Raw genomic sequence first — 72,089 nt, 5'->3', positions numbered from 1 at the left:
AGATACAATGTTCTCAGGAATCCCGTGCAAGCGAACCACCTGTTGCAAAAACAAGGGCACCAACTCTGAGGAAGATGGCAACTTAGAGAGTGGTACAAGATGGACCATCTTAGAGAATCTATCACAAATCACAGTCAATCTCTGAGAGACAGGCATATCAGAGATAAAATCCATTGAAATATGGGTCCATGGCCTCCTGGGCACCGGCAAAGGCATCAACAACCCACTAGAGCGAGAACAAGGTTTAGACCGAGAGCAAGTCCCACAGGACTGCACAAAATTCCTGACATCACGAGACAAGGCGGGCCACCAAAAATACCGGCTCACCAAATCTCTAGTACCGAAAATACCTGGATGACCAGCCAATGCAGAGCAATGAACTTCAGACATCACTCTCTTCCTCCACTGGTCAGGAACATACAATTTTCCAATGGGACAACGCTCAGGTTTGTCCTCCTGAAACTCTTCCAGAGCACGTCTCAAATCGGGCGAGATGGCAGAAAGAACTACCCCCTCACCTAAGATGGTAGCAGGCTTGGTCACAACAGGAGAATCAGCAAAGAAACTCCTAGAGAGGGCATCTGCCTTGACATTCTTAGTGCCCGGAAGAAAAGAGATCACAAAATCAAAACGTGTGAAAAACAAGTCCCACCTAGCCTGTCTAGGATTCAAGCGTTTGGCCGACTCCAGGTAAATCAAATTCTTGTGGTCAGTAAGGACCACGACTTGATGTTTAGCTCCCTCCAACCAATGTCTCCACTTCTCAAATGCCCATTTCATGGCTAACAGTTCCCGATTCCCCACATCATAGTTACGTTCGGATGGGGAGAACTTTCGGGAAAAGAAAGCACAGGGATTCATTTTAGATGTTACAGGATCTTTTTGGGACAAAACAGCTCCTGCACTAATCTCAGAAGCGTCCACCTCTACCTTAAACGGAAGTGAGACATCAGGTTGCCGCAAAACCGGAGCAGAAGTGAACCTTCGCTTCAGCTCCTGAAAGGAAGAAACAGCCTCCGGAGACCAATTCAGCACATCAGCACCCTTCTTAGTCAAATCAGTCAATGGTTTGGCAATACCAGAAATATTAGCTATAAATTTACGATAAAAATTAGCAAAACCCAAAAACTTCTGGAGGGCCTTCAAAGAAGTGGGCTGAACCCAATCATAAATGGCCTGTACCTTGGCCGGGTCCATTTCAATAGTTGACGGAGACAAAATAAATCCCAAAAATGAAATCCTCTGTACACCAAAAAGGCATTTCGATCCCTTGACATACAGGGAATTCTCCCTCAAAATCCGGAACACAGTCCGAACATGTTCCACATGAGAGTCCCAATCCTTGGAAAAGATCAAAATATCATCCAGATAGATGATCAAAAATGTATCCACCAAGTCTCGGAAAATATCATTCATGAAGCACTGGAAGACAGAAGGGGCATTAGTGAGCCCAAAAGGCATCACCAGGTACTCAAAATGTCCCTCCGGAGTATTAAACGCCGTCTTCCATTCATCCCCATGCTTAATGCGAATAAGATTATACGCCCCCCCGAGGTCAAGCTTTGTAAACCAGCAAGCACCTTTAACTCTGAAGAATAGATCAGAAATCAGGCGTAACGGATACTGATATTTAACAGTAATTTTGTTGAGGGAACGATAGTCAATACAAGGCCTTAATGACCCATCTTTCTTAGCCACGAAAAAAAACCCGGCACCTAAGGGTGAAGAGGATGGTCTAATATGACCCTTCTCTAACGATTCCTTAATATAGGATCGCATAGCCTCGTGTTCGGGTACAGATAAATTGAAAAGTCGACCCTTGGGAAATTTACACCCAGGGCTCAGCTCAATTGCACAGTCATAACTCCTATGAGGAGGAAAAGACGCAGACTCATTGTCACTAAATACATAATAACAATCAGCCAAATAGTCAGGAACATCATGCGACTGGGGAGAGGTGGAGAAAACAGGAGCATCACTAAGGGCACACCGACAACCCCAACTCACCACAGACACAGATTTCCAATCCAAAACTGGATTATGGATTTGCAACCAGGGAAACCCCAGAACAATGCATGCAAATTATGCAACACCAATAATCTGCAATTTTCTTGATGGTCTGGGGCGACCCGCATTACCACCTGGGTCCAAAACTGAGGTTGATTCTTCGCCAAAGGAGTAGCATCAATACCCCTCAAAGGGATAGGCGTCCGCAGAGGTGTCATAGGAAATCCACAACGTTTAGCAAAATCCAAGTCCATCAGGTTCAGAGCTGCTCCCGAATCCACAAAAGCCTTAGCGGAAAATGTGGACAGGGAGCAGATCAGATTAATTGCCAGAAGAAACTTAGGTTGAACACCACCCACAGCAAATGTGTGTGCAAAACGTTTCTCTCGTTTAGGGCAGACAGAAATAATATGCGAGGCATCACCACAGAAGAAACACAGCTTATTACGCCTTCTGAACTCCTGACATTGCGCCCTAGACAAAACTCTATCACATTGCATAGGTTCAGACATTTGTTCAACAGGTGGCAACACCTCTCGTGCGGTTTTGCGTTCACGCTAACGCCGATCAACCTGAATGGCTAATGACAGAATCTTCAAGACCAGAGGGAATAGGAAATCCCACCATAGTATCTTTTACGGTTTCTGACAAACCCTTCCGAAAGAGAGCTGCCAAGGCACCATCATTCCAGGTAGTAAGGACCGCCCACTTTCGGAATTTTTGACAGTACAACTTTGCAGAATCCCGACCCTGGCTCAATGCCAACAGGGCCTTTTCAGCCTGATCAATAGCATTAGGTTCATCATACAACAACCCCAAGGCTTGACAAAATGCGTTCACATTAGTAAGAATAGGATCATCAGGTTTCAAAGAAAACGCCCAATCCTGGGGATCGCCGCGCAGCAAAGAGATGACAATTTTAACCTGCTTCGCGGAGCTCCTCGACGAGTTAGGCTTCAAGGCAAAAAATAATTTACAATTATTCTTAAAATTCAAAAATTTAGACCGATCCCCAAAAAACACATCAGGTTCAGCAGCATGAGAATGAGCAAGATAGGCGGAAATTCCCCGCACTTCAGCAGTGAGCTGCTCCACACGATCAGACAATTGCTTCATCTCCATTGAGAAAGAAAAAAAAAATTCCCTCTACGGCATCAGAGACATAGAGGAAAAAATATACACAACAAAAAAAAAAAATTCTGCAAACTCTTTTTTTTTTTACAATTCTTTCCTGCTATTGAGTACCCTAGGATCTGCGGTATGGCTGGTGATTCTGTTATGAATGAGTCACCGAAGGAGGAAAAACAAAAATACAAGCTAAGTCCAGAAAACCGGAGAGGTTGGTAGCTATCGGATTGCAGACCCCTGATCCTATCCACAACAACTAACAGTAGCTGTGGGGGGTTCCTACGATGCCATAGACCCCTCGATCACAGCCGGAGAACTAAATAGGCCTAAAGAAAGAAAGGGGAAATCTAAACTGCCCCAGAGCAGACCCCAAAGCAATAGGCAGCCCCCAACATATAATGACGGTGAAGCAAGATGAAAACACTAACACAGATAGAAAGATAGGTTGAGCAAACGATGGGGCCCAAGCTAACTAAAAAGGACAGGATAGAAAAGCTGCTGTCTGCAATCCGTAAAAAACTCTACCAAAAAATGTCCCAACCGTCTGATAGGAAAAACAGGCCCTGAAGTCGCTAGGACTTCAAAAAGACTATATCAGCACTCAGGTAAATTCTGAAGACAGAGCAAAGAGACAAACTGATCAGAGACAAAAATGGAACTCCGCACACCCCCGACCGGGGATGGCTGAACTCCAAAAAACAAGGAAAACAAAACAAAACTAATAAGTTCAATAGCAGAGCAAAAACTTATCTTTGGGAAGCAGGAATCAGACTGGTCTCCAAGAATCCAGCAGAGAAATCACCAGCGACTCAGAAGGGCGTCGGCTGCCTTATATCCAGTCAGAAGTTCCTGTTACCCAGTCATCATCTACCAGATCAGGTGTTTGGTAATCAGCCTCACTACCTTCCTTTACCAGAAGAGGGAGTTCATCAGACATCGACGGTGAAGGGGAAAATGAACTCACAACAGGCCACCAGAATATCAAGGAATCACCTGCTACATTACAAAGCTAAAGAAGAGAATAACCGGGTGCCTCTAGTGGTCACCTACAATCCAAATCTGGAGGTGCTAAAGGGAGCTGCATGGAAATTACAACCTTTACTGCAAAAAGATGCATCTAATGTGGTGTACTTAATTATTTGTACTAAATGTCCAGCTGGAGGTCTGTATGTGGGGGAGACTGGGCAAACACTGAGAACAAGGATGAATTCTCATCGCCACACAATAAGAGAAAAATGAATGGATCTACCTGTGGAAAAACATTTTTGTATCCCTGGTCATAGCATTATGGACATTAAATTACTTGTATTAAAAGGTAACTTCAAGTCTCAGAGAGACAGAAGAATCTCTGAGTATAAATTTATGAAAACTTTCGACACATTCAGTGCAGGTATTAATGTGTCGCATGGATTTATGTCTTTTTACATCAATTAAGGAATTTGCTCCTTAGACCTTCTGGGGTCATCACAACACAGAACCAGACCGGAAATCAGAGGGCAATAAAACCTTCACACTGCTTATCTATGAACTGCTCCAATATTTCTGCTTATCTCTCTCCCATAATGACTATTCCGCTTCACATCACTTGTCTTATCTATTGAGTTTTTTCTGTGCTGTCTTGTGTATAAATATGTGATTCTTTATATTTTGCATTAGTCTAGCCTGATGAAGAGACCTGCATAGTCTTGAAAGCTTGCAATGTGTTACCATCTTTTCAGTTAGCCATTAAAAGGTATCAACCACTGAGGACTCTCAATTCTAAATAATCTACTAATAAAACCCTAATTTATCCCGCACAAAACCAGCCCCCCACTCAGGTCAGTCATCTGTCACTGGATCTAGAGGGGGTTTCCATGTTACTGATAGAACAAAGACTCTGGAAAAACGACCTGACTCCCACCCCCTCAAATAAAATCCACCCAATTCTGCACTCCCAAATCCAAATGCCCCATCGTTCTGAGCCCCGCTGTGCCTAAACCACAGTAAGCGGCCACGTTTGGCATTGTAATGGAGAGAGCCAGGGTAGGACTGGCCCACCGGGACACAGAAATTCTCTGGTGGGCCCCGGGGATTTGTCGGGCCCTCAAGCAGGACACAGAGTGGTCCCGCTAGTGTCAACTGAATGTGCTTCCTCAGATGCCCATTTAGTTGAAAAGTATTTCCTGTTTGCAATAGGCCGCTGACCCAGCAAAAGGCAGCTGACTTGAGTGCGCACACCCATCGCAGGCAGCATATGACAGTGATTTCCCTGGCATATGACATCACTGTCATGTGCCACCTGTGATGGGCGCACTTGCATCAGCCGCCGGCCTGCTAGGTCGCCATTCATTTGTACATAAGCGCACTGGTTCTGTAGGGGAGGAGGACACCGGGAGCGCAGGCAGGTAAGTTTTTTTTCACTTCTGTGGATGGTGCTGAGTTCCGTACAAGGGACCAGGATGGACACATGGGGGGGGGGCATGACAAGGGATCAGGATAGATATATGTGGGGAATAGGATGGATATATGAGGGGGCCATGACAAGTGACCAGGATGGATATATGGGGCCAGGAAAAGGGGCATATTTGGGCCAGGATGGATATATGGGGGGTGGCCAAGACAAGAGACATATTGGGAGCCAAGATGGATATATGGGGGGGGGCAGTATGCACATATGGGGGCCAGGAAGGACAAGCGACATAGGGGTCCAAGCTGGGGCATATTATTAAATAAAGGGGGCCAGGCTGGGTGAGATTATTAAATAAAGAGGGCCGGGGGAAGCAACTTAATTACTGTTTGGGGGCTAGAATGAGGAACATGCTATATTAGTTTATGGTGACAAGTGGGGAGCATAATTTCTTTAGGGTCCAATTAGGGACATTATTACTACTGTAATATAATTTACTTCTTAGGAAACTGTTTTCTATAGGGGGTCCTGTTACTGTGCAGGGCGGCACTACACCATTTTTTTTTCTTCATCTGATGTAGAAGTCGGGGAAAAAGTGGGCAATGTGCTCTGGAAGAGATCAGCTATTGATGAATGTGTGTTCCTTTCTGGAAGAGATGAGTCCTGGCTGGAAGAGGTGATGGTGGTCAGTGCTGGATGAAGAAGAAAAGCGAAGATGAAGGACTTCAACTACAGACGTTACTGGTGAGTCAGTGTATTACATGTACACGCACACTATACACAATATACTGTGTAAAGAGTTCCTGTGTATGTCACTGGTGATCTCTGTATTACCTGTACACAGACACTATATACAGAGCTCCTGTGTACAATGTCACTGGTGATACCTGTATTACCTGTACACAGACACTATAAACAGAGCTCCTGTGTTTGTCACTGGTGGTAATAACAGTGTTGTTAGTATTGTGTTTTGTATTCATGATCAGTATTGTAGTATTTGGTCACTATGTGGTCTGGTCATGGTGTGGCTGTATTTGTCCCTTGTATGTAGTAGTATTCGGTCACTATGTGGCCTGGTAATGTTGTGGTGGTATTTCTTCCCTATATGTGGTAGTATTGGTCTTGGTACAGGGGATTGTGTTGTGTATGGAGGTCATTTGTTATCTGATATTAATTAGATTATTTCCATTAGATATTAGATTCTTGGAGCACAGCAGCAGAAATGCACTTACAGGGTTTCTCCTGTGAAAAAAAGTAATCACCTCTCCACAGGATAACTGATAACGTATTGATTGGTGAGGGTCTGACTACTTGGACCCATTCGGCAGAATGTGGAACTTTTATCCCCATTAGACTGAAGTGGCATGTCCGACTTCACCACTGATCCATTCATTGTTTTTTTTCTGGAAGCCCCAAGGAGAATGAATGGTGCTGTGGTCAGATATCCCATCTGCTGCAGCATTTTAAAAAGGAGGATAAGTGTCTTATCAGGGATAAAGCTTGCTCATTCTTCCGATCGGTGCAGTTTTTAATAGTCAGACCTAAGTGATCACCTGTCCTGTGGAGACCATGGATCGTTGATAACTAAAGTTGAGCGAAACATGTCGGCCAGATTCATAAGTCGCCGACTTATGCCAAAGTCGGGTTTCGCCGACCGAAACCCGACCATAGCGTGAAGTCGGCCATGCGGTCGGCAGAACAAGCGCCAAAGTCGGATTTCCCAGAATGCCAGGTGCCTTTTTTTCAGCCAATGAGCAAGGACGTACACTGTGGGAAACGAGATGACATGTGAGGCGTCCACCACCATCGTAGAGAAGGGCATTGCAGTGATTGGCTTGCTTTGGGGGGCGTCTTAGTGTCTATAAAAGCCCTGACCGCCGACCTCCATTTTACTTCTGCCGATCTTAACAGTAGGGAGAGAGTTAGGGCTGTAAAGATATAAGATGAAGTTCTTATGTGCTTGTGCTGATAACAATTGTGCTGTACAGTTACTGTGCAGTGACAGGGGAGGATTTTGTGTGCAGCAGAGCTGGTCATTAGGCTGCCTGATAGCTGTATTGCTGTGTGTGTACTCTGCTGTGCAGACTGCTTTTTACACAGCACTAATACTTTTATTCTATTTTCTGCACAGTTACCGACCGTTCGTTTTTTCCCACACTGTACAGAGCTGTACACTCCTCACACACTACCGTGTACGGGCTGGTATCACGGACAAATACATGCTGACTATCTGTGTGTGACTCCGGAAATATATACGGAGATTTAAATTTTCCCCTACACCGTATACAGCTGTACGCTCCTCATACAGTACTGTATATCTGCTGGTATTTTTGGTACATTTTCCCAAACATGAGGAAGTATGGTGGAAGAGGCCGCGGACGTTGGCGGGGGGGCAGCCGGTACTGATGGTTGTGCATCTGCTGGTAGTGCCAAAAGCACAATAGCACCTAAGGCAGGAGGTGTTGAGCCTGCATCATCGTCAGGCTCCTGGTCAGGAACAACACCTTTCTTTGTGTCCTTCACCCCCACCAAAAGTGAAGGATGCAGCAAGCCACACTTCAGATTACTCCCTGGAGCTCTTTTTTTACACACTATGCCTAAGTTATCAAGTGAAATCCTGAATTCCCCAGTCCAAGATGAATATGACATGGAGTGCACTGATGCACAGCCAGTGCTAGATGATTCTGCTGGTACATACACCCAGAGCACTGCATTGCCCTCATAGTCTACTGAGCCAGATTCTGACCTTGATGAAACTCGGGTGCCCCTTCCTGCATACTATACCACCTTACACGGTGACACAGAGGAAGGTGCAGATGAAATTGAAGAGGGGGTGATGGATGACCCAGTTGTTGACCCGGATTGGCATCCATTGGGGGAAGAGGGTGCCGCTGGCAATAGCTCAGAAGAGGAGGAGGATCCGCAGCAGGCATCAACATCGCAGCTGCGGTTATCTGGCAGGCCCGTAGCAGTCCAAAAACGTGTTAAAAAAACAAAATCAGTTGCAGGACAGCTTGGCCAGATGGTCAAATTAGCACAGCATGCAAGGCCTGAAAATTTTTCCCATAGTAGGAAGAGTGCAGTGTGGCACTTTTTTGACCAAAATCCTATTGCTGAGGCAAAGGTTATCTGTAAGAAGTGCGGAAGGACCTTTAGCCGAGGGAGAGATCTCCGAAATCTGAATACCAGTTGCAAGCTAAGACATGTAAACACAATGCACTTGCAAGCGTGGACGGACTACAAAACCTCAGGTAGCACACGTGCACCTGCTCCGACTGAAGGTAGCCAGGAACGCTACATCGCTTCCCCCACTGTAAGCCCACTGGTTAGCACACCACCAGCAAGAAATGTTGAGGTGTCGTCGCAAGGCCAAAGCAGTCAGGGAATCACAATTTTTTTCAAACGTAAGACTGCATCTAGGCCATCACAACCATCAGCAACCTCCTCTCAGTCCGCCATGTCCACCGCTAGTTCCACCATATGCAGCTCTCAAGTGCAGCTCACCATAGCAGAGACTCTGAGTAGGACAAGAAAGTACTCATCCTCTCATCCGTGTACACTGGCTTTGAACGCCTACATTGCCAAACTGATCTCATTAGAGATGATGCCCTTCCGCTTGGTTGAAAGCGCAGCGTTCCAAAAGCTCATGGCCTACGCTGTCCCACACTATGACCTACCCAGTCAGCACTTCTTTTCTAGAAAAGCCATCCCTGTCCTCCACCTGAACGTGAAAGACCGCATTGTCCATGCACTCAATCAGTGAGTGGAAAGGGGCACCTTACAACAGATGCATGGGCCAGTAGGCATGGCCAGGGCCGTTACGTGTTCATCACTGCACTCTGGGTGAATGTGGTGGATGCAGGCTCCACAGGGGACAGCGGCAGTGGGACAGAGCTGCCTAGCCCACGGTATAGGCAACAGTTGGCTGTAGGCGTTCGACACTCCACCTCCTCCAGAAGCGAAAGCTCGTCGACAGAGCGCAGTCGCACGAGCACTCCATCCGCAGCTGCCAGTGTTGCACACGAGGTGTCCCACTGTCGAACAGCTAGTGGTAAGCGTCAGCAGGCTGTTTTAAAGATGATGTCTTTGGGCGACAACAGACACACCGCGGCGGTACTGGCCGACTACTTGCAGCGAGAAACTGAGTCATGGCTGGGCAATCTACATCTTGAGCCAGGCAAGGTAGTCAGTGATAACAAACGTAATTTTGTGGCGGCCATAGCCCTGGCAAAACTCAGACACATACCTTGCCTGGCTCACACCTTGAACCTGGTGGTGCAGTGCTTCATAAATAATTATCCGGAGTTACCAGCCCTGCTCCATAAGGTGCGAAGACTGTGCTCGCACATCCATCGCTCGCCCGTAGACTCCAGTCGTATGCAGAGGCTGCAGCGATCGCTCCACGTCCCCAAGCACCGCCTAATCATAGACGTTGCAACAAGGTGTAACTCCACCATGCACATGGTTGAGAGGCTGTGCAAACAGAGGCAGGCTGTAATGCATTTGTGGGAGGATACACGGGCAGGCAGTTTGAGGGCAGACATCGAGTTGTTGGGTGTGCAGTGGTCGAAGCTGAAACACCTCTGTAAAGTCCTTTAGTGTTTTGAGGAATGCACACGGCTGGTAAGCGCAGACGACGCCATCATAAGCATGAGCATCCCACTTATGCGTCTGCTCATGCAAACTATGACGCACATTAAGGAGCAGGCGTCTGCAGCGGAGGATGATGAGGAAGAGGAGGAGGGAACTCTTGATGACAATCAGGCATTGTCTGCTCAGGGAACTGTCCTGGACAAGGTGGAGGAAGAAGAGGAAGAGAAGGATGAGTGGGATAATTATCTTGGGGAGGAGGATGCTTCTCAGGGGGCAAGAGAAAATGTTGGCTTGCCAAGGTCAGGTACAGGGTTTGTGCGTGACTGGAGGCATATGGATTTGCCAGAAAGTGCTCCTCCACCCACCACTGTCAGTGCATCATTGACACCTGGAACATTGGCCCACATGTGTGATTATCTCTTGCGGATCCTAAAAAGGGACCCCCGCATTGTCAGAATTATGAAGGATGATGACTACTGGTTGGCCAGCATCCTCGATGCACGCTATAAAGGCAAATTATAGAACATCATGCCACAGGAGAACCTAGAGCTAATATTGGCAAACAAACAAGCAACTCTGGTAAACCGTTTGTTTGAGGCATTCCCAGCACACAGCAGCGGTGCACGTTCTCTCACGAGCCGTAGTGGGCAAAATGGAAGAGGTGTTTGTGGTGCACAGAACCTAAGTGGCGTTGGAGACAGGGGTTTCATGACCATGTTGTGGACTGATTTCTTGAGTACCGCTCACACGACTGGTAGTACTGAATCGATTGCAACAGACAGGAGACAGCAGTTGTCAACTATGGTTCAAAATTACCTCTCCTCTCCTATCGATGTTCTCCCTCACAGTTCATTCCCCTTTGACTACTGGGCCTGTAAACTGGACACCTGGCCTGAATTGGCACAATATGCCTTGCAGGAGCTCGCTTGCCTTGCTGCTAGTGTGCTATCAGAAAGTCTTCAGTGCTATTGGATCAATCCTGACAGAAAGAAGGACCTGGCTGTCGACCCAAAATGTAGGTGATCTCACCTTCATTAAAATGAACCATGCATGAGTTGCAAAGGATTTTGTACCACCTTCCCCTGATGACACATAGGTTGCCAGCAAAATGGCTCGCTTTGTCCTCCTCTTCCTCCGACTTCTCCAATTCCTCCATTTGCAGCTGCTGAACGTCCAGCCTACACCTCAACAAATGCCAGTTTTTCCACCTGCCTAACTGGGCTGTCCCCCTCCCCACAACTTTAGCCAAATAACCCCCAGTTTTCAATGCCTAAGTATTATTATAAAGTAAATTAAGGTTGACAAGCTTAAGTAATAAGAATTGATGTTGTTGGCATTGAAATGAGCACTGTAGGTGTGTTTCCTGTCCTCCACTCCCTGCCGACTTTTATTCCCCATTGACTTGCATTGGGGTCGGGTTTCGGTCGGACCTTGACTTTTGCCGATAGTCGGCCGATTTCGTTCGACTCGAAGTTTGGTAAAGTCGGGTGGTCCGAAGCCCGACTCTACCCTCCCAGAGGCAAAGTCGCTCATCTCTAGTGATAACTTGTTTCAACCAAAGAAACCCTTTAATGTAAACTACCAGAATTGTATATCCAGTTATGGGGGTGCACAGTAAATGTGCAGGAGCCGCCTGTGTTTTACAGCCGATGCTCCACTATAATGGGGATAACTGCTTACAGATATTTGCATATAGCTGTAGGGTGGGCCCCTAGAGTCCATCCTCCCTGTGGGCCGAGACACCCCAGTCCGACCCTGGCTGACAGAGTCCCTTTAAGAAATCACCATACTGAGATGATTTTTATCCAGATTTATTTTTTGTTTGGTGGAAATACACAATGGAGCAGAAGTGCGATTGATTCACACTGCTCCATCCAGCCCAGGGTCTCAAGATCAGAAGTGATCGCATCCCCATTGATCAGGAACTTATTTCCTACACCACAAATAGGGGATAACTTTCAGAGTTGAATATAGTCCTTTAAGGGTAGATTGCAGAGAACTACACCAGCTAGAACTTGTGTATACACCCAGCTCAGAGCCTACAGCAAAGGTCAGCACATTTTTTCATCACTGCCACTCCCATCCCTCAGGCTAGAACTGTTTGGGACCTTCTATGTGGACATGCCACACACACAGCTCTGCTACATGCCTGACTTAGGCCGGTTTCACATTTGCACTTTATAGCGCAGCGACGGCCTGCACATGGCAGCCGCTAAGCCCCGCCCCCTCCCGACTCCCTGCCCGCCCCATCCGGTCATCGCCGCCTACTAGCGCACATGGACGCTTGCGATCTGCGCACCCTATCTTTAGCATAGGGTGCGCAGATCGTGCGCTGGCCGTGCGCTAGCAGGATTTTGCCGTGCGCTGCGCACTTTTGAAGCGCACGATCTGCGCACCCTATGCTAAAGATAGGGTGCGCAGATCGCAAGCGTCCATGTGCGCTAGTAGGCGGCGATGACCGGATGGGGCGGGCAGGGAGTCGGGAGGGGGCGGGGCTTAGCGGCTGCCGTGCGCAGGCCTTCGCTGCGCTATAAAGCGCAAATGTGAAACCGGCCTTAGACACAGGAGCGAGCTCTGCAGCTGCTACCTGACACACACAGCTCTGCTACATGCCTGGTCTAGACACAGGAGCGAGCTCTGCAGCTGCTACCTGACACACACAGCTCTGCTACATGCCTGGCCCAGACACAGAGCACTCTGTGGCTACTATCTGACAAACACAGCTCTGCTACATGCCTGCCCCAGACACAGGAGAGAGCTCTGCAGCTGCTACCTGACACACACAGCCCTGCTACATGACTGGTCCAAACACAGGAGAGCGCTCTGCAGCTGCTATCTGACACACACAGCTCTGCTACATGGCTGCCCCAGACACAGGAGAGCGCTCTGCAGCTGCTACCTGACACACACACAGCACTGCTACATGGCTGCCCCAGACACAGGAGAGCGCTCTGCAGCTGCTACCTGACACACACAGCTCTGCTACATGGCTGCCCCAGACACAGGAGAGCGCTCTGCAGCTGCTACCTGACACACACAGCTCTGCTACATGGCTGCCCCAGACACAGGAGAGCGCTCTGCAGCTGCTACCTGACACACACAGCTCTGCTACATGGCTGCCCCAGACACAGGAGAGCGCTCTGCAGCTGCTACCTGACACACACAGCTCTGCTACATGGCTGCCCCAGACACAGGAGAGCGCTCTGCAGCTGCTACCTGACACACACAGCTCTGCTACATGGCTGCCCCAGACACAGGAGAGCGCTCTGCAGCTGCTACCTGACAGACACAGCTCTGCTACATGGCTGCCCCAGACACAGGAGAGCGCTCTGCAGCTGCTACCTGACACACACAGCTCTGCTACATGGCTGCCCCAGACACAGGAGAGCGCTCTGCAGCTGCTACCTGACAGACACAGCTCTGCTACATGGCTTCCCCAGACACAGGAGAGCGCTCTGCAGCTGCTACCTGACACACACAGCTCTGCTACATGGCTGCCCCAGACACAGGAGAGCGCTCTGCAGCTGCTACCTGACACACACAGCTCTGCTACATGGCTGCCCCAGACACAGGAGAGCGCTCTGCAGCTGCTACCTGACACACACAGCTCTGCTACATGGCTGCCCCAGACACAGGAGAGCGCTCTGCAGCTGCTACCTGACAGACACAGCTCTGCTACATGGCTGCCCCAGACACAGGAGAGCGCTCTGCAGCTGCTACCTGACACACACAGCTCTGCTACATGGCTGCCCCAGACACAGGAGAGCGCTCTGCAGCTGCTACCTGACACACACAGCTCTGCTACATGGCTGCCCCAGACACAGGAGAGCGCTCTGCAGCTGCTACCTGACACACACAGCTCTGCTACATGGCTGCCCCAGACACAGGAGAGCGCTCTGCAGCTGCTACCTGACAGACACAGCTCTGCTACATGGCTGCCCCAGACACAGGAGCGCTCTGCAGCTGCTACCTGACAGACACAGCTCTGCTACATGGCTGCCCCAGACACAGGAGAGTGCTCTGCAGCTGCTACCTGACACACACAGCTCTGCTACATGGCTGCCCCAGACACAGGAGAGCGCTCTGCAGCTGCTACCTGACACACACAGCTCTGCTACATGGCTGCCCCAGACACAGGAGAGCGCTCTGCAGCTGCTACCTGACACACACAGCTCTGCTACATGGCTTCCCCAGACACAGGAGAGCGCTCTGCAGCTGCTACCTGACACACACAGCTCTGCTACATGGCTGCCCCAGACACAGGAGAGCGCTCTGCAGCTGCTACCTGACACACACAGCTCTGCTACATGGCTGCCCCAGACACAGGAGAGCGCTCTGCAGCTGCTACCTGACAGACACAGCTCTGCTACATGGCTGCCCCAGACACAGGAGAGCGCTCTGCAGCTGCTACCTGACACACACAGCTCTACTACATGGCTGCCCCAGACACAGGAGAGCGCTCTGCAGCTGCTACCTGACAGACACAGCTCTGCTACATGGCTGCCCCAGACACAGGAGAGCGCTCTGCAGCTGCTACCTGACACACACAGCTCTGCTACATGGCTGCCCCAGACACAGGAGAGCGCTCTGCAGCTGCTACCTGACAGACACAGCTCTGCTACATGGCTGCCCCAGACACAGGAGAGCGCTCTGCAGCTGCTACCTGACACACACAGCTCTTTGCTGCATTCTTTCTGTGACTCACTCCTGTGAAGGGGCTGTGCTGGACTCCATGCACCTGACGCTGAATGACGCAGTTCACATGTACGGACCTGACCGTCACTGAAATGACTGCGACAGACCAGACACATGGGTACTCCCCCATCACGTGACTCGTCACATGGTCACGACATCATCAAAGGTCCTTTTACTAACCCATAATTTAGGAGCGTGCATTGTGGCCCGCCTCAGTCGCCCCTGGAATGTAACCCTTTGTATTCTGGAGGATGTCGCTGTTCAGGAGCATCGGCCTGCCGGCAGCTCTGCTGGCTGCTACTGGAGGGATGGCCCTGGTGACCTGGAGGTACCTGTCGGAGAGGGGGCAAAAGAGTGGCGGGCAGGGGGAAGTACAGGAGGAGGAAGGAAGTGTGGAGGTTGTATCATCCTCGAAGGGAGAAATCCCAGACACCTCCAGAACTGGCGACCAGCCTGAGGGAGCAGAGCAAGTGCTCAGAGCAGGTGAAGCTGCAGAACAGAAAGTAAGGGGCAGAACAGGCTCACTCGACAAGAATGTTTCCCCCGGCACCACGCCTGTATGTCAGGAGGAGAGAGCAGGGAAGAAGAGCGCAGCAGCTCCAGTCATCTCTGTAATCCCAGAGGAGAAGAAGAGCACAGCAGCTCCAATCACATCTGTAATCCCAGAGGAGAAGAAGAGCACAGCAGCTCCAGTCACTTCTGTAATCCCAGAGGAGAAGAAGAGCACAGCAGCTCCTATCACATCTGTAATCCCAGAGGAGAAGAAGAGCACAGCAGCTCCAGTCACTTCTGTAATCCCAGAGGAGAAGAAGAGCACAGCAGCTCCAATCACATCTGTAATCCCAGAGGAGAAGAAGAGCACAGCAGCTCCAGTCACTTCTGTAATCCCAGAGGAGAAGAAGAGCACAGCAGCTCCAGTCATCTCTGTAATCCCAGAGGAGAAGAGCGCAGCAGCACCAGTCACATCTGTAATAACAGAGGAAAAGAAGAGCGCAGCAGCTCCAATCACATCTGTAATCCCAGAGGAGAAGAAGAGCACAGCAGCTCCAATCACATCTGTAATCCCAGAGGAGAAGAAGAGCACAGCAGCTCCAGTCACTTCTGTAATCCCAGAGGAGAAGAAGAGCACAGCAGCTCCAGTCATCTCTGTAATCCCAGAGGAGAAGAGCGCAGCAGCACCAGTCACATCTGTAATAACAGAGGAAAAGAAGAGCGCAGCAGCTCCAATCACATCTGTAATCCCAGAGGAGAAGAAGAGCGCAGCAGCTCCAATCACATCTGTAATCCCAGAGGAGAAGAACAGCGCAGCAGCTCCAGTCACTTCTGTAATCCCAGAGGAGAAGAAGAGCGCAGCAGCTCCAGTCACTTCTGTAATCCCAGAGGAGAAGAAGAGCGCAGCAGCTCCAATCACATCTGTAATCCCAGAGGAGAAGAAGAGCACAGCAGCTCCAATCACATCTGTAATCCCAGAGGAGAAGAAGAGCGCAGCAGCTCCAATCACATCTGTAATCCCAGAGGAGAAGAACAGCGCAGCAGCTCCAATCACATCTGTAATCCCAGAGGAGAAGAAGAGCGCAGCAGCTCCAGTCACTTCTGTAATCCCAGAGGAGAAGAAGAGTGCAGCAGCTCCAATCACATCTGTAATCCCAGAGGAGAAGAAGAGCGCAGCAGCTCCAATCACATCTGTAATCCCAGAGGAGAAGAAGAGCACAGCAGCTCCAGTCACTTCTGTAATCCCAGAGGAGAAGAAGAGCGCAGCAGCTCCAATCACATCTGTAATCCCAGAGGAGAAGAAGAGCGCAGCAGCTCCAGTCACTTCTGTAATCCCAGAGGAGAAGAAGAGCACAGCAGCTCCAGTCACATCTGTAATCCCGGAGGAGAAAAAGAGCGCAGCAGCTCCAGTCACTTCTGTAATCCCAGAGGAGAAGAAGAGCGCAGCAGCTCCAGTCACTTCTGTAATCCCAGAGGAGAAGAAGAGCGCAGCAGCTCCAGTCACTCTTGTAATCCCAGAGGAGAAGAAGAGCGCAGCAGCTCCAATCACATCTGTAATCCCAGAGGAGAAGAAGAGCACAGCAGCTCCAGTCACATCTGTAATCCCGGAGGAGAAAAAGAGCGCAGCAGCTCCAGTCACATCTGTAATCCCGGAGGAGAAAAAGAGCGCAGCAGCTCCAGTCACTTCTGTAATCCCAGAGGAGAAGAAGAGCGCAGCAGCTCCAGTCACTTCTGTAATCCCAGAGGACAAGAAGAGCGCAGCAGCTTCAGTCACATCTGTAATACCAGAGGAGAAGAAGAGCGCAGCAGCTCCAGTCACATCTGTAATACCAGAGGAGAAGAAGAGCGTAGCGGCTCCTGTCACTTCTGTAATCCCAGAGGAGAAGAAGAGCGCAGCAGCTCCAATCACTTCTGTAATCCCAGAGGAGAAGAAGAGCGCAGCAGCCCCATTACAGACTGAGGAGGAGGCACCAAAGTCATCCAATTCACCTGTGGAAAAGGGGTTCACTGGCAGTGTTTCATTGTCTGAAATGAATGATAAGGTGAGAAGCCTATGGGAGCCAAGATTTTTTATGATCATAGCCTAATTGGATCTGGGAGCTAATGTAAGATGAATCATTTTTAAGGGGTTGGCCCATAAACTACCTATCACCTGTTCACTGGGAAGGTGCTTCATACATGATCACTGGAGAGCCCACCATTTATGAGAACAGCTTTGATGACTGTTCAAACTAAGTCCCGCCGCTCGGTGCACCATGGTGGGGCCAACCATTTATATGCACCTTCCCACCTGCTTGTCTTCCATCTATCTCCACCCCCCTATTATGATTGACAGCTCTGACTTCATAGAGTTAGAGGAGGGTGGAGATAGATGGAAACCAAGCAGGTGGGAAGGTGTATAAAGGATTGCCTCCACCATGAAGCACCAAGCGCCTGACACTTAATATATCTTAGACTTGATCAGGCTGCTGTATGTACTGTGAAAATCCATGTGAGCTTGTCTCTTCTGAAGGACCTTTCACCAAATTTTTCATGTTGAACTGGACGCACAATGTAATAGTTGCTGCAGAGTGGAATATAACGTCTTTTTTTTTCTTCCCCTTTAGAGATATTAGCAATCAGTGTTTAGCCCATAATGAGTTATTTTTTGTTAGGCCCAATTTGGTATTACCAGACAGTTTTCACTGGGGGTGTGTACTTCTTCTCCCTGTAAGATGCTGACCAATCATAAACAGGTGGCAGCCCTCATGGGAAAGAAGACCACGCCCCCACCATAGCTTTTTCTTCATGTGTGACACTTAGCAGTAGGAGGGAAACTTAGGCGCTGTCAATCAGGCTAGGTGGGTGGAGCCAGAGTAAAATTTTCATACCGGATTCTGACGTTCATTCTCAAAGTAAGTCCACCAGCCTCATCAAGTCTAAGATCTGTTTAATAATGTATGCAGTTTGTATTGTGAAATCTGGTGACAGATCTGCTTTAATGTTATCCCTTGGTAAGATTAGAGAAGTGGTGATCAGGATTGAATCTAGTGTCCCTCGTATTATTTCTCCATAGGAGCAAAGAAGAGTCCACATATGCATGCACACCTTTATCCAAGGCTACATCCATCCTTCTATCTGTCCATATCTACTATCTAGTCATCTCCCACTAGCCTTTTCTGATTAATAATTTCAGCGTTCATGCCTTTCCGTCTGTTTTTCTTCTGCTAACATGATGCCCAGTGAAGGTACGTAAAGGTGTGCTTGCTTTTAGGTCAGAGCTGGATTAGATTTAAGTGTATTAACCAAATCTTATTAATGGTAGCTCCCATTGACTACGTCACCACATTTGCATCCTTCCTCGTTCCCGCTTATTATTGTCGTAAGGATGAAAGTGCATCATTTGGTGATGAATGTATTGGCCAAGGAATGGAGAGAAGAAGGGTAAAGTGTTTCTTCTTTGTACTAATGGTGCTCCGTAAGTTATGGAGGGCTCCTCCACCGCATTCTTGTGCTCATGTCTGCACACCTTGGGTTAGAACCTCTGTAGCCCTAAACCGTGAGCATCAAAGTGATTCCACTGCTTCTGGCCCCATAACAGACCTGTAGTGCCTTTATCTCCCTGGTAGTGTTACATGGTGCAGTTGTGTATGAACTAATCCTCTACCTGATCTGACAATACAATAGGAAACAATGCTCCCTACTGAACGGGGTTGCTTTTATGGATTCTTCCATTTTCTTTATGTACTATTAGGAATATTTCCTGAAATCTGTGCATGGCAAAATAGTTGGCATATTTGTTACAGGCCTTTTCCAATGACAGACATGAAATAGGGCAATAGATACAGCGATGTAGGCTTTAGCCAGACTCCGCTCTTCCCAAAAGTCAAAGATGGAAGATCTTGCGTAGCCACGCATTGTTCGGACCTCTTTTCCGCCTCATTTTTCTGCATAGAGAGGGCAAAATCTGGATCTGACATTGGCTGCATAAAAAGGAGGGTTTACTTGTGAAAGCGAATCAGTGCATTGTGCGTATAGACAGAATATATAATGTTAGTGGCTATGCCTGGTTACATGTGTGCTCTCGTTTCTAAGCGCTAACTCTTTGACTGTTTTTGCTTCTTTTAAAGGAAAAACATTCCCCTTGCAGGCAGATTTTAGTGCTTGGACTAGATGGATCTGGGAAGACAAGCATCTTAAACTCCATTGCAGCCAATAAAGGAAAAGTTATCACAACACCTACGGAAGGGGTTAATGCAGTGTGCGTCAGCAATGGCAATTCTACAATGGAGTTTATGGAAAGTAAGTTTAAAGATTTAACTAGTTATGGAAGCAGAACCAAAGCCCGGCTTTCCTTCACCAGGGGCAAGGATTTCCTGCACTAACCATCCATATAAATACCTTAGTATAGGAATGGGGAGGGCTTTAGGATGAAAGGAAATCAGTCACCTGAGTCATCGTACCCCACCAATGGGCAGCTTGAATCCAAGTCTGAGCACACGATTGCAGCCACATGTATTTTTCTGTGAAAGGCTCCTGCATTTCAGATGAAATATACTTTACAGAATCAGCCGGAGACCAGCACTGCTAGAGGTGATCTGTCATAGCGAGAGACCCATCAATCACCTGCAGCAGTACTGGGAAAAGTCCGCTGGGGCAGAACCGTACTAGTCTAGTCTGCCTATAGTCCCTAGCCTTGTCTTCTCGCCATACTTCCTTTGCTATACCTGACTAATCGTGCAGTGAGGCTCGGATTCTGGCTGCCTGCAGTTTGGGCACGATGGATCTGACGACAGCTTCCCTTTATCTCTATTCACCAACACTCCCCAGTTTCATAATGACAATCTTTTTGCAGATCTGCCTTTATCCATTGTTTAAGGAGCACTAATCTATTTCATCATTTCCTCACAACAGTCCCTGCACCAGTGACACTCCATCTAATATCTCAGACACGCACATCAATTTTTTTTTCAAATGGAAGCAGAGTTTCTACAGTCCGGTTCCTGTTCGGGAAAGTGCAGATTTGGGAAGTCATTGTAAGGGATTCTCTGGGATACTTGGCCCTCCAAGCTAAACAGAAATTGTTGTCTTGTCCCACAGTTGGAGGGAGTGAGCAGCTTCGTCCTTATTGGAAAATGTACCTCTCTAGAGCATTTGCTGTTATTTTTGTGGTGGACTCTGCAGATCATGGTCGTCTTCCGCTTGCTAAAAGCCATCTACATCAGCTGATCCAGCAAGACTCTGTCCTTCCTCTGATAGTACTTGCTAATAAACAGGTATTGATGTCTATGTATTAATAGAACCAATGTGAAAAGGTCCTGTAAAATGCACCAATTCATGTTCAATATTTCATATCGCCACATAATGGCATAGATATATATGAAGTGGAAAAAATAAATATTCAGCACAATGAACCGTATAGTGTGGGGAAGAAAAATCGGGTCCATAGACATCATATTTAAGGGAATTATGCCGCCATTCCAATGTTATTGAAACAAAGGCCTCTTTCACACATCCATTTATTTCCGGTACCGGAAAAACCAGTACTTGAGATATCCGAGTCCGTGTGTGTAATGCTTGGGAACACGTGTGGCAACTGTGTGCCGCATCAGTACCACATGGATAGCTGGCAGGCAAGAAGCGCAACAGTAAGCGCTGTTCCCTGGCAGCAGGTGCTGAAGATGGCTCTCATCATTCTCCCCTGCTCTGCCGGCAGGGGAGAATGATAAGAGTTATGTTAAAGTCAGAACGATGACAACAGGTGGGGGCTTTTGAGACTATTAGGCTGGAGTCACACTTAATGTATAAAATTACGGACCGTATTGTACAGTCGTAATATGCAGAAATGTTCCCTGAACATTGATCCGTATGTCATCCGTTCTCAAGGTGTGGCCGCGTATTTTGCGCAAGTAATCATCCGTATGTAATCCATACGGCATCCGTATGCCGAGATTTTTTCGCAGGCTGCTTGCAAAATGGACATATAATGGAGGCCAATGACAGGTTAAAACCCAAATGAAAGAATAGATATATACACATAGAATATATATATATATATATATATATATATATATAATGTCATTGCGACACATATATATATATATATTTACATTTCATAGAGTTCTACATAGCAGAATAGCCGCTAAATCAATTGCCGGCTTCTGTAAAATCAATCCCAAACCCGACATGAAATGACACATGGTTTACATACAGTAAACCATTTCAATTCATGTATTTTTTATATGACCCTGACTAATAATTAAATTTAGGGTTTGTGTGTAAAATTTGGGACGTCTAGGTGTTAAATTAAGGAGTTAATTCGTTGTAAAAAAAAATGCGTGGGCTCCCGCTGTAAAATTGCAACCAGAGAGGTAAAGCAGATGAGTGAGGTCAGATTTTAATAGCTTTGAGAGGGACAATTGTTTTTATCCCTCCCCGCGGCTACAAAAATCTGCCCCCAGACACCCCAGAAAAGGCGCATCTATAAGATGCACCTTTTCTGGCACTTATCCTCTCTATTCCCATTGCCCTGTAGCGGTGGCTAATGGGTTAATGTCACATTGCAATTGGAGGGTGACTTTACGCCAATTAATAATGGAGAGGTGTCAATTAGACACCGATCCATTATTAACCCTAGACTATTAAACGGATAAAAAACACAGAGACATTAATGATAAATTATTTTAATGAAATAGAGACACCTTGTTATTCCTCTGCTAATCCAAAAATAAACCATCGACCTGTAACAAAAATAAAACAAAAGAGCAACCATATCCTTACCTCTTCGCTGCTCAGTCACGTCCCCTGCTGCAATCCATCAGAAAGAGTTAAGTGGTTTACACAGGGACTGGTGCTAATGCGGCCAGCCCGATGTAAACCACTGCCAGAATGATTTATTTCCCTGGCTGCCCGGAGATGAACTAATGAGCGTGGGAAAGTTTCTGCATTTTTTCCCATGATCATTAATTCACCTCAGGTCAGCCAGGGACTCCGCGCAGCCTCACTGACGTCCCTGGCTGACCTGAGGTGAACTGATGAGCATGGGAAAAAATGCAGAAACTTTCCCGCTTATTAGTTCATCTCAGGGCAGCCAGGGAGGCTGCGTAGAGAAGAAATAATTCATTCTGGCAGTGGTTTACATAGGGCTGGTCTCATTAGCACTGGTCCCTGTGTAAACCTGTTAACCCCTTCTGATGGATTGCAGCGGGGGACGTGACTAAGGCTAGTTTCACACTTGCGCCTTTTTGCGCAGCGTTTCGAGCGCACATGAAACGCATGCAAAAAACGCTTACAAACGCTTGTAAACGCTGCGATTTTTTGTTGCATCATCGTGCGCATTACGACAAAAAACGCTGCGTTTGTATGCGTTTTCATGCGTTTGCATTTTTTATGCGCATGGTGTCACAATCACAGGAGGAAAATCCTTGAAAAATTCTTGCAACAGACTCCACCAATGGGGCAGCAGTGGGCTTGTGTTATGGAAATTCTTTATATAGACCCAGTTTACAGCTGAATTCTTCACATTTGCTTGGATTTTCTCTTGACAACATGGATCTGCGCTGGAAGAGTTTTCACTTCAACTTGGATCTGGATATCAGGATAGCTCAGGCTTATGCAGTTGCTTGTCATCAACAAAGGGAGAGAGAGAGAGAGACAGTGAAGACGGCAGCGGCGGCGTTTGTAGATACATCCGATTATTGAACTTCGGGAGAGCCGTGGCGCGTACCACACCCTCTACAGTGAGCTCCAGGCAAACCCGGAGAAATTTACTGATTACAGATGGATGTCCCAACAAAACTTCAGGTATTTGCTTGGTCATGTCCAAGATGCCATCCGGAGAAAGAACACAGCTGCGTCGTGCGATTCCTCCGGAGGATCGGCTCCTGGTCACATTATGGTACGTAGTATTGCAAAAACAATGCCAGCATAATTTTCTTTGTTCTCATATGTACTATTCCAAAGCTGGCAGAATTATTGTTCTGCCATGTAGTTAACCAAAGGCTGCAGTATTTTTTTTATGCCATGTAGTAAAGAAAATTATATTAAATTGTATTTTTTGTTCTTGTAACAATCCATATACACAAATATTAATTTTTGTTGTTTCTCGGTTTCCCAGATTCCTGGCTACTGGAGAGACCCTCTCTTCACTGCACTTCCAGTACCGTATTGGAATATCAACCTTGTCTGGAATAGTCACGGACACCTGCCGGGCTTTGTGGGACGTTCTCTGTCCCGAATTTATGCCCCTGCCCACCGTGGAAAAGTGGTTTGAAATTGCTGAAAGATTCTGGACAGTCTGCAATTTCCCTAACAGTTTGGGTGCCGTTGATGGGAAACACATCCGTGTTATAAAACCAAAAAGAACAGGCTCTGAGTACTATAACTATAAAAAGTACTTTTCTACAGTACTCATGGCCATTTCAGATGCAGACTGTATGTTTGTTGCAGTTGACACTGGTGCATTTGGCCGTGGGAATGACTCCCAGGCTTTTAAGAACTCTGACATGGGCCGGAGGTTGTATGGCAACCAGTTCAATTTCCCCATACCATGACCTCTTCCCAACACTGAAGGTCCACCACAGCCCTTTGTAATGGTTGGGGATGAGGCATTCCAGATGCGCCAAAACCTGCTCAAGCCCTACTCCAGCTGGGACTTGGACCACACCAAAAGAATTTTTAATTACAGGCTGACCAGGGCAAGAAGAACTGTAGAGTGTGCCTTTGGTATACTTGTCTCCAAATGGCGCATTCTCAGCACAGCCATTAATCTGAAACTGGAAAACAGTGGATGAGGTGGTGAAGGCCTGTGTGGTTCTACATAATTTTGTCATGGTTAGAGAGCACCCGAACTTTGAACTAGATGATGCAGCTCCTCACCCATTGCCTGAATTTACTCAGCACCCTCTCAGGTCATCCATTGAAGTTGGCCAAATGAGGGACCAATTTGCGGCCTACTTCAACTCAGATGTAGGACGGGTGGAATGGCGGGATCAAATGGTGTAACAAAGTTTTCTTTTGTGGGTATGTTAATAAAAAACCTGTGTTGATACCTGTACCGAGTTCACTCTGTCTTCTTACACTTCAATACAATAATCATCTGGCCCTGTGTACCACTGAATTAATGATGCTGTGTTTTGTGCATCATGAATTTACTAGTACTCCTGACCAGGTGACTATACATACACACAAGTTGTATGATCTTTATTATCTCTACACTTTGAGTTCAATTTGCTGCGACGGTGGAGATAATACAAATAATTTTTATGTCACCCGCCCTGATGTTATAAATAGTGATTTGGGAATGCAGTAGCATCCCTCACTATTTATGACACCTAACGCTGTGACTATAAATATTATTTGTTGTATCATCACTGTGGCTTCAGTTTGAACGCAGATAGTAGACATAATAAAGTTTATACAACTAATACTACACCCAGGCCTGGTGTCATGCTGAAGTGAGGACGCGAAAAGTAACGCATCCATACTTCAGAAGGTTATCACACATGGGCAGGACAATACACATAAGAGGTAAACTGCAGCATCGCTACAGTCTGATAGAAATATATGCAGACTGAAGCGACGCTGCAGGTTAAAACTCATGTGTATTCACCTGCCCAGGTGTGATAGTTATGATACAAGGCCCGGGTATTATACATATGGCGTGTATTTTCCCCGTCATCTCCTCAGTTTCTCAACACACACTGAATAGAGGATGTGGTTAATTATAAGGTATATCTAGAATTACCTTGCCTTGTATCACAAAAAGTTAAATGATGATGGTAAAAACACACCATAGTCAATTAACTTTTGATGATACCTGGCAAGGTAACAATAGATACGCCTTGCACTCAACAACATCCTCTATTCAGTCTGTGTAATATTAGCTGACTCAAGAGACTGGGGGGGAAAATACAAGTCATATAGATTTGTGTTTTTGACTACACATATCTCCAAGACTGACACAAGAAACGTGTCAGTAATGGAGCTATGTGGTGGCAAAAACGCAAAGTGTACGGCGCAGTGTGTGTAGGCGGCGAAAGACACATTAATGAAACAGTATTTTGTGAAAGCAGAATTGCACATTTATTTTTTTTTAAAAATATATATATTTTATTTTGAAGGACGTTTGGGGGAAGAGTGGGATACTTTGGGGTGTGGAGAGACGAGGAACGGCTGGAAGTTGAGGAAGGGGTTCTAGGTGAAGGGGCAACTAAAGTAGTGGGGGAAAGGAGCTCAGGGATGGAAATGGAGGCAGGTTGAGAAACATTAGAAGGAGAGGGGGGACTGACAAACAAAGTCTTTTGTTTCTTGTTCTTCTTTGGGGCAGGACACACCTGCCTGGACCGGCTTACATTGCTTGACCGCCTGGAGATGGTGGACCGTGTCCGTGATGAGAAAAAGAGGGCATGTGGGTCACGCCTCTGCTGCTCGGCGGTGGCCGTGCTCCTTGAAGGAGAATATGTGGTGTCGGTTCTCCTAGAAGGAGAAGTGTTCTCGGTGCTTCTTGTTGGAGAAGTGGTGGCGGTGCTCCTACGAGGAGAAGTAGTGGCGGTGCTCCTACGAGGTGAAGTGGTGGCGGTGCTCCTAGGAGGCGAAGTCGTGGCGGTGCTCCTATGATGAGGAGTGGTGGTGGTGCTCCTAGGAGACGAAGTGGTGGTGGTGCTCCTATGATGAGGCGTGGTGGCGGTGCTCCTATGAGGCGAAGTGGTGGCGGTGCTCCTATGATGAGGAGTGGTGGCGGTGCTCCTGGAATGATGAGGAGTGGTGGCGGTGCTTCCATACTGATGCCGAGTGGTGGCGGTGCTCCTAGACGGAGATGTTGTGTCGGTGTTCCTACCAGGAGAATAGGTGGTGTTGGCCCAAGCTGGTTGTGCGGTGGCGGTGCGCCAAGATGGTGGAACGGTGGCGGTAGTGGCGCTCCAGACAGGAGCAGCGCTTGCCATGGTGGTGGCGGGAGTGGAGTGTCCAGTAGCACTCGGCATTGGTGTGGTGTATTATGCGCCTTGGCTAGGAATGCAGGTGGCCGTGCAGTGGTATGCTGCAGAAGTCGGTACTGTGGTGAAGCGAGTCAGTGGTGGCACAGGTGGGAATAACACCACTGAGTGCTGCACGTACTGATTCTGCTGCATAGCCTGTAAGAAAGCAGTGTTGCAGGCCTGTAACACATTCAGCTGTTGCTCAGGACTAAGGTGTTCCACCATGCCCTGTTCAATTTTACTAAAGAAATGGTGCGCTGGTTTGTTGAGGTCGGCCTCAAGCCGGTCAAGGCGCTGGTCGACAGAGTGGAAGCTTTGTTCCATGTGGGTAAAACCGCGTTCCATGAGTGAAAAACCGCTTTCCACTCTGTCGGACAGCGACTTGAGGCTGGCATGAAAGGCCTCGCTCAAGTGCATGGACTCGGGCAAGACAGGCCTGTCCAGGCCCTCTGCCGCTGGCGGGTAGTGCCCACATAACCAGTGGCAGAGATCTGGGACAGGGGAACACCTGATGGACCAACTTCCTGGTCACCAGCTGTCCGTGTTGCAAAGCTGCAAGTTGCTTCCTGGCTGTCGGATGTCTGGGACGGGTCCGAGGCCGATCGATGAAGGACCGCTCCAGGGACAGGTTGCAGGGTGCTGCTCCAAGTGCTGTGGAAAGAAAGGGAAAACATTACTATCATGCATTTACAAGAAGCATCAGCTGTGGAATAGAAAAGCACAGGTTATTAAAAAAACAAAAACAAATTTAATACTTACGCTCTGGTGGCAAGGACCGGTCTCAGGAAAGCCAGCTCGCAATGATAGCGGTACTTTGTTCTGGTCTTTGCCCCTGAACCACTGCAAACCTGTCCCTCAGCACGAACATCAGTGTTGAAGTGGTCTTTCATTGAGTGTGTGTGAATTTTGTTCACTTTAGAAAAAATAAAGAAAAGACAGTGCACTGATGGCAACATCTGTATCATCACACACACCTGAGTGACCGTGGCAAGCATTCAATGCGGCATCACAAAAGAATTCAATACACAATGCAGTCACTGTTGATCCTGATGATACTGTTGTGTTTACTGCAAGAATATATCTTGCAAGAAACACACCAGTATCAACAGCATCAAGAGTTAAAGCATGATCAATACAGCATTACAATACACAATGCATTCACTGTTGATCTTGATGACACTGGTGTGTTTACTGCAAGAATATATCTTGCAAGAAACACACCAGTATCAACAGCATCAAGAGTTAAAGCATGATGAATACAGCATTACAATACACAATGCATTCACTGTTGATCCTGATGACACTGGTGTGTTTACTGCAAGAATGTATCTTGCAAGAAACACACCAGTATCAACAGCATCAAGAGTTAAAGCATGATCAATACAGAATTACAATACACAATGCATTCACTGTTGATCCTGATGACACTGGTGTGTTTACTGCAAGAATGTATCTTGCAATAAAAACACCAGTATCAACAGCATCAAGAGTTAAAGCATGATCGATACAGCATTACAATACACAATGCATTCACTGTTGATCTTGATGACACTGTTGTGTTTGCTGCAAGAATATATCTTGCAAGAAACACACCAGTATCAACAGCATCAAGAGTTAAAGCATGATCGATACAGCATTACAATACACAATGCATTCACTGTTGATCTTGATGACACTGGTGTGTTTACTGCAAGAATATATCTTGCAAGAAACACACCAGTATCAACAGCATCAAGAGTTAAAGCATGATCGATACAGCATTACAATACACAATGCATTCACTGTTGATCCTGAAGACACTGGTGTGTTTACTGTGAGAATATATCTTGCAAGAAACACACCAGTATCAAAAGCATCAAGAGTTAAAGCATGATCAATACAGCATTACAATACACAATGCAGACACTGTTTTCCCTGAGGACACTGTTATGTTCCCTGATAGAATATATCTATCAGGAAACACAACAGTATCCTCAGGAACAAGAGTCACTGTGGCATCAAACAGCAGGGAAATACTTACTAAACGCCTTTTTTGAAGCTGCAGAGGCGCTGTCCCAGCCCTCCATCAACGCTGCGGCCACCTCATTCCAGAGCTGCCGGGTCACCACAATGTCTTTGTACTGCTGGTCACGGCTGTCCCACAACGGGACACGTTCCTGGACAAGGCGGATAAAGTGCTCGTTGTCAAAATAGATGTCTTCATCCCGTCGTGGAACCTAGAAAAAAATATATATATAATCTTGGAAATTGATGAGAATCAAATAGAAAAAAAAAACAGAAAAGAAGAAAGATATAGAAGATGAAAAACAGGACAGAAAAAAAATATTTTTTAAAAAAAGGACCTTCAAAGACTGGATACTTACATTGCGTCTCCTCGCCGTGACTTGGCTAGGCTGCTCCCGCTGTTCCACCTCACTTGCTGGTTCCGATGCTGAGGTCTGTAAAAGAACACAAATTATTACCCATTTGTAGAGGCAGCTATACTTACACAAAGGCAGCAAAATCCTCACCTTCTGGTCAGCTTGGGCCAGTTCTTCTTGGGATGGCGAATATTCAGATCCAGAAGACATGCTGTAATAAAAAAAACAAACATTAGTACTGCGATAAAACACTCCGGGATCGCCTTTGCTGGGGTCAAAGGTCACGTGCGTTCAGCATGAAACTCAGGCGCACAGCCGGGGTCCGGGTGTAACTGACACTGGGTCAGGTTTATTAAAGGTGAAAGCAATGCATAAAGGAAATAAAACATAAAACAAATCCTTGCCTGTCCGGCACTAACTAAACAAGGTACAACCTAACTACCAACTGGCGGGCTTCTCCCGTCCAGCCAAACCACAGTTGCAGTGGGCACTGCTTTCACTCACTTGTGTCTCTCACACAGACAGGCTCTCTGTGTTCCCAGGCTGAGACACTCACACAACCACCTGGCATCCTTTTATATATGCCTCCCATTATTCATTAGTAACCAGGTGCGATACTGACGAGACTAGGCCACATAGGAAAGGTATCTGGGCGAGATATACCTGCCCTCATCCACCATTCCTACATGATTCTCACATATCCCCCCCTCTGCTCAGACCACTCTGGTCGAGCAATGACACCCGCCAAACAGTGCACTCGGGACAGGGCATCTGCATTCCCCATCTGTACTCCTGGGCGGTGCTCCACCTTAAAAGTGTAGGCCTGCAGGGCAAGGAACCACCGGGTCACCCGGCTATTCCGTTCCTTGTTCAAGTGCATCCACTTGAGAGGGACATGGTCAGTGATCAGCCTGAACTTTCGGCCCACCAGGTAATATTTGAGGGCCTCTAGAGCCCACTTAATGGCTAGGCACTCTTTTTATATGACTGCATACTTTTGCTCATGTTTGTTCAGCTTCCTGCTGAGATAGAGGACTGGGTGTTCCACTCCGTCCCTCACTTGTGACAGTACGGCCCCGATACCGGTATCAGAGGCATCCGTTTGTACCACAAACTCGCTGCGGAAGTCTGGAGTCACCAGTACGGGCTGAGAGCAAAGTGCCCGTTTTAGGCTATGGAAGGCTTCTTCAGCCGCTAAACTCCATTTAATCATGACGGAGTCTTTCCCTTTTGTAAGATCCGTCAGGGGGGTAGCGATGGCTGCAAAATTGGGTATGAACCGGCGATAATAGCCGGCGATCCCCAGGAAGGCTTGCACCTGCTTCTTGTTGACAGGTTGCGGCCAGTCCTGAACCGCTTGAATCTTATCAACCTGGGATTTAACAACACCCCTCCCAATTACATACCCCAAATACCGGGCTTCTTCTAGTCCGATGTGACATTTCTTGGGGTTCGCGGTTAGACCTGCCTCCCACAGGTCGTCAATCACAGCTTGTACTTTTTGGAGATGAGTATCTCAGTCCAAACTGTAAATGACAAAGTCATCCAAATAGGCTGAAGCGTACTGCCTATGTGGCCTCAGGACTCGATCCATCAGTCTCTGGAAGGTCGCCGGTGCTCCGTGCAGTCCAAACGGCATATACACATACTGAAATAGACCTTCCGGCGTAGCAAATGCCGTCTTTTCTCTGGCAGCCTCCGCCAGAGGGATCTGCCAATACCCCTTTGTTAGGTCTAGGGTCGTAATATATCGGGCTTTTCCTAACCGATCTATTAACTCGTCGACCCGGGGAATAGGGTAGGCATCAAATTTTGAGACCGCATTCAGTTTCCTGAAGTCATTGCAGAACCGGATTGTGCTGTCCGGTTTAGGAATTAACACAATCGGGCTGGACCAAGTACTGTGCGATTCCTCAGTGACACCTAACTCTAACATTGCCTTCACTTCTCGGGAAACGGCTTCACGGCGCGCTTCCGGAATTCTGTAGGGTTTCACATGAACTGTGACACCAGGTTCCGTTACGATGTCATGTTTCATTAGCGTAGTCTGCCCGGGTTTTTCTGAGAAAAACTTTTGGTTGTGAAGTAGAAACTGCCTGACCTCAGTCTTTTGCCGCTCCGATAGAGTCTCTGCAACCCGTACCTCCGGTACAGTATGCGAGCAGACGGGACGGGCCAGCTCCGCTGACAAGGCAGACCGATCTTTCCAGGGTTTTATCAGATTTACATGATAAATCTGTTCAGGTTTCCGTTTACCTGCCTGGTATACTTTGTAGTTTACTTCACCAACTCTTTCCTTAATCTCAAAGGGGCCCTGCCACTTTGCTAGGAACTTACTGTCCACCGTGGGAACTAGGATCAACACCCTATCTCCGGGTGCAAACGTACGGATCTTGGCGCCCCTATCATAGATTCTTTATTGGGCTCCCTGAGCCTGCATCATGTGTTCTTTGACGATAGGCATAACAGCCGCAATACGGTCCTGCATTTGGGATACGTGATCTACCACCGTTTTAAACGGAGTGACCTGACCCTCCCAGGATTCTTTGGCGACGTCTAACAGTCCGCGAGGACGTCGGGCGTACAATAACTCGAAAGGCGAGAACCCCGTGGAAGACTGGGGCACTTCCCTGATGGCAAAAAGCAAATACGGAAGTAAATAGTCCCAGTTCTTCCCATCCTTGTCTATCGCCTTTCTCAGCATTTGCTTCAGAGTTTTATTGAACCGTTCGACCAACCCGTCTGTTTGAGGGTGATACACGGATGTGCGTAACGGTTCGATTTGTAACAACCGGCAGAGCTCCTTCATTACCCTGGACATAAAGGGGGTCCCCTGGTCGGTGAGTATCTGTTTTGGTATACCGACCCGACTAAACACATGCACCAGTTCCTTGGCGATCGTCTTGGTGGCCGTGTTACGCAAAGGGATGGCCTCCGGGTAACGAGTGGCATAATCCAAGATGACCAGGATATGTTGGTGTCCATGTGCAGACCGTGGAAGGGGCCCAACTAAATCCATCCCAATCCTCTCAAACGGGACCTCAATAATAGGTAGGGGTACCAAAGGGCTACAGAACTGGGGCTTAGGCGCAGAGGCTTGGCAGTCAGGACAAGACTCACAATATACACGAATATCGTGATGCATGCCTGGCCAAACAAAACAGTGTAATATCCTTTCGGTGGTTTTCTGGACTCCCAGGTGACCTCCCATCACATGTCCGTGGGCCAGGTCCAGCACCTGCCGCCGGTAGGGTTTTGGCACGACTAATAGTTGCACCGTGTCTTCCCCCCTTTTCTCTATCTGATAGAGTAAATCATTCTCCAGAACCATGTAAGGATATGCCAGCCTAGAGCCAGGTTCTACGGGTACCCCATTTATCACTTTTACATTTGTCCTAGCCTGAGAAAGGGTAGGATCCTTTATTTGCTCGCTTTGGAAGTCATCTTTCTGAACTTCTAAATCCAGCAAACGGGGAGGTGGACGGCTGTCGGCCTCCTCCTCTTCCCTGGTCTCCTCCGTATCACCCGCCATGACTGAAAACGGGAACTGCAGGTCATTTCCAGCAGACTCTTCCCCCGAGTCTTCCGGGGAGACCTCTTCCAGGGGTTCGGGACCCACACGCGCCCTGGGAGAAGAATCATGTACACTTTTACCCGAGGGCATCAACTGATTCTCCCACAATTGCCAGAAGTGGGGAAAATCCCGGCCCAAGATAACATCATGCAATAACGCAGGGACGAGTCCCACTTTATGTTGCACAGACCCATAGGAAGTAGTAATGCATATGACCGTGGTGAGGTACGAACAGGTGTCTCCATGCACACACGTTACAGAAAATTTGTCTGATGGTCCAGTCGGGGCTGACACCAGACTGGCCTTCACCAGAGTCACCACACTTCCCGAGTCTAACAATGCCACCACATTTCTGCCATCAACAGTTAAATCACACAAGTGTTTTTCCACATCCTTTTGACCGGCATTCACACTCACTACCCGTGCAACCATAGACATGCGGTTTTTAGAGTCTGTGACGTCACACTGCATGGGTTCAGTAGTGACCGGACAGTTCGCTGCAATGTGGCCCATCTCTTGGCAGCGGAAACACCTAACGGGCCCCTTGCTTAGACCATAGTTCATTACTCTCGGCCTCGCATTGCGGGCAGTCCCGGTTTCCTCCCCCACTGTCTTAGGGATTTTTCCTACTCCCTGGAACAGTCTTACCGGTTCCACGTGGAGATGATGAAGAACGAGGCGGGGTAGCGTCGTCTCGGAGTCCTTCCGCCACGGAGTAACGTTCAACCAGATCCACCAGTTGATCTGCCGTCGTAGGATTTCCATGGCTTACCCACTTCCTCAGGGCTGGAGGTAGGGCTCTCAGGTATTTGTCCATGACGACTCTCTGGATTATCTCTGGCGCTGTCAGCACCTCGGGTTGTAGCCACTTCTTCGTCACATGGATCAGGTCGAACATCTGTGACCGCGGTGGTTTATCCGGCTGATAAGTCCATTGATGCACTCTCTGTGCACGGACAGCGGTCGTCACTCCCAGCCGGGCCAAGATCTCGGCTTTCAATTTGTCAAAGTCCTGTGCAGCTTCAGGTTCTAAGTCATAATGCGCCTTTTGGGCCTCACCGGAAAGAAACGGGGCACTCAGGCCGGCCCATCGTGCCTTCGGCCATTTTTCTCGCACCGCCGTCCGTTCAAACGTGGTCAGGTATGCCTCGACGTCATCTTCGGTCGTCATCTTCTGCCAGTACCGACTCACGTGAATCACTCTCGACTCTGCTTCCAGGTTAACCTCAGGTAAGCTTGCCAGGCGCTGCGCCACCTGCTGGAGAAGCGAACGATCGGTAGCTGTCATGTCCACCAACTCCTTCAGCTGGGCCATCATCACCCGATTAGCTTCTTGCTGGACGGCGGTGGACTGTACCAGCGCTTTCACCACGTCCTCCATGCTCATGCTTCCAACGTGATGCCCGCGTTCTCCACCACAATGTGATAAAACACTCCGGGATGGCCTTTGCTGGGGTCCAAGGTCACGTGCGTTCAGCATGAAACTCAGGCGCACAGCCGGGATCTGGGTGTAACTGACACTGTGTCAGGTTTATTAAAGGTGAAAGCAATGCATAAAAGAAATAAAACATAAAACAAATCCTTGCCTGTCCGGCACTAACTAAACAAGGTACAACCTAACTACCAACTGGCGGGCTTCTCCCGTCCAGCCAAACCACAGTTGCAGTGGGCACTGCTTTCACTCACTTGTGTCTCTCACACAGACAGGCTCTCTGTGTTCCCAGGCTGAGACACTCACCAACCACCTGGCATCCTTTTATATATGCCTCCCATTATTCATTAGTAACCAGGTGCGATACTGACCAGACTAGGCCACATAGGAAAGGTATCTGGGCGAGATATACCTGCCCTCATCCACCATTCCTACATGATTCTCACAGTACATAATGTATTTTAAAGGACAGGCACACATATATAGATTTTATAATACTCACATTTTAACTGCTGAAGCTGTAATCCAAACTGGAGTCTTGTCTCTTGCTGGGTGGGTGTATTCTCTCTTGCAGGGCTTCTTATCTCTTGCAGACTGTCTGTAGAGTGTGGTCTGGCACTACAGACCCCTTCTTTTATGTACACTCCTCCAAAACAATGTTGCTTGTTTAGGGGGTGGATTAAACAAGTGTCTAGACATTGTTTACTCTGAAATCACACGCGCTCACAAAGCGCTGACGTGCGCACTTCACAGCGCACGTCAGCGACCCCATAGACTCTAATGCTATTTTTTTGCGCATTGCGTGCACACATGCGATTTTTTTAACAATGTTGGGCGGAGCAAAAAATGCAACATGTAGTGTCCGGCGCGTCTGGTTGCACACCTGGAAAATGCACAGCACACGAAAACGCTAAGGTACGCGTGCAATCGCTAGACACTGCGCCCGCCATTTTAAAGATAGGGGACAATTGCGCGTGCGATAGATAGCGCACGATGCGCTGCGTGATAAAACGCTAGTGTGAAACCAGCCTGGGCAGCGGAGAGGTAAGGATATTGTTGCTTTTTTGTTTTTTGTTACAGGTCGATGGTTTATTTTTGGATTAGCAGAGCAATAACTAGGTGTCTTTATTTCATTAAAATAATTTATCATTAATGTCTGTGTGTGTGTTTTTTAACCATTTAATAGTATAGGGTTAATAATGGATAAGTGTCTTATTGACACCTCTCCATTATTAATCAGCTTAATGTCACCTTCCAATTGCAATGTGACATTAACCCATTAATATTAACCCATTAGCCACCGCTACAGGGCAATGGGAATAGAGAGGATAAGTGCCAGAAAAGGCGCATCTTATAGATGCGCCTTTTCTGGGGTGTCTAGGGGCAGATTTTTGTAGCCAGGGGGGCAAAAACAATGGTCTCTCTCAAGGCTATTAACCCCTTCACTACCAAGGGTGGTTTGCACGTTAACTCCCGGGCCAATTTTTACAATTCTGACCACTGTACCTTTATGAGGTCATAACTCTGGAACGCTTCCATGGATCCCGGTGATTCTGACATTGTTTTCTCGTGACATATTGTACTTCATGTTAGTGGTAAAATTGCATTCAAATAACTTGCGTTTATTTGTGAAAAAAACGGAAATTTGGCGAAAATTTTGAAAATTTCGCAATTTTCCAACTTTGAATTTTTATGCCCTTAAATCACAGCGATACGGCACACAAAAAACTTAATAGATAACATTTCCCACATGTTTACTTTACATCAGCACAATTTTGGAACCATAATTTTTTTTTGTTAGGAAGTTATAAGGGTTAAAAATTGACCAGCGATTTCTCATTTTTGCAACACCATTTTATTTTTAGGGACCACTTCACATTTGAAGCCACTTTGAGGGGTCTATATGATAGAAAATACCCAAAAGTGACACCATTCTAAAAAATGCACCCCTTAAGGTGCTTAAAACCACATTCAAGAAGTTTATTAACCCTTTAGGTGCATCACAGGAATTTTTTGAATATTAAAAAAATGAACATTTAACTTTTTTTCACAAAAAAAAATACTTCAGGTTCAATTTTCTTTATTTTACCAAGGGTAACAGGAGAAATTGGACTGCAAAAGTTATTGTGCAATTTGTCCTGAGTACGCTGATACCTGATATGTGGGGGGGAACCACTGTTTCGGCGCATGGCAGACCTCAGTAGGGAAGGAGCGCCGTTTGACTTTTTCAATGCAAAATTGGCTGGAATTCAGATCGGACGCCATGTCGCGTTTGGAGAGCCCCTGATGTACCTAAACAGTGGAAACCCCCCAAGTGACCCCATTTTGGAAACTAGACCCCCCAAGGAACTTATCTAGATATGTGGTGAGAACTTTGAACCCACAAGGGCTTCACAGAAGTTTATAACGTACAGCGGTACAATTAAAAAATCATATTTTTTCCACAAAAATGATCTTTGCACCCCCAATTTTTATTTTTCCAAGGGTAACAGGACCCTAAAAGTTATTGTGCAATTTGTCCTGAGTACGCTGATACCCCATATGTGGGTGTAAATGACTATTTGGGCGCATAGCAGAGCTCAGAAGGGAAGCAGCGCCATTTGACGTTTTTGGCTAGAATTGAGATCGGACACCATGTCGCGATTGGAAAACCCCTGATGTACCAAAACAGTGGAAACCCCCCACAAATGACACCATTTTGGAATCTAGACCCCCCAGGGAACTTATCTAGATGTGTGGTGAGAACTTTGAACCCCCAAGGGCTTCACAGAAGTTTATAACGTACAGCAGTACAATTAAAAAATCATATTTTTTCCACAAAAATGATCTTTTCACCCTCAATTCTTATTTTTCCAAAAGTAACAGGACCCTAAAAGATATTGTGCAATTTATCCTGAGTACGCTGATACCCCACATGTGGGTGTAAACCACTATTTGGGCGCATGGCAGAGCTCGGAAGGGAAGCAGCGCCATTTGACGTTTTTGGCTGGAATTGAGATCGGACACCATGTCGCGTTTGGAGAGTCCCTGATGTACCAAAACAGTGGAAACCCCCCACAAATGACACCATTTTGGAATCTAGACCCCCCAGGGAACTTATCTAGATGTGTGGTGAGAACTTTGAACCCCCAAGGGCTTCACAGAAGTTTATAACGTACAGCAGTACAATTAAAAAATCATATTTTTTCCACAAAAATGATCTTTTCACCCTCAATTCTTATTTTTCCAAAAGTAACAGGACCCTAAAAGATATTGTGCAATTTATCCTGAGTACGCTGATACCCCACATGTGGTTGTAAACCACTATTTGGGCGCATGGCAGAGCTCGGAAGGGAAGCAGCGCCATTTGACGTTTTTGGCTGGAATTGAGATCGGACACCATGTCGCGTTAGGGAAGCCCCTGATGTACCAAAACAGTAGAAACCCCCCACAAATGACACCATTTTGGAAACTAGACCCCCCAAGGAACTTATCTAGATGTGTGGTGAGCACTTTGAACCCCCCAGTGCTTCACTGAAGTTTATAACGTCCGGGCGTGAAAATAAAAAAATCATATTTTTTCCACAAACATCATCTTTTAATCCCCATTTTTTTATTTTCCCAAGGGTAACAGGAGAAATTGGACCCCAAAAGTTGTTGTCCAATTTGTCCTGAGTACGCTGACACCCCATATGTGGGAGAAAACTACTGTATGGGGACACGTCGGGGCTCGGAAGGGAAGTAGTGACGTTTTGGAATGCAGACTTTGATGGAATGGTCTGTGGGTGTCATGTTGCCTTTGGAGAGCCCCTAATGTACCTAAACAGTGGAAACCCCCCACATATGATCCCATTTTGGAAACTAGACCCCTGAGGAACTTATCTAGATGTGTGGTGAGCACTTTGAACCCCCAAGGGCTTCACAGAAGTTTATAATGCCCAGGCATGAAAATAAAAAAATTGTATTTTTTCCACAAAAATGATCAATTAGTCCCCAATTTTTTTATTTTCCCAAGGGTAACAGGAGAAATTGGACCCCAAAAGTTGTTGTCCAATTTGTCCTGAGTACGCTGATACCTCATATGTGGGAGAAAACTACTGTATGGGCACACATCAGGGCTCGGAAGGGAAGTAGTGACGTTTTGGAATGCAGACTTTGATGGCATGGTCTGCGGGTGTCATGTTGCTTTTGGAGTGCCCATGATGTACCTAAACAGTGGAAACTCCCCACAAGTGACCCCATTTTGGAAACTAGACCCCTGAGGAACTTATCTAGATGTGTGGTGAGCACTTTGAACCCCCCAGTGCTTCACTGAAGTTTATAACGTCCGGGCGTGAAAATAAAAAAATCATATTTTTTCCACAAACATCATCTTTTAATCCCCATTTTTTTATTTTCCCAAGGGTAACAGGAGAAATTGGACCCCAAAAGTTGTTGTCCAATTTGTCCTGAGTACGCTGACACCCCATATGTGGGAGAAAACTACTGTATGGGGACACGTCGGGGCTCGGAAGGGAAGTAGTGACGTTTTGGAATGCAGACTTTGATGGAATGGTCTGTGGGTGTCATGTTGCCTTTGGAGAGCCCCTAATGTACCTAAACAGTGGAAACCCCCCACATATGATCCCATTTTGGAAACTAGACCCCTGAGGAACTTATCTAGATGTGTGGTGAGCACTTTGAACCCCCAAGGGCTTCACAGAAGTTTATAATGCCCAGGCATGAAAATAAAAAAATTGTATTTTTTCCACAAAAATGATCAATTAGTCCCCAATTTTTTTATTTTCCCAAGGGTAACAGGAGAAATTGGACCCCAAAAGTTGTTGTCCAATTTGTCCTGAGTACGCTGATACCTCATATGTGGGAGAAAACTACTGTATGGGCACACATCAGGGCTCGGAAGGGAAGTAGTGACGTTTTGGAATGCAGACTTTGATGGCATGGTCTGCGGGTGTCATGTTGCTTTTGGAGTGTCCCTGATGTACCAAAACAGTAGAAACCCCCCACAAATGACACCATTTTGGAAACTAGACCCCCCAAGGAACTTATCTAGATGTGTGGTGAGCACTTTGAACCCCCCAGTGCTTCACTGAAGTTTATAACGTCCGGGCGTGAAAATAAAAAAATCATATTTTTTCCACAAACATCATCTTTTAATCCCCATTTTTTTATTTTCCCAAGGGTAACAGGAGAAATTGGACCCCAAAAGTTGTTGTCCAATTTGTCCTGAGTACGCTGACACCCCATATGTGGGAGAAAACTACTGTATGGGGACACGTCGGGGCTCGGAAGGGAAGTAGTGACGTTTTGGAATGCAGACTTTGATGGAATGGTCTGTGGGTGTCATGTTGCCTTTGGAGAGCCCCTAATGTACCTAAACAGTGGAAACCCCCCACATATGATCCCATTTTGGAAACTAGACCCCTGAGGAACTTATCTAGATGTGTGGTGAGCACTTTGAACCCCCAAGGGCTTCACAGAAGTTTATAATGCCCAGGCATGAAAATAAAAAAATTGTATTTTTTCCACAAAAATGATCAATTAGTCCCCAATTTTTTTATTTTCCCAAGGGTAACAGGAGAAATTGGACCCCAAAAGTTGTTGTCCAATTTGTCCTGAGTACGCTGATACCTCATATGTGGGAGAAAACTACTGTATGGGCACACATCAGGGCTCGGAAGGGAAGTAGTGACGTTTTGGAATGCAGACTTTGATGGCATGGTCTGCGGGTGTCATGTTGCTTTTGGAGTGCCCCTGATGTACCAAAACAGTAGAAACCCCCCACAAATGACACCATTTTGGAAACTAGACCCCCCAAGGAACTTATCTAGATGTGTGGTGAGCACTTTGAACCCCCCAGTGCTTCACTGAAGTTTATAACGTCCGGGCGTGAAAATAAAAAAATCATATTTTTTCCACAAACATCATCTTTTAATCCCCATTTTTTTATTTTCCCAAGGGTAACAGGAGAAATTGGACCCCAAAAGTTGTTGTCCAATTTGTCCTGAGTACGCTGACACCCCATATGTGGGAGAAAACTACTGTATGGGGACACGTCGGGGCTCGGAAGGGAAGTAGTGACGTTTTGGAATGCAGACTTTGATGGAATGGTCTGTGGGTGTCATGTTGACTTTGGAGAGCCCCTAATGTACCTAAACAGTGGAAACCCCCCACATATGATCCCATTTTGGAAACTAGACCCCTGAGGAACTTATCTAGATGTGTGGTGAGCACTTTGAACCCCCAAGGGCTTCACAGAAGTTTATAATGCCCAGGCATGAAAATAAAAAAATTGTATTTTTACCACAAAAATGATCAATTAGTCCCCAATTTTTTTATTTTCCCAAGGGTAACAGGAGAAATTGGACCCCAAAAGTTGTTGTCCAATTTGTCCTGAGTACGCTGATACCTCATATGTGGGAGAAAACTACTGTATGGGCACACATCAGGGCTCGGAAGGGAAGTAGTGACGTTTTGGAATGCAGACTTTGATGGCATGGTCTGCGGGTGTCATGTTGCTTTTGGAGTGCCCCTGATGTACCTAAACAGTGGAAACTCCCCACAAGTGACCCCATTTTGGAAACTAGACCCCCTAGTGAACTTATCTAGATGTGTGGTGAGCACTTTGAACCCCCCAGTGCTTCACAGAAGTTTATAACGACTGGGCGTGAAAATAAAAATATCGTATTTTTTCAACAAACATCATCTTTTAGTCCCCACTTTTTTTTTTATTTTCCCAAGGGTAACAGGAGAAATTGGACCCCAAAAGTTGTTGTCCAATTTGTCCTGAGTACGCTGATACCTCATATGTGGGAGAAAACTACTGTATGGGCACACGTCGGGGCTCGGAAGGGAAGTAGTGACGTTTTGGAATGCAGACTTTGATGGATTGGTCTGCGGGTGTCATGTGCGTTTGGAGAGCCCCTGATGTACCTAAACTATTGAAACTCCCCACAAGTGACCCCATTTTGGAAACTAGACCCCCCGCGGAGCTTATCTAGATGTGTGGAGAGCACTTTTAACCCCCAAGTGCTTCACAGAAGTTTATAACGCCTGGGCGTGAAAATAAAAAAAACATTTTTTTCCGCAAAATTATATTTTTGCCCCCAATTTTTTATTTTCCTAAGGGTAACAGGAGAAATTGGACCCCAAAAGTTGTTTTGTAATTTGTCCTGAGTAGACTGATACCCTACATGTGGGGGTAAAACACTGTTTGGGCGCATGGCAGAGCTTGGAAGGGAAGGAGCACCATTTGACTTTTTCAACGCAGAATTGGCTGGAATTGAGATCAGACGCCATGTTGCCTTTGGAGAGCACCTGATGTGCCCAAACAGTGGAAACCCCCCAATTATAACTCCAACCCTAACCTCAACACACCCCTAACCCTAATCTGAGCCCTAGCCCTAACCCTAGCCCTAACCCTAAACCTACCCTAACCCTAACCCTAGCGGGAAAATGGAAATAAATACATTTTCTTTTAGTTTTATTATTTTTCCCTAACTAAGGGGGTGATAGCGGGGGGTTTGATTTACTATTTATGGCGGTTTTTATGTTTGGCAGCTGTCGCACGCTAATAGACGCTTTTTATTGTAAAAATAGTTTTTGCATCACCACATATTGTGAGCTATAATTTTTCCGTATTTTGACCCACCGAGTCATGTGAGGTCTTATTTTTTGCGGGACGAGTTGACGTTTTTATTGGTACCATTTTCGGGCACGTGACATTTTTTGATCGCTTTTTATTCCGATTTTTGGGACGCAGAATGAACAAAAACCAGCGTTTCATGAATTTCTTTTGGGGGGTGCGTTTACACCGTTCCGCGTGCGGAAAAATTGATAAAGCGTTTTTATTCTTTGGGTCAGTACGGTTACAGCGATACCTCATTTAGGTCGTTTTTTTATGTTTTGTCGGTTTTTTGCAATGAAAACAATTTTATATAAAAAATAATTATTTTTGTATCGCTTTATTCTGCGAGCTATAACTTTTTTATTTTTTTGCGGATGATGCTGTATGGCGGCTCGTTTTTTGCGGGACAAGATGATGTTTTCAGCGGTACCATGGATATTTATATGCGTCTTTTTGATCGCGCGTTATTGCACTTTTTGTTCGGTGGTATTATAATAAATCATTATTTTTTGCTTCGTTTTTTATTTTTTAAGGGGTTCGCTAAAGGGGTTAACTAATGGGACAGTTTTATAGGGCAGGTCATTACGGACGCGGCGATACCAAATATGTGTACTTTTATTGTTTTTGTTTTTTTTTTATTTTGAAAAAATGGATTTATTGGGGAATATTTTTTTTTTTTTTTTACTAATTTATTTAGCGATTTTTTTTTTAATTATTTTTAACACTTTTTTTTTATTTTTTTACTTTATTACCTTGTCCCAGGTGGGATATCACTGTCCTGTGACAGATCGCTGATCTGTCACATCACAGATCACTGTGACAGATCAGCGATCTGTCACAGGCACTGCTGCAGACTTCCTCATGCCTGCGCTTTGCAGGCAGTGAGGAAGTCAGCTCCCTGCAGGCCCCCGTCGCCATCTTGGATCCGGGGGCCTGTAGGGAAAGAGCCCTCCGCAGCAGCGCTGCACATTGCGCTGCCGTGGGGGGCTCAGGGAAGCACGGAGGGAGCCCCCTCCCTGCCGATGCTTCCCTTTAACCCCCGGTACACCACGATCGCGTTTGATCGCGGTGTGCAAGGGGTTAACGTGTCGGGGGCGGTCCGTGACCGCCCTTGACACATTGTGCCGGGTGTCAGCTATGATAATTAGCTGACACCCGGCCGCGATCAGCGGCGCTCACCACGTGGGCGCCGCTGATCGCTGGGACGTAATATTCCGTCCATGGTAGTTAGGTCCAGGGTCACATGGACGGAATATTACGTCCTTTGTAGGTAAGGGGTTAAAATCTGCCCTCACTCACTTGCTTTACCTCTCTGGTTGCCGTGGGAGCCCACGCACTTTTTTCCAACGAATTAACCCCGTAATTTAACACTTAGACGTCCCAAACTTTACACACAAATCATAATCTAATTATTAGTCAGGGACATATAAAAAAAATGCATGAAATGAAATGGTTTACTGTATGCAAACCATGTGTCATTTCATGTCGGGTTTTAGAATGATTTTACGGAAGCCGGCAATTGATTTAGCGGTTATTCTGCTATGTAGAACTCTATGAAATGTAAATATATATATACTCGATGGTGACCCGATTCTAACGCATCGGGTTTTCTAGAATATGTATGTAGTTTAAAGGTAATCTGTCACCAGAAGTTGCAGGCCTATGTAAATGGCCTGGGTCCTGTCCGATGGGCGGTGTTTCTTCTTTTTTCTCCACCCCATCTGTGGCCCCCGTCCACGCTCTTCTCCGGTATTCTTCTTCATCGTTCGCGAGTGCGCAAAGCAATCTTGCTTCGCGCACGCGCAGTATGCTTTGCCCATCTGCGGACAAAGCCGAAAATCAGTACAGCGCATGCGCCGGTACACTATGTCCCGGAAGTATTTCGCTGTGTTCCGGGACATAGTGTACCGAGCATGCACAGTAATGATTTTCGGCTTTGCCTGCAGTTGGGCAAAGCATACTGCATGTGCGCGAAGCAAGATTGCTTTGCGCACTCGCGAACGATGGAGAAGAATACCGGAGAAGAGCGCGGACGGGGGCCACGGATGTGGTGGAGAAAAAAGAAGAAACACCGCCCATCGGACCGGACCCAGGCCATTTACATAGGCCTGCAACTTCCGGTGACAGATTCCACACTGAGCGAGATCGCTAGCGCCGGTCGGGATACTTCCGCAGCCAGGAGATGACCGGCTAGCACCGGTCATCTCCCGGCTGCGACGCCGCTGACCTCCGTACGGCAGGAGATGACCCGCGACAACCGTCGGGAGATCAGCGGCTAGCACCACAGATCTCCCGACGGTAGGGGTGGCGTGCGTTGTTCGAATTACGCGCCAATTCGCTGCTGGACTGCATCTGTTGCTGATTGGTTGCGCATGGCCGGCCGCGACCAATCAGCGACGTGGGATTTCCGTTACAAACATAATTATATATATATGTGTATTCTATGTGTCTATAGCTATTCTTTTGTTTCTTTATTAAACATGTCAATGTGATTTTACTGTATCGCGCACTGAATTGCAGGCTTTTGTTAAGGGCAGCCGGGTGCGTATTTCTTGCAAGTCACACGTCTGGTCCCTGTGTAATCTGTTTTTTTTGCGCCCCCATAGACCTGCATTGGTGTATTTCGGCCGGAATACGCTGACAATCGCAGCATGCTGCGATTGTCTCGGCCCGTAAATTACGGCCGAGAAATATACGGCTGATGGGAGCTGCCCCTTAGAGAATCATTGGTCCGTGTGCAATGCGTGGTTTTTACGCCTCTCACTCGTCCGTATTTCTCTCTAGTGTGACCCCGGCCTTTCTCTCATCAACCTACACCTGCTGCTGCTAAGGACAGCAGGAGCTGATGAGGGTATTCCTCACCTGCGCTATAGCTGAATGAATGGAAAAACCCGGCGTGGGTTCCCCCTATTTTCTATAACCAACCTGGCAAAACTCACGGCTGGGGGGCTGCAACCCTCAGCTGTCAGCTTCAGCAAGCTTGGATATCACGAATAGAGGGGTCCCCACACTGTTTTTTAAAATTTTTGAAATTAATCATTAAAAAAACAGCGTGGCGTCCCCCCCGCATTTTTGACAACTAGCCTTGCTAAACCTCACAGCAGGGGGCTGGTATTGTCAGGCTGGAAAGGGGCAATTGATATAGGCCCCCCTGCCTAAAAATAGCAGCTCGCAGCCTCCCAGAAAAAGCACATCTATCAGATGTGCCAATTCTGGCGCTTTGCCTGGCGCTTCCCACTTGCCCTGTAGCGGTGGCAAGTGGGGTAATATTTGAGGGGTTGATGTCAGTCACCTTTGTATTGTCAGGTGACATCAATCCCATGGCTTGGTAATGGAGAAGCGTCTATAGGACACCTATCCATTACGAATCCTACAGTTACATGATAAATAAAGACACAGCCAGAATAAAGTCCTTTATCTAATATATAAAGCTCAAGTGTGTGTATGTATGTATGCATGTGTGTATATATGTCTGTATGTCCGGGATTGGCATCCGCACCGTCGCAGCTACAGCTACAAAATTTGGCACAGTCACACGTCTGGACCCCGAGAGTGTCTTAAGCTATGTTGTGAGGCGAAATTTTAACCCCGCGCGTTCCAATTCTCCAATTTTGCCCCTATCTACATAATGGGGAAAGTGTGTGTGTATCAAGCCCCGCCCCTCATTATGATGTCATAATGGTTGCCATGGCGACGCTGATGTCATCATAGGTTGCAAGCCCCGCCGCTCATGATGTCATAATGGTTGACTATGGGATGGAGGATATGTATGATGGGTATATGGGCATGGGACTATGGGATGGAGGATGTGTGATGGCTATATGGGCACTGGACTATGGGATAGAGGATATGTATGACGGGTATATGGGCACGGGACTATGGGATGGCGGATATGTATGATGGGTATATGGGCACTGGACTATGGGATGGAGGATATGTATGATGGGTATATGGGCACGGGACTATGGGATGGCGGATATGTATGATGGGTATATGGGCACGGGACTATGGGATGGAGGATATGTATGATGGGTATATGGGCATGGGACTATGAGATGAAGGATGTGTGATGGGTATATGGGCACTCGACTATGGGATGGCGAATATGTATGATGGGTATATGGGCATGGGACTATGAGATGAAGGATGTGTGATGGGTATATGGGCACTTGACTATGGGATGGCGAATATGTATGATGGATATATGGGCATGGGACTATGGGATGGAGAATATGTATGATGGGTATATGGGCACAGGACTATGGGATGGAGAATATGTATGATGGGTATATGGGCATGGGACTATGGGATGGAGGATGTGTGATGGGTATATGGGCACTCGACTATAGGATGGAGGATATGTATGATGGGTATATGGGCACGGGTCTATGGGATCGTGGATATGTATGATGGGTATATGGGCACGGGACTATGGGATTTAGGATAATTATAATTTGTTATAACTAACCACAGTTAGTTACTATGCCCGGGCAGCGCCGGGCTCTTCAGCTAGTTAGAATTAAAACAGTTTTCCTTTTTTATTTAAAAATAACAAACACAGTTATACTCACCTAACGCCTATTTCCACCAAAGCCCTCTGTTATGATTGAGTCACCGTAGGAGGCAAAAACAGAAATGCTAGCTAAGTCCTGAAAACCAGAGAAGTTGGCAACTATCAGATTGCAGACCCCTGAACCTATCAACACAACTAGCAGTAGCCGTGGGGGGTTCCTACGATGACCTAGACCCCTCGATCACAGCCGGAGAGATACATAGGCCTAAAGAAGGAAAGGGGAAATCTAACTGCCCCAGAGCAGACCCCAAAGCAATAGGCAGCCCCCCACATATAATGACGGTGAAGCAAGATGAAAACACTTACACAGACAGAAAGACAGGCTGAGCAAAGACGGGGCCCAAAAACTACCTAGATAGGAACGGATAGGAAGGCTGCTGTCTGCAATCTGCCAAAACCCTATCAGAGACAAAAGCCAACAAGCTGATATAAAAATGGCCCTAAAGCAACTAAGCTTCAAAAACTAAATCAGCGCTCAGGTACTTTCAGAAGACAGAGCTCAAGGAACACTGCACACTCCAGCAGGGAGTGACAGAATCCAAAAAGCAAGAAAAACAAAAACAAATCTTAAATGCAAAAGGCAAAACAGAAAACTTAGCTTTAGGAGAGCAGGAATCAGACTGGAGTCCAAGAGTCCACAGAGAAATCACCCGCAGGGCAGAAAGGGCGTAGGCTGCCTTAAATCCAGTCAGTGACTCCACTCAGCCAATCGTCTTCATCAGTCCCAGGTGTCTGATAATCAGGCTCACTACCTTCCTTCACTAGAATAGGGAGATCACCAGGCCTCAGTGACGGAGGGGAAAATGAACTCACAACAGTACCCCCCCCTTGAGGAGGGGTCACCGAACCCTCAACAACGCTACCAGGGCGATCAGGGTGAGCCCGATGAAAGGCACGCACCAATCTTTTGGCATGAATATCAGAGGCAGAGACCCAGGAATTATCCTCCTGACCATAACCCTTCCACTTAACCAAATACTGGAGTCTCCGTCTAGCCAGACTGGAATCCAGAATTTTCTCTACCCCATATTCCAAGTTACCTTCAACCAATACAGGGTCCGGAGGTGCCACCTCAGGCACAACTGGCTCAACAAACCTCTTCAACAAGGACTTATGGAACACATTATGGATCTTAAATGTGACAGGAAGAGCCAAACGAAAAGAGACCGGATTAATAATCTCCAAAATCTTGTAAGGTCCAATAAATCTAGGCTTAAACTTAGGAGAAGCCACCTTCATAGCAATATTTTTTGATGATAACCACACCATATCACCAATCTTAAACTGGGGACCAATGGTCCTATGTCGATTGGAAAACCGCTGGGCCTTTTCCTGGGAGAGAGATAACTTATCCACCACTTGGTCCCAGATCTGGTGCATTCTCTCCACCACAGTGCAACACCTGGGCAGGCAGAAGGCTCCACCTGCCCTGAAGAAAATCGAGGGTGAAAACCAAAGTTACAAAAAAAAGGTGACATCAAAGTGGCAGAACTAGCTCTATTATTTAAAGCAAATTCTGCCAAGGGCAAAAATGAAACCCAATCATCCTGATCAGCGGAAATAAAACATCTCAAATACGACTCCAAGGTCTGGTTTGTTCTCTCTGTCTGCCCATTGGTCTGAGGGTGAAAAGCAGAGGAGAAGGACAACTGAATTCCCAACTTGGAACAGAACGTCCTCCAAAATTTAGACACAAATTGAACTCCTCTGTCAGATACAATGTTCTCAGGAATCCCGTGCAAGCGAACCACCTGTTGCAAAAACAGAGGCACCAACTCAGAGGAAGATGGCAACTTAGGGAGTGGTACAAGATGAACCATATTAGAGAACCTATCACAAATCACCCAAATAACAGTCATTCTTTGAGAGACCGGCATATCAGAGATGAAATCCATTGAAATATGGGTCCATGGCCTCCTGGGGACCGGCAAAGGCATCAACAACCCACTAGAGCGAGAACAAGATTTAGACCGGGAGCAAGTCCCACAGGACTGCACAAAATTCCTGACATCATGAGACAAGGTGGGCCACCAAAAAGAGCGACTCACCAGATCTCTAGTACCAAAAATACCTGGATGACCAGCCAATGCAGAGCAATGAACTTCAGACATCACTCTCTTCTTCCACTGGTCAGGAACATACAACTTTCCACTGGGGCAACGCTCAGGTTTGTCCTCCTGGAACTCTTGCAGAGCAAGTCTCAAATCGGGCGAGATGGCAGAAAGAACTACCCCTTCGCCTAAGATGGTGGCAGGCTTGGTCACCACAGGAGAATCAGCAAAGAAACTCCTAGAGAGGGCGTCTGCCTTGACATTCTTAGTTCCAGGAAGGAAAGAGACCACAAAATCAAAACGTGTAAAAAACAAGGCCCACCTAGCCTGTCTAGGGTTCAAGCGTTTAGCCGACTCTAGGTAAATCAAATTTTTGTGGTCAGTGAGGACCGCAAATTGATGTTTGGCTCCCTCCAACCAATGTCTCCACTCCTCAAATGCCCATTTCATGGCCAACAGTTCCCGATTCCCCACATCATAGTTACGTTCAGATGAAGAGAACTTACGGGAAAAGAAAGCACGGGGATTCATTTTAGATGTTACCGGATCCTTTTGGGACAACACCGCTCCTGCACCAATCTCAGAAGCATCCACCTCTACCTGGAACGGGAGTGAGACATCAGGTTGCCGCAGAACCGGGGCGGAGGTAAATCTACGCTTCAGCTCCTGAAAGGAAGCAACCGTCTCCGGAGACCAATTCAACACATCCGCACCCTTCCTGGTCAGGTCAGTCAATGGTTTGGCAATACTAGAAAATTTTGCTATAAATTTCCGATAAAAATTAGCAAAACCCAAAAACTTCTGGAGGGCCTTCAAAGAAGTGGGCTGAACCCAATCATAAATGGCCTGTACCTTGGCCGGGTCCATTTCAATAGTTGACGGAGACAAAATAAATCCCAAAAAAGAAATTCTCTGTACTCCAAAAAGGCATTTTGATCCTTTGACATACAGAGAATTCTCTCAATATCCGGAACACCGTCCGAACATGTTCCACATGAGAATCCCAATCCTTGGAGAAGATCAAAATATCATCCAGATAGATAATCAAAAATTTATCGACAAAGTCTCGGAAAATATCGTTCATGAAGCACTGGAAGACAGAAGGGGCATTAGTGAGCCCAAAAGGCATCACCAGGTACTCAAAATGTCCCTCCGGAGTATTAAACGCCATCTTCCATTCATCCCCCTGCTTAATGCGGATAAGATTATACGCCCCCCTGAGGTCAAGCTTGGTAAACCAGCAAGCACCTCTGACTCTAGAGAATAGATCCGAAATCAGGGGTAACGGATACTGATATTTAATAGTAATTTTATTGAGGGCACGATAATCAATACAAGGCCTTAAAGAACCATCCTTCTTGGCCACAAAAAAAAAAACGGCACCTAAGGGTGAAGAGGATGGTCTAATATGACCCTTCTCCAACGCCTCCTTAATATAGGACTGCATAGCCTCGTGCTCGGGTACAGATAAATTGAAGAGCCGACCCTTAGGAAATTTACACCCCGAGTTTAGTTCAATTGCACAGTCATAACTCCTATGAGGAGGCAAGGACGCAGACTCATTCTCACTAAATACATCATAGTAGTCCGCCAAATAGTCAGGAACCTCATGCGACTGAGGAGAGGTGGAAAAAAACGGAGCCTCACTAAAGGTACACCGGCAACCCCAACTCACCACAGACACAGACTTCCAATCCAAAACTGGATTATGAATCTGCAACCAGGGAAACCCCAGAACAACGGCATCATGCAGACCATGCAACACCAAAAATCTGCAGTTTTCTTGGTGGTCTGGGGCGACCCGCATGACCAACTGGGCCCAAAACTGAGGTTTATTTTTAGCCAGAGGGGTAGCATCAATCCCCCTCAAAGGGATAGGCGTCTGCAGAGGTGTCAACGGAAATCCACAACGTTTAGCAAAATCCAAGTCCATTAGGTTTAGCGCTGCTCCCGAATCCACAAAAGCCTTGGTGGAAAATGTGGACAGGGAACAGATCAGAGTAATCGCCAAAAGAAACTTAGGCTGAACCCCACCAACAGAAAACGTGTGTGCAAAGCGTTTCTCACGTTTAGGACAAACAGAAATAACATGTGAGGCATCTCCACAGAAAAAACACAGCTTATTACGCCTTCTGAATTCCTGACGTTGCGCCTTAGACAAAACTCTATCACATTGCATAGGTTCAGACGTCTGTTCAACCGGTGGCAACACCTCTCGTGTAATCCTGCGTTCACGTAAACGCCGATCAACCTGAATGGCTAAAGACATAGAATCGTCCAGACCAGAGGGAACAGGAAATCCCACCATAGTATCTTTTACGGCTTCTGACAAACCCTTCCGAAAGAGAGCAGCCAAGGAACTATCATTCCAGGTAGTAAGGACTGCCCACTTTCGGAACTTTTGACAGTACAACTCTGCAGATTCTCGACCCTGGTTCAATGCTAACAGGGTCTTTTCAGCCTGATCAATAGCATTAGGTTCATCGTACAGCAACCCCAAGGCTTGAAAAAATGCATTCACATTAGTCAGAATAGGGTCATCTGGTTTCAAAGAAAACGCCCAATCCTGGGGATCGCCGCGCAGCAAAGAGATGACAATTTTAACCTGCTGCGCGGGGCTCTCTGACGAGTTAGGTTTCAAAGCAAAAAATAATTTACAATTATTTTTGAAACTCAAAAATTTAGATCGATCCCCAAAAAATACATCAGGTGTGGGGATCTTTGGTTCAACAGCATGTGAACGAGCAAGATAGGCGGAAATTCCTCGCACTTCAGCAGCGAGCTGCTCCACACGATCAGACACTTGCTTTATCTCCATTGAGAGAAAAAAAAAAAATTCCCCCTACGGCCTCAGAGATATAGAGGAAAGAATATACACTTTTTTTTTTAAACACAATTCTTTCCTGCTATTGAGTACCCCAGGATCTGCGGTTGGGCGGGTGATTCTGTTATGATTGAGTCACCGTAGGAGGCAAAAACAGAAATGCTAGCTAAGTCCTGAAAACCAGAGAAGTTGGCAACTATCAGATTGCAGACCCCTGAACCTATCAACACAACTAGCAGTAGCCGTGGGGGGTTCCTACGATGACCTAGACCCCTCGATCACAGCCGGAGAGATACATAGGCCTAAAGAAGGAAAGGGGAAATCTAACTGCCCCAGAGCAGACCCCAAAGCAATAGGCAGCCCCCCACATATAATGACGGTGAAGCAAGATGAAAACACTTACACAGACAGAAAGACAGGCTGAGCAAAGACGGGGCCCAAAAACTACCTAGATAGGAACGGATAGGAAGGCTGCTGTCTGCAATCTGCCAAAACCCTATCAGAGACAAAAGCCAACAAGCTGATATAAAAATGGCCCTGAAGCAACTAAGCTTCAAAAACTAAATCAGCGCTCAGGTACTTTCAGAAGACAAAGCTCAAGGAACACTGCACACTCCAGCAGGGAGTGGCAGAATCCAAAAAGCAAGAAAAACAAAAACAAATCTTAAATGCAAAAGGCAAAACAGAAAACTTAGCTTTAGGAGAGCAGGAATCAGACTGGTGTCCAAGAGTCCACAGAGAAATCACCCGCAGGGCAGAAAGGGCGTAGGCTGCCTTAAATCCAGTCAGTGACTCCACTCAGCCAATCGGCTTCATCAGTCCCAGGTGTCTGATATTCAGGCTCACTACCTTCCTTCACTAGAATAGGGAGTTCACCAGGCCTCAGTGACAGAGGGGAAAATGAACTCACAACAGCCCTCATTCTCCTGTAATAAAAATAAAATAAAAAATATATATATACCATACCTGTTGGTCGTTCTGTCCCACGCTGTAATCCATTTCTGGGGGCTAAATAGTTTTCAACCTGGACAGTGCCAAGATGTGACCGTCCAGGCTGAGGACCACTGGTGAATGAGCTGCTGCAAGCACAGCATTATTGATCAGCGGTGACATCATCGAGGTTCCCAGCCGGGCTGAACTGCAGTGACCTCAGGACTGTGGGAAAAAGTCAGTGGTGAGGTCATCACAGTTCAAGCTCAGTGTCTTCACAGCAGATCACTGTGAGAATCAGCACCTGCCTCCGGGGAGCACCACTTACTGTAACACTTCTTCCCCTGTGCCGATGCGTGTCACACGGATGACATCCATGTGTGTTCTCCTTGTGCACGTGTGCGGGACGTTTTGAGGCCTGTGCTGACGGTAGAAAACAAACATGTCAGCATGTTTTGCCCATGGACACACGGTCTGTGGAAACACACTGACATGTGCACAGACACATTCATTTGAATGGGTGTACATGTGTCAGTGTCTCCGGTACGAGTGAAAACTATCACCCCACGTACTGGAGACACGGATGTGTGAAAGAGGCGTAACACGGACTGAACCGCAAGCATAATTTTATCTGAAAATAAGAGGATACAAGGGATATCTGTAAGCCGTTCCTGTCCTCCCTTTCTATATACTATTTTGTCTTCATTATTGTACAGTTCATCTGATAACTAAGGTTTATTAAGGTACAAGTTTCCATTTACTAGTCCAAAGAGAGCAGACGGCCTGAAGATTCTCTTTTGATCTCCATTTATTCAGGACATATAGCTGGTTTGATACAAATGTATTTGCTCAATTCATCAATTGTGGACTTTTGTTAAGTAAAATTCTTCAAAATTACACACATTGACCCCAATTCATCAATGCAATTTTACCAGAATTCCAGCCTAAATTGGTTTGAAAAGTTGCAAAATTTTGGCTCAACTTGGAGTTGCACAAAACTTTTATGACTTTTGGTGTTTTCACGTCAGTTTCTCCCAGCTTTTGTGCCCTAAGCTGACATATCTACTGATACCATTTTGGGGTAGATACACTGATTTGATTTCCTCTTATTGCATTTTATGGAAATGTTGTTGCGGCCAAAAAAACATAATTCTGGCAGTTCATTTGTTATGCCGTCAATAGGATGAATTTAATTTATATTTTTACATTTTTAGAGATCGGACATTTCTGACTGCAACAATACTAAATATTGCTTTATTTTCAATGGGTCAAAAGGGGGGGATTTGAACTTTTGTGTCTGTTTGAGTTTTTTTTTTCATATTTGAAATTCTTGTCCTATGAGCGCCGGCCACAACTGGCATTCACAGGAGTATCGTAATGACAGGCACGAGTGTCTTCTGCAGACCCCTGGCTGTCATGACAACACCTCGGCGCCCTGCGATCATGTGATGGGGGAATTCATGGGCGGTTGGAATTACTCTATTCCGGCTGGCGCGTGTTAAATTCCACTGTCAGAGATTGACAGCAGGATTTAATTGGCTAACAGCAGCAGATGGAGCTCCAATCCAACCATGGATGTTAAAGGCACATGACAGCTGATTAAATCAGCTCTCATGTGTGGGGAAAGATATGGGCTCAGTGCAGGAGCCCATATAAAATTCAGGGACATGACATGTGATGTAAATATACATCACATGTCGTGAAGGGGTTAACACTTGCATGTATCAGACATTGGCCGGCCTACATCTTAAAAGAGTTGGTCATCACTTGGAAAATCCCTTTTTATATTAAATAGTCCCTCTTGAAAAAATTAAATAACAGATACTCGCCACCACCACTGTTGCCATCCTAACAATGCCAGTACTCATGTGACAGTGGCTGCAGGACTCAGCTGGCATAACTCTCAGCGTCAATTATTGGACTGCTGTGCACTTATTTTTTTCTGCTTGTCAGCCCAATAGTGGCCGCTGGATTCATGTGGCATAACAATGTCTTGGTAGCCCTGAGAGATCCAGCGCTAATGTGGGAGGTATCAGTTATACAGTAGGATATACTACTAATACACATAATTTCTGTGCACTTGCAGAAGGGCAGAGCTAGATGAAGACAGTCTGACACCCCATGTGGGCAGAGGTGCCTTATTGCCGTCTCTGCAATAGTGAGTGCTGGGTATACTATACGCTAAGGGCACTGCATGTGTTGGCAGCCACAATGGAAAATTGTAATCGAATAGAAATCACAAAAAAGTTTATTCTAAATACGTGATTTTGATTGGTATGCTTTTTCCCTGACTTTATGTGACCATAAAGATGCAAATTTACCCATTTTCTCAAATCAGTAGATTTTGAATTATCACTATCCTGGGCACAATACAACATTGGCGGGAATTAAGAGCCATTTTATATCCTTCTGAGATACAATCAATTATGAAATAACTAAAAATCAAGTTATTAAATAACACAACAAAACTAAGTTGGAGTAGCCAAAGCCACATCTACTATAAAAGACTATAAAAGACTACTTTGGGAAAATGACTCGTTACTTCAGGGCTCAAATGGATTCAATGTCCTGAATATAAAGATACGGAGCCAAATAACATGCCAACATTGCTGTCAGGTTTCTTATCAAAGACATTTTTTCAGTGTGGCATCATTTTCTATACTGAACCTTCTTGAATTTTCCATAGGACCTGCAGAATGCACACCATATCCCTGAGATTCATGATGCCCTTGCACTGTCAGAGATCTGTGAAGATCGAAAGCTATACTTGATTGGAACATACGTGACAAAGGATGGCACGGAGGTTTCTTCTGGGATTCAAGACGCCAAGGAATTTCTTTCACAACTGCTTTTAGAAAATTGCTGAAATCATATGTTTATATACTGTTTGTCCTATATATTAATGTAAATTGGGGAATTCCTGTTTGGCAAACTCTTTTTAATTTTACTAGTCTTTGGCAGAGATGACCATCAGCGATTCTGACGGAGGGGAACTCCTGATCGGATTCTTTGCTTACCAATATTCTATATATATGGACTATCCTTGCTCCAGTACTGGAGGAAACATGAAGCATTGGCATCTAATATTGCCAGCCATCTTCCAGAACACAAAGTAGCTCTGCTTTGACTTCTGGGCAGGTTGGACATTAAGGCAATACCCAAGGTCAGGTTGATGCTTTTCAATTTTAATGCATTAATGAAAGCCAAGCAAAAGGGGCACAACTAACTAACAGAACTAAAAAGGTAATCTTCATCAAACATCCCCTTCATGGCTCGGGCCACATTGCTTAAATACTTTTCATTGATAGAGAATCTGCTTGGTGCACCCTTGGTTGGCCTGACATTTCTGAACACTTCCCACCTACTTGTTTTCTCCTCTTCTTACTCTTGTACAGTCAGAGATATCAATCCAGTGGAGATGGAAGGAAAGCAAGTAGGCGCCATGGCCCACTGAACTGTTTAGGCATGTCAAGGGTGCACCAAACGCCTGTGCTTGGTTTGAACAGTCATTTTGCACTGACCTACTTAATTTTTAAAATGTCATCTGAAAATGATTTTTTTTTTTCAGATTTTTTTTTTTACTTAATTACATTTTTGCAAATCAGTTGCAGCTTTTACTTTTGACTATTGAGCCTTCTTGTTCAGTATAGAAGCCACATGGATATAGGCTGTAAGGAGCTGGCTCTGACTTTTTAGGCCGGAGTCACATTAGCGAGAAAATTGGACGAATGCAATGCGATAATAAATCACATTGCAATCGTACCAATGTTATTCTATGGTGTAGCTCCCATCATCCGATTTTTTTTATCAGATCTTTTCCTCAGGCTGAGACAGTCGCAGCATGCTGCGATTGTCACCGATTTTCGGATCGGACTCGCCAATGCAAGTCTATAGGTGCGTTTAAAAATCGGATTAAAACCGGACCACATGTGTAACTTGTGATAAAATCGCAACACTTCTCCAGGTGACAGGAAAGAGCATCAGGCAACCGTTATTTGTCCATTTTGGTAGCCTCCGACAAAATATCGGCAGACGGATGTCAAACGGATGCTTAGATGCGATTAAAATCGCATCATCGACGGAAAATCGGATTACAGACGGATCACTGTTCAGGAAACATTTGTGCAATTTTGGTCCATAAAAATCGGACTGATTTTTTTGTCGTTGTGTGTGACTCCGGCCTTACAAGAGTTTTCTGGGCATGATTTGAGCTGTGTGCCAAGGTATTGTCTCTTTATCATTGTGATAACAATCTTCTGTACAGGACAGGAAGTTTGCGTCTGTTATTAAGCCTAGTAGGCATTGTGAAAATTGCAAGATTTCTTAACGAGAACCTGTCATGGAGAAAGGGATAATAGATCTGCAGTAAGAATGGTATAGAGCAGGAGGAGCTGATCAGATTGATAGACATTTTTGTGGGAAAAGTTTCAGTAAACCTTGAATTATATTCATTGGAATTCCTGATGTGTGCATGCGTACGGGTCTAGTGAGTTGTGCATGCAGGGATAACTGCCAATCACTGATTAGGACTGACTGCAAAGGTTTTTTTTTAAGCATAGGCCTGAAGGTTTGTTGCAAAGTTGACTGATCTTTGTAACTTTAACCTCTTTCCGACATCGGGTGTAATAGTATGCCAATGTCAGACTCCCTCCCTTTGATGTGGGCCCGGCGCTGTGCCCACATCTTTTCCGGCACATGTCAGCTGTTTTGAACAGCTGACATGTGCCTCTAACAGTCGCGAGTGGAATCGCGAACTACCCGTGGCTGTTAGCTCGGTAAATACCGCTGTCAAACTCTGACAGTGGCATTTAACTCGCGCTTCTGGCGAGTGCTCCAGAAATCCACCCATCGGTGACCCCCGTCATGTGATCGCAGGTCACCGATGGGTTGGCATGACAACCAGAGGTCTCCAGTAGACCTCTATGGTTGTCACTGCCAGATTGCTGTGAATGCAGCCCGGTGGTTGGCACACATAGCAAGTGAGTAATTCTGCTGCATACTGCTGATCTGATCATCGCCTGTACGTAGCAGAGGATATCAGACAAGTGAAGCTTTTAGTCTCCCAAGGAGACAATTGAAGCATGTAAAAAGTAAAAAAAAAAGTTTTAAAAAATATAACAAAGATAAAAAGATATAAAAGTTCAAATCACCCCCCCTTTCGCCCCATTCAAAATAAAACAATAAAAAAAATCAAACATTCACATATTTGGTATCGCCGCTTTCAGAATCACCCCATCTATCAATAAAAAAAAAAAGAATTAATCTGATCGCTAAACGGCGCGGCGTAGTGAGAAAAAAAGTCAAAACACCAGAATTACGTTTTTTTGGTCGCCGCAACATTGCATTAAAATGGAATAATGGTCAATCAAAAGATCGTATCTGCACCAAAGTGGTATCAGTAGAAACGTCAGCTCGGCACGTAAAAAATAAGCCCTCACCCAACCCAAGATCATGAAAAATGCTCAGCTTCTCCTCCTCTATGCCCTGTTGTTCATAAATTTCACTGCATTTACAACTTGACAGGTTCCATTTTATTTATTTTTTTTCCTAAGGCCGGGGTCACACTAACCAACGCAAAATACGGTCAGTATTTTACATGCGTAATACGGATGAATGGCCCCTAAACAGTGCTCTGTATGTCATCCGTAAGCAAGGTGTGGTCGCGTATTTTGCGCATGTCAGCATCCGTATGTAATCCGTATGGCATCCGTATGGCGAGATTTTCTCACAGGCTTGCAAAATGGACATATAATGGAGCCCTATGACAGGGTTTCTAACAGAAACCAAAGAATAGATATAGACACATAGAATGTATATATGTATACAGTATATATGTATGTATTCTATGTGTCTATATCTATTCATTCGTTTCTTTATTAAACCTGTCAGTGTGAGTTTACTGTATAGCGCACTGAATTCCCGGCTTTTGCTAAAAGACACCTGGTGCATATTTCTCGCAAGTCACATGTGTGGTCCGTGTGTAATCCGTATTTTTGGCGCACCCATAGACTTGCGTTGGCGTACTACGGGCGTAGTACGCTGACAATCGCAGCATGCTGCTATTGGCACGGACTGTAGAATACGGATGACAAATATACGGCTGGTGCGAGGGACCCCATAGAGAATCATTGGTCCGTGCCTAATGCGTGCTTTTAGCGCCTCTCACTCGGCCATATTCCTCGCCAGTGTGACCCCGGCCTTAGAGATAGTGATATGAAAAAATAAGTAATTAACATTTTCATACATTCAACAAAAATTTTACTTTAAGCAATGTCATTTTTTGATGCCAAATTGTCTTTAAAAATAAGGGTGTGAGATGGTGTATGTTTATATTGATTTTGTATGCGTTACTGTATTTGTAGAATCGCTCCATAAGAACCAGTACATCACTTTTCTCATAGATGTCACTGGTTTCCAGAGAATGAGTACTTAATGACTAGTGCACTGGTCTTTTCTGCACATTTAAACACATCACAGGAGTTTTCAGTGTCATTAATAATAGCCTGATTGTTTTACGGAGTAATATCATAAAAATAATATATTTATTGCACAAATTATTTTACTATAGTATTGGTGAATTTCTAATAGAGAAGTCTAAGCTACTGCCATGTACCAGACAGAGTAAGATTTAATCTGTGATGGTGGCATAGGATGTGGAAGGAATGAATCTATACTTTCTGCAGCCCGCTAAGCCTAAAAAAATCTGATTATTTTATTTCTCATTTATAGAAAATCGCATGACATACCTAGAGTCTATAAGAGGGCACCAAATCTTAGCTGATCATTAAGATCTTGGCATCAACATGCTTGATCTAGTGCCGCACAGGGCATTACATCATGGCACGATCTGTAGTATGAAGCTTTACCACCCAAGCCACCTTCGTCTGGATTACCTGGTATTCCTAGCTTAAGGCTGCGTTTACACATTGCGTTTTTTTTACATTTTCGTGGCGGTTTTTAACGCCCGATTTTGCCGCGAAAACGCAAAAAAACAGCATCCCATGCAATCCTTTGGGATTCCGCAATGCTGAGCTAATGCTGAGGATTTTTCCATGGCGGAATCGCATCGCGGAAAAATACGCAGCATGCTTATTAAGTTGGCGGAATCGCGGCGATTCCACCCACATAGGATTGCATTGTTCTGCTTACTTTCCGCATGTGGCTGTGCCCACCATGCGAAAAGTAAGCCGAACATTTGCGGATGGTACCCACGGTCCGGAGGAGAGGAGATTCTCCTCCAGGCTCTGGGTACCGTATCCCTGTAAAAAATAGAATTCAATAAAAAAAGTCATATTCTCACCTTCCAACGTCCCGCGCAGCGTCACCAGGCTTCAGCGATGCTCCTGGCAGGTCCCGTTCCCAGTGATGTATTGCGGCAGTGACCTTTGATAATGTCGCGGTCTCGTGAGATCGCGACGTCATCAAACGTGATTGTCGCAATGCATCACTGCGAACGGGACCTGCCGGCAGCATCGCGATGATCGGGGACACTGCGCGGGACGTCGGAAGATGAGAAAAACACCATTTTTAAAATTATTTTTAACATTAGATCTTTTTACTACTGATGCTGCATAGGCAGCCTCAATAGTAAAAAGTTGGTCACACTCGCAAACACTATGTTTGACGAGTGTGACCAACCTGTCAATCAGTTCTCCAAGCGATGCTACAGATCGCTTGGAAAACGCTAGCATTCTGCAAGCTAATTACGCGTGCAAATCGCTAGTTTTTCCGCTGGAAAATTGCGGGAAATTAAAATGCGGTTTTCCCGCGGAATGGAATTCCGGAATTCACCCTGTAACTTCTGCGGGAATTCCGCTGCGTGTGAACCCCTAACAGTTCATTACTAACGAACTGTGAATTTTGGCTATAGACTGTTCATTTATAACTCAGGGTCAGATATAAAATAGGACCTCACCAAAGAGACAGATGAATGCACTGAAAGTAATAAAGATGCACTTTTTTCAGAAGCCTGTTGTCTTACCTGCTCAATAAAAAAATATTTTCTAGTACGTTGCAGAGTCCTGTATGCTCCTGATTTATGACTGCATTAATTATGTTGTGGTGTATTTTATTATAATGTGACCTCTCACTAAGGCTCTCATCATATATTGTGTTATGCTTCCATCAGATATACACTGGGCTTATGTGTGCATATCTATTTAACCCCTTCACAACATATGATGTACTATTTCCTAATATGTCAGGTCCCCTTTTTTGATGGAAGTTCCAGATCTGAGCTTGCAGCATGGCTGGCAGACATTGGTCATGTATTACAGTCAGCATGTGTCTCTAACAAAACACTAAGAGAAACGCATGGGGGCACCACCGAAATGTTGGGCTCAGCCTAGCACTGTTAGGCGTTGGGTTCCTGCAGCTGCACAGCAGGAATCCAGAGCCATACATCAAGCTGTCTCCCATTCCTTTTCGACCACTCAGGGACCTGCACAGCAATCTCGGTGATCCAGGCACCCTGCTCAGACCAGCTCTCAGGGTCTGGATGTTGCTGCCACCTCTGTACCAGCCATGGTAGCGCAACCTGCTTTGCAGGAAACCACTCCAGAGGCTAAGTCCTCTCGCCGCGCTACTGGGCATGCCCACAAGACGATCTCCCAGTGGAGATCGGGGGTCACGTGCTCTGGTCCTTCTCCTGATCCAATTGGCCCATCTCAGAGGTCTGGAAGGTCCCGGAAGCGCATGGCTATAAAAGGCCTGCATGGCTGCTCGGCCATGCGCTAGTATAGACTATACTTGCTATGTGTGAATGGTGTCGGATGTATGATACCGGTAACTGACTCATTTGAAACCCCTTCCCTCTGATATTACGTATGTGGTTAGGGAACTAGAGTTATAGTCAGCGCCAGTCAGGGGCAAGCCATACGCCACAGTGCATACCGCACCGCTACACTAGCGTCCGATAGTGTTATGCCTCACGGCACTGTCGTACAGCGGCAGTAGTTATCGCTGCGCTGCAGTTAGCACTTACCGGCATCCGCGGTAACGACGCCGCAAGCACGGTAGGTCAAGACGGACACCGACCTCTGCCTTGGGCCATGTCCTGTGACCGTATACCTTGTGTGCAAGCCAGCTGAGACCTGTGAAGCTAAGAGGCTCGGCGTTTGTGCTTTACTTATACTAAAGCGCCTCTGTGAGTTTAACAGTCCGCTCTGCGCACCTCGGGTGACGTTTAACCCGAGCGCAGTATACCGCAGTATAGCGAGTCTGCCATTACTCAGCAGCGGTTGTTACACCTGCTGCACGGTGGACCCTGGGCGGCGAACGCACTTCCTATTATTTTATATTTAGTGCGTTCCGCCGTCCCTAACAAGCACTTATTGATGTAACAAAGCGAAGAAAGAAATATGCAAATGCTAAGGGATCATCATATGCAAAAGCTTTATTACAAAACTAAATGGCACAATACACACAGGTTAGAAGGATTTAAAATCTGTTTAAACAACAGAATATAACTCCAAGTAAATCAAACTTCTGTGAAATCAAACTGTCCACTTAGGAAGCAACACTGATTGACAATCAGTTTCACATGCTGTTTGCAAATGGAATAGACAACAGATGGAAATTATTGGCAATTATTAAGACACACTCAATAAAGCAGTGGTTCTGCAGCTGGGGACCACAGACCACATCTCAGTACCAATGCTTTCTGGCTGATGTTTTGGTCACTTTTGAATGTTGGTTGTGCTTTCACACTTGTGGTAGCATGAGACAGACTCTACAGCCCACACAAGTGGCTCAGGTAGTGCAGCTCATCCAGGATGGCACATCAATGCGAGCTGTGGCAAGAAGGTTTGCTGTGTCTGTCAGCGTAGTGTCCAGAGGCTGGAGGCGCTACCAGGAGACAGGCCAGTATACCACGAGATGTGGAGGGGGCTGTAGGAGGGCAACAACCCAGCAGCAGGACCGCTACCTCAGCCTTTGTGGAAGGAGGAACAGGAGGAGCACTGCCAGAGCCCTGCAAAATTATCTCCAGCGGGCCACAAATGTGCATATGTTTGCACAAATGGTTAGAAACTGACTCCATGAGGATGGTCTGAGTGCCCGACGTCCACAGATGGGGGTCCACTGTGTTTTATCAAGACCAAAGACAGCCCAGCCATCTACCAAGAAATGTTAGAGCACCTCATCGTAACGGACCAAGTGACCGACCTGTCGCGGACTGTACACGCGTCCATTATGGTGCAACGTTGGACGTGGATGGCGGCGCCCAGAGTACAAGGTAGCGTGACCACCGACACGCAGGACCTGCGGCATGTGACCGCAGGGGGAGAGACCAAGGCGGGGCCAGCCACGGGAGCTCACGGATAGCTAAACGGAATGCAGCGGAGACTAACGGGAAAGGTAAGAAGTGAGGGATCCGAAAAAGAACACACAGAGGGGTAAACCAGTACAAGCAGAAGTCAGAAAACCGAGCGGGCAATACAGGTAAAAAGGGCAGAGACAGAAGGGTTGTCAAGGATTAAGTAGAAGTCAATCAACCATAGAACCAACAAAACAGTACCAAGTCAACAGGCAAGAGCAATGTGGGGGACAAACCAGGTCAGCAACAGGATATAATCTCAGAGCAGGCACAAGGCAGAAGCAAACAAATACACCAGGGTCAACTAACTCAGCCGAGGGCAGGAGTATAACTGACAAGGATTTGAGCTAACCGAGGCTATAAAAAGCCCTTCCAGATACAGAGAGAGGCCACAATAAATAATCCCTGGCGCGTAAGTCCAAAGCCTACCATAGGATCATGACAGTACCCCCTCTCAATTGGGGGCCTCCGGACCCCCTGGCTTCCCCGGGTGCTTGGCATGAAATGCCCTAACCAGACGATCCACATGTACCAAGTGAGCAGGGACCCACGAGCGATACTCCGCCCCGGGATTTGGATGTTTCGCCCCCAGCAGTTTGCCCCTGGTTAAATTTCGCCCCCCCGCACATTTTGTCCCCAGCATTTGGCCCCAGGATGATTCGCCTCCGCACTTTTCACCCCGCACATTTCGCCCCCAGCAGTTCACCCCCGGATGTTTCGCCCCCAACAGTTCGCCCCCGGATGTTTTTACCCTTGTGGCTCAACAGCAGTTCACCCATTTCGCCTCCAGCAGTTCGCCCCCCGGATGTTTTGCCCCCAGCAGTACGCGCTCGGATTTTTGTACCCTTGTGGTTGATCAGCAGTTCACCCATTTTGCCCCCAGCAGTTAGCACCTGGATGTTTCGCCCCCAGCAGTTCACCCCCGGATGTTTGTACCCTTGTGGTTCATCAGGAGTTCACCTATTTTGCCCCCAGCAGTTCGCCCCCAGCAGTTCACCCCCCCGGATGTTTGTACCCTTGTGGTTCATCAGCAGTTCACCCATTTCGCCCCCAACAGTACGCCCCCGGATGTTTGTACTGATGTGGTTCATGAATTCCTTCCGTCCGTCCTGTCCGTCATCAATGTTTCGCCCCCAGCAGTTCACGTCCATCGTCAGTGTTTTGCTCCCAGCAGTTTGCCCACGGAAGTTTGCCCCCAGATGTTTGTACCCTGTTTTGCCCCCAGAATTTTGTGTTTGAAATGCTGTCGAAGCTGACTGATTTTTTGTAATATTACACCTATCTCTTTGTAGAGATTTTAGACACTGCTATATTTTGATGTAAAGATGGAATAAGAGCTAGTCTAATGTAACTTGCAGGACACCTGACATGAAAATTGTTACATCTGCAACAAAACTTACAGATGGAAACAGTTGATTTAACATGTCACAAACATGTCACAAAAGTGCAGCACCCTGTACAGTACTTTTGTGACATGTGGATTGATGACGGACGGGAATTCATGAACCACAAGGACAAACTGGCGAAACATCCAAACACAAAATTCTGGGGGCAAAACAGGGTACAAACATCCTGGGGGCGAACTTCCTTGGGCGAACTGCTGGGGGCGAAACATTAATGACGGACGGGAATTCATGAACCACAAGGATACAAACATCCGGGGGTGAACTGCTGGGGGCGAAACATCCGGGAGCAAACTGCTGGGAGCGAAATGGGTGAACTGCTGATGAACCACAAGGGTACAAACTGCTGGGGCAAAACATCCAGGGGCGAACTGCTGGGAGCAAAATGGGCGAACTGCTGGGGGCGAAATGTGCAGGGGTGAAATGTGCGGGGTTGAAACATCCTGGGGGCCAAATGCTGGGGACGAAATGTGCGGGAGCGAAATGTACCCGGGGCGAACTGCTGGGGGTGAACCCCTTCCAGTGAACCAGATACTGCAAGGAGCGATTCACCAGCCGAGAATCCACAATATGTCCAACCTCATACTCCATGCGACCCTTCACCAATACTGGAGGAGCCACGGACCCAGGATCCTCCTTGACTGACCCCAATCGTTTCAACAGAGATTTATGGAATACATTGGATATTTTAAACAAGGCTTGGAGGCGCAACCTATATGCCACCGGATTGACTATTTCCACAATCTTGTACAGACCAATGAACTTTAGTCCCAATTTGGCCGACTGAACCTTCAGGTTGATGTTCCGTGTGGAAAGCCAAACCTTCTCCTCCACCTGAAACATGTGACCCGAGGCTCTCTTGTTGTTTGTGAAAAATTTATACCTCCCCTGAGCCCTGGAGATATTCCGCCGGACTTCAGACCACAGATTTTTTAACCTCTGAACAGATCCCTCTGCCCCCGGGCACCCGGAATCCATTAGCGAAAGTTCCCCAAAATGTGGACTAAACCCATAGTTGACCAAAAATGGGGACATACTGGTGGACTGATTCACTCGATTGTTAAAGGTGAATTCGGCCAAAGGTATTGCATCATACCAGTCATCCTGTCTGACAGAGGTTAAACACCTTAGAATCTGTTCCAGGGATTGATTAGTGCGTTCAGTCTGGCCATTACTCTCCGGGTGATATGTAGAAGAGAAAGATAATGAAATGCACAATTTCTTACAGAATGCCCTCCAAAATTTGGCCACAAATTGCACACCTCTGTCAGAAACCACATTCAGGGGTACCCCATGCAAACGGACCACATGCTGCACAAACAACCTAGACAAAGTCTCTGATGAGGGCAATGCCGCTAAGGGAACAAAATGAACCTGCTTCGAAAACCTGTCCACTACCACCATATCACGGTATTGGTCTTGGAAGGTGGGAGACCGGTGATAAAGTCTATGGACAGGTGAATCCATGGCCTATCAGGAACTTGCAAAGTCACCAGTTCGCCAGCCGGCCGACTATGAGTGCTTTTGGAACGGGCACAAACCCCACATGCAGGTATAAATTTCTTGACATCGGAACCTAGTGAAGGCCACCAAAAAACCCTGGCCACCGCCTGTTGTATGGCCATGATACCGGGATGGGCACTAAGCCTTCTGGAACAAACAATTTATCTCTGGCTTAAAAGCAGGGGCCAAACACTGGGCCCCCACAATTTCTCGTTCCAACTCAGATGATACCCCCGCCATCACCACCACGGGACAAAGAATGGAAGACGGCAGTTCGAGGGGAGATACAGGCTCAAATCTTCTGGACAAGGCATCCACTTTAACATTCTTGGAACCAGGACAAAAAGAAATAGAAAACTGAAACCATGAAAAAAAAGCGACCAACAAGCTTGTCTAGGAGTCAGTCTTTTTGCAGACTCGATATATGCCAAATTTTTATGATCCGTGATTACTGTAATTGGATGAGCCGCCCCTTCCAAAAAGTGCCTCCATTCTTCGAATGCCAATTTGACTGCAAGAAGTTCTCTATTGCCCACATCATAATTTCTCTTGGTTGACGAGAACTTCTTGGAAAACAAGGCACAGGGTTTAAGGTTGGTTAAAGTGGCAGGACCCTGGGACAACACTGCCCCCACCCCCACTTCAGAAGCATCCACCTCCACAGCAAAAGGTTTGGACGAGTCTGGCTGTACCAAAATCGGGGCGGACATAAAACATTTCTTAAGTGCCAAGATGGACTCCTTGGTGAACCCTGACCAATTTCTTACTTCAGCCCCTTGCGGGTAAGATCAGAAAGTGGTTTAACCACTTGTGAAAATCCCTTAATAAACTTCCGATAATAGTTCGGGAATCCCAAGAAGCGCTGCAGCCCATTAAGATCTCGTGGTTGAACCCAGTCTGCAATCGCCTGCACATTCTTGGGATCCATGCGAAACAGCTCACAGGAAACAATCAGACCAAAAAAAGACAGTTCTTGTACAAAAAAACGAGCATTTTTCCAATTTAAAAAACAATTGATTTTCCCTGAGTCTTTGGAGAACCATTCATAGATGTTGTAAATGAGTCTGACTGTCCAGGGAATACATTAAAATGTCATCCAAATAAATAATAACAAAGCAACCTATAAGGTCCGCAAACACCACATTAATGAAATTTTGAAAAATAGCGGGAGAATTAGTAAGTCCAAACAGCATGACCAGATTTTCAAAGAGTCCCTCTGGTGTGAGGAACACTGTTTTCCACTCGTCCCTCTCCCAAACCCTTATCAGATTGTAAGCCCCCGGAGATCTAATTTGGATAACTATTTGGCCCCTGATAACTGGTTACACAAATCTGGGATAAGGGGAAGAGGGTATGTGTTTCTTACAGTTATTTTGTTGTGTTCCCGAAAGTCGAGGCAGGGATGCACACCACCATCTTTTTTCTTTACGAAAAAGAACCCAGCAGCCACAGGAGAAACAGAAAGCCATATATGCCCCTTACATAGGCTTTCCGCAATATACTCCTTCGTGGCTAACCACTCAAGACCGGACAAATTGAACAGACGGGCTTTCGGTAACTTAGCCCCCGGGATTAACTCAGTGGCACAATCAAAGGGTCTATGACGCGGTAAGACCTCAGCCTTCATTTCGGAGAACACGTCCTAGAAGTCCTTCAGGTACTCCAGAATACCTTAAAGACCAACAGACGACACAGAGACAGATTTGACCGGTTCAGATAATAATTCAGATTCACAACAATGATTAACACAATTAGGACCCCATTGGACTGTCTCCCCCATCTCTTAATTGATGGTAAGGTTGTGGCATTGTAACCAGAGCATACCCAACACCAACCCAGCCGTCAAATTCTCCAAAACAACTTATTTTTTCAATGTGATCAGAGCCCACTTTAAATGAGAAGACTTCCGAGACGTAGTGAATCCCTTCTTTGGTGAGGGGAGAAGAGTCAGTGGCCACCACTTTAACAGGAGTCTGGAGCCTAACTGTCCCTATCTTGCATTGGGAAATCAAATGGGGGCTGATGAAGTTGATGGATGAGCTGCAATACACAGAAGCTGTACAATAAGAAGGACAACTGTCCACTAGAAGTTCCACCTGCAGCAAAACTTTGAAACATGAGGAAAAGTGTAGCTGGAGGTCTGGATAGCCTCCTCGACTACTACCCAGACCTAGTCATTTCCCGCCGCCTTGGATGATGAAGGGCAGGAGGGACAGTCCTTCCTCCAGTGTCCTGCTCCCCACAATAGAAGTGTCATGATCTCAGTGCGGGTTTGACTCGCACACGTGGGGTTAATGTTTGGAACCAGTGCTGATGACTGGCATTTCTGGGGTTAAAGGTTGTGATCCCGATGCAGGCTTACCTGCACACCTGGGGCTATGATTGTGGCCTCTCCCTGGTTCTGGGGGAGGCTTCTTATAGCCTCAGGACGCTCCCATCCCTGTCAGTTATACTTTTGCCCTTGGCATTGTGTGGTGACCCCTGAGTGTGTTAGTGCTGTGTTCTGGTTGCATGATTCCCTGTGTATGACTCGGTCTGTTCTCTGGATATCGCTTTGGATTCCGCCTGGTACCTCCTATGTCTGTTTGGTTTTGATCTCTGCTTGGCCCTGATTATCCACTCTGTCTCATCCCTGGTACTGTACTGTGATCCTGTGTATGACCTTTGGCTTTGTCTGACCTCCCGTCTGTTTATTCCTCCTGTACCTCATTTAGCACTGCTTCTGTACTCAGGACATGCGCACTGGCTCTATGAGCAAGTGTAGTGCGGTGTCTCTGACATTATAACTGACCCTTTCAGGTTTTTTTTTGTTTTTTTTTCTGAAGAAAAAAAAAAAAAAAGTGTGTGTTATCCTCATGGATCCCATACAAGCCTTGGCTGATCAGGTCAAGCACCTGACCCAAATGTTCCATAAGCTCAATGTGGAACAACGCACGATGGCCCATACCCAGCAACAGTTGGTGGTTACTGTGCAGGGGGCTGTCGATGCAGGGGCTTCTGGTTCTGGGGGTAGGGATGTGTCATTAGCGTCCCCCGAATCTCCGGTCAAATTACCAGAGCTTTTCGCAGGGGATAAAAAGGAGTTCAGGTCTTTCAGAGAAGGATGCAAGCTTTTTTTTTCTCTAAGGCCCCGCTCCTCCGGGGATGAGTTCCAGAGGGTGGGGGTCATTATTTCCCTACTTCGGGGGGCTCTGCAAGCATGGGCTTTCTCTCTGTCTTCCTATGCTCCTGAACGTATGTCAGTGAACGCATTCTTTGAGGCCCTCGGGCACATTTATGATGAACCTGACCGAGTGCGATTGGCAGAGGACATGGTGATGAGTGTCTGTCAGGGGAAACACACAGCTGAGTGGGTTTGTTCTGAGTTCCGCCGCTGGGCGGCAGAGGTCTCTTGGAGCGACGCCGCACTCCGAGGACTCTTTCGCAGAGGCTTGTCCGAGCGGCTGCAGGATGCCTTGGCGTTACATCCCCCCACCTAACTCTCTCGAGGACGCCATGACCCAGGCCGTCCGGATGGACCGCAGGCTGCGGGCCAGAAGGGTGATGCAGGTGGATACTCCATTATTCCCCAGTGCAAAAGAGACTGCCCCTGAGCCCATGGATGTAGGCGCCCTCTCCCTGAAGGATACGGAGAGGAAACGCCGGAAGGACAAGCAGTTATGCTTTTACTGCGGTAAAACGGGACATTGGAAAAGGGAGTGCCCGAATTGCCCGTCTTCAAACCCGGTCGGCGCGAAACGACTAGGTCTGGGTAGTCAACGGGGAGGCTGCTCAGACCCTCAGGTACCATTTTCCTCGTTTTCTAAAGTAGTACTGCCTGTGGAACTGTTTGTGGATGGTAGTTCTTTTTCCTCTACAGCCTTTGTGGACTGCGGATCATCTATTAATCTTATTGACTCCCAATTGGTCACACACTGCAAGATAGGGACAGTTAGGCTCAAGGTTCCGATCAAGGTGATGGCCATTGACTCATCTCCCCTCACTAAGGAGGGAATTCGCTTTATGTCTGATGTGTTTTCGCTCAGAGTGGGCGCTACTCATGTGGAAAACATAAGTTGTTTTGTGCTGGACAATCTACCTGCAGGGTTGGTGTTGGGCATGCCCTGGTTACAACACCATAACCCAGTTATTAACTGGAAAACGGGGGAGACTGTACAATGGGGGTTTAATGATTTTGAGTTATGATAAAGCCGCACTGCTGGTTGAACCTGTTAAATCTGTGTCTGTATCATCTGTCGAGCTGGAAGGTATTCCGGAATGCCTGAAGAACTTCGAAGATGTATTCTCCGAAAGCGAGGCCGAGACGTTACCGCCACATAGACCCTTTGACTGCGCTATTGAGCTGGTCCCGGGGGCTAAATTACCCAAAGCCCGTCTGTTTAATTTGTCCGGTCCTGAGCGCTTGGCTATGAAGGAGTACATTACTGAAAGTCTGCGCAAAGGACACAAACGTCCTTCAGTCTCACCTGTGGCGGCAGGTTTCTTTTTTGTAAAGAAAAAAGATGGCGGGTTACGTCCCTGTCTCGACTTCCGGGAGCTTAATCAAATTACTGTACGGAATACGTACCCCCTTCCGTTGATTCCCGATTTATGTAACCAACTATCAGGGGCAAAGTAGTTTTCTAAACTGGACCTTCGGGGGGCATATAATTTGATAAGGGTCCGAGAGGGGGATGAATGGAAAACCGCGTTCCTCTCGACCGAGGGACTATTTGAAAATTTAGTCATGCCGTTTGGTCTTACCAACGCCCCTGCCATATTTCAGAATTTCATCAACGTGGTATTCTCGGATCTCATTGGTCGTTTTGTCGTTATCTACTTAGATGATATTTTGATATATTCCCCCGACAAGTATTCTCATTTGGAACATGTACGAACTGTGCTCCAAAGGCTGAGAGAAAATCATTTGTATGCCAAATTGGAAAAATGTGTATTCTGTGTACAAGAGTTGTCCTTTTTGGGGTTAATTGTATCCGGTGAGGGTTTTCGCATGGACACCAAGAAGGTGCAGGCCATTGCGGATTGGGTGCAACCCCGAGATCTTAAGGGTCTTCAGCGCTTCTTGGGGTTCGCCAATTATTACCGCAAATTTATCCGGGGGTTTTCGCAAGTGGTCAAACCTCTCACGGATCTAATGTGCAAAGGTGCGGATGTGAGAAATTGGTCCTCGCTCGCAAAAGCGGCCTTTGCGACGCTGAAAAAATGTTTTATGTCTGCTCCTGTGTTAGTGCAGCCAGATCCGTCCAAACCATTTGTCGTGGAAGTGGACGCCTCTGAGGTGGGGGTGGGGGCGGTGTTGTCCCAAGGGCCTGCCACTCTAACCAACCTCAGGCCATGTGCTTTCTTTTCCAAGAAGTTCTCTGCTGCGGAAAGAAATTACGACGTAGGCAATAGAGAGCTTCTTGCGGTCAAATTGGCGTTTGAAGAATGGAGGCACTTTTTGGAGGGGGCCAGTCACCCGGTTACGGTGATCACGGATCACAAAAATTTGTCGTACATTGAGTCTGCTAAAAGACTAACGCCCAGACAAGCCCGTTGGTCACTTTTTTTTCCCGTTTTCAGTTTACAATTACATTTCGTCCAGGGTCTAAGAATGTCAAGGCTGACGCCTTATCACGCAGTTTTCAGCCGGTGTCGCCCCCTGAGCCACCGTCCTCCATTCTTCACCCTGGGGTTGTGATAGCAGAGGTCTCATCTGAATTGGAACGGGAGATTCAGGGGGCCCAGTCGCAGGCCTCGGCGGCCAAGCCAGAGGGGAAGTTGTTTGTCCCAGAGCAACTTCGCCTGAAACTCTTGCAGGAGTTCCATGAATCCAAGCTGAGTGCTCACCCTGGTATTTCAGCCACACGTCTGGCGGTGGCTTTGATCTTTTGGTGGCCTACCCTTGGTTCGGACATAAAAAAATTCATTGCTGGTTGTGGGGTCTGCGCTCGTTCTAAAAGCTCTCATAGCCGGCCGGCAGGGTAGCTGATACCCTTGGCAGTGCCCGAAAGGCCATAGACTCACTTATCCATGGATTTTGTTACCAATCTCCCTCCATCTAAGGGTAATACAGTGGTATGGGTAGTGGTGGACAGGTTTTCTAAGCAGGCTCATTTCGTACCCCTGTCCGCACTACCATCAGCTGAGACGTTGTCCAGGTTGTTTGTGCAGCATGTGATCCGGTTGCATGGGGTACCCCTGAATGTGGTGTCTGATCGTGGTGTGCAGTTTGTGGCTAAGTTTTGGCGTGCTTTCTGCAAAAAATTAGGTATGTCTCTGTCCTTTTCGTCTGCATACCATCCTGAGAGCAATGGGCAGACGGAGCGCACTAACCAGTCCCTGGAACAGATCCTCAAGTGTCTAACCTCTGCTAGACAGAGTGACTGGTGCGATGCACTGCCGTTAGCTGAATTTGCCTTCAATAGTCGGGTGAGTCAATCCACTGGTAGGTCCCCTTTCTTGATTAACTATGGGTTCAGTCCTCATTTCGGTGAGGTTTCTCGTCTGGATTCGGGGTGCCCCGGGGCTGAGGACTCTGTTCAGCGGTTAAAAAATACATGGGCAGAAGTCCAGCGGCGTATATCCAGGTCTCAAGGCAGGTATAAGTTTTTTGCGGACAGGAAACGAACACCTGGTCCCATGTTTCGGGTGGGAGGGAAAGTTTGGCTCTCCACGCGAAACATTAAGTTAAAGATTCCGTCAGCCAAGTTAGGACCCAAATTCATTGGCCCGTACAAGATTGTGGAAAAAATCAATCCAGTGGCGTATAGGCTGTGCCTTCCACCCTCTTTCAAGATCCCTAACATCTTCCACAAATCTCTACTGAAACCTTTTGAAGCAGTCCGGGGAGACTCCGAGTCTGCTGCTTCTCCTGTTTTGGTCGAGGGGCAGGTGGAGTACGAGGTTGGTCATATCGTAGATTCCAGGTTGGTACGGCGGTCGGTACAGTACCTGGTTCATTGGAAGGGGTATGGACCGGAGGACAGGTCCTGGGTACCGGCCCGGTTGATGCATGCTGATCGCCTGGTACGGGCTTTCCATGCTAAGTACCCGAGCAAGCCTGGGGGTCCAGAGGCCCCCCGTTGAGAGGGGGTTACTGTCATGATCTCAGTGCGGGTTTGACTCGCACACGTGGGGTTAATGTTTGGAACCAGTGCTGATGACTGGCATTTCTGGGGTTAAAGGTTGTGATCCCGATGCAGGCTTACCTGCACACCTGGGGCTATGATTGTGGCCTCTCCCTGGTTCTGGGGGAGGCTTCTTATAGCCTCAGGACGCTC

The 72,089-nt window shown here is 46.8% G+C and overlaps 1 protein-coding gene across 3 annotated transcripts; it reads left to right on the top strand.

Annotated features, from left to right (window-relative positions):
- Positions 1–14,872: 14,872 nt before the first annotated feature.
- LOC141054157 (uncharacterized) lies at positions 14,873–59,615 on the top strand. 3 transcript variants are annotated; one of them, XM_073551349.1, is made up of 4 exons: positions 14,882–17,343; positions 19,411–19,582; positions 20,381–20,556; positions 23,397–25,021. In XM_073551349.1, the coding sequence occupies exons 1-4, from the start codon at positions 15,061–15,063 to the stop codon at positions 23,550–23,552; spliced, it is 2,787 nt and encodes a 928-aa protein (XP_073407450.1). In that variant the 5' UTR covers positions 14,882–15,060; the 3' UTR covers positions 23,553–25,021. The 3 variants fall into 3 exon arrangements, with proteins under 3 accessions (XP_073407451.1, XP_073407450.1, XP_073407449.1); XM_073551348.1 differs by lacking the exon at positions 23,397–25,021 and adding an exon at positions 54,293–59,615 and having other exon boundaries at positions 14,889–17,343; XM_073551350.1 differs by lacking the exons at positions 19,411–19,582; positions 20,381–20,556; positions 23,397–25,021 and adding an exon at positions 18,357–19,256 and having other exon boundaries at positions 14,873–17,343.
- Positions 59,616–72,089: the final 12,474 nt, after the last annotated feature.

The sequence above is a fragment of the Dendrobates tinctorius genome, unplaced genomic scaffold (assembly GCF_039654945.1).
Source record: "Dendrobates tinctorius isolate UK_male_01 unplaced genomic scaffold, ASM3965494v1 ptg000175l, whole genome shotgun sequence".
Classification (NCBI taxonomy): Eukaryota; Metazoa; Chordata; class Amphibia; order Anura; family Dendrobatidae; genus Dendrobates; species Dendrobates tinctorius.
Note: the sequence above shows the minus strand (reverse complement) of the source record. Positions and strands in the feature narration are given on the sequence as shown.

Bases quoted from the DNA above. Each gene is read 5' to 3' on its own strand.
- LOC141054157 (XM_073551348.1), top strand. From the start codon at position 15,061: ATGTCGCTGTTCAGGAGCATCGGCCTGCCGGCAGCTCTGCTGGCTGCT. The intron at 19,583-20,380 runs GTAAGTTTAAAG...CTTGTCCCACAG, and splicing joins TACAATGGAGTTTATGGAAA to TTGGAGGGAGTGAGCAGCTT. The intron at 20,557-54,292 runs GTATTGATGTCT...AATTTTCCATAG, and splicing joins TAGTACTTGCTAATAAACAG to GACCTGCAGAATGCACACCA.